Below are 60,948 nucleotides of genomic sequence, written 5' to 3'. Positions count from 1 at the left end.
GGATATCTGCTTTCTTGTGGAAAATTGGCTGATTTTCTCAATATATGAAAAGTATCAGCCAGTGTAAATTGATTGTATATGGGAGCAGATTCCTCCTGCAACTGCCCAGATTCACAGCTGCAAAGGGGTTCACACTGGAAAGGCTGTCTGCAGGCCCCAGAGCTCCAAATGTTTTTTTTGCAATTCTCCTCAAAAAGCCACCTTTAATCTTTCTGATTAAACTGTTGGTGGTGTGGTCAACTGCACACAGCATTTGCTTTGCTTTTGCTCCCCCCAAGGAGGACATCAGTTTCGACCGACACCTGAATTCAGAGGGGTCCCTGCACAAGTGCCCTCCCACCCAGCAAACACAAGAAAAATCTCATCACTAACATGCTTTCATTGTCACAAACTAAAAGTGGCCCTCGACACAGTTGGCCCTGATGCCGAACATTTCAATGATGTTGAAGTGAACAGAAGGAGATTAACTAAACTAGTATAATTGGTTTCTACTCCATAGTTTCTGGGTTTTATGACATTTTCCAATCACTGTTTTATTTGGTTTAATGAGAAATTAGCATTTATGTCACTGCAATACATTCTCTATTTCTAAATATTTCATAGTAATGAAGCCAAGTTACAAGTGGTGAACATCAGCAGGATGAGAAGCTGTGTTACTTCGGCTCAGACATGGGAGCTGTGCATGACACACCTGGACTCAAACTTTGTGATGCCAAGAAAGCAAAACTGGCAGAGACTCACAGATCCCACAGAGAGCTCTGATTCCCCATCAGTGCCAGCTGTGCCATCAGGGTCTACTCAGGGGATAGAAACCTCGCCAGTCATTTGAACAGAAAGGTTTTAAGTTTTATTGAGATCTAATTGATTTACAATAAACTGCACATATTTCAAATGTACAATTTTTAAATTTTTTATACAAGTATAAATCTGTGAAAACACCACCACTGCTATAAGCTGAATGTTTGCGCCACCCTCCCCCCACCCCAGTTCTTATGCTGAAATCCTAACCTCTGAGGTGAAGGCATCAGAAAGTAGGGCCCTTGGGATGGAGACCCCTCATGAAAGAGGTTAGCATCTTTACAAAGGGACCCGTAGAATTCTCTAGACCTTCCCTCCATGTGAGGACGCAAGAAGTCTGAGACCTGGAAGGGGACCTCACCCAACTGTGCTGACACCCTCATCTCAGGCTTCAGGATTTCAGAACTGTGAGAAATACATTTCTGTTGTTTATAAGCCACCTAGTCTGTTGTACTTTGTTGTATCAGCCTAAACAGACTGAGACAACCATGATCAATAAAGTGAACTCATCTGTCATTCCCAAACGTTACTCCCTCCCTGCCCCAACCTCTACCTCGGGGACACTGATCACTATAGACTAGGGTGCATGTTCTATAGTTTTGCATAAATGGAATTATAGAGTATCTACTTTTAAAAATCTGGCTTCTTTCATGTACATTATTTTGAAGTCCACTCATGTTGTTGCATGTATCAAGAGTTCATTCCACTTTACTGCTGAGTAGCACTGAATTCTATGAACACACCAGCATTCACCCACTGATGGACATTTGTATTGCTCTTGACTTAGGCTGTTACATGAGAAGCTGCTCTGAACGTTCATGTGGAAGTCTTCATATGAACACATGCTTTCATTCCCCTTAGGCAAATACTTAGAAGAGGAATGACTGGATTACAGAGCAGTGTGATCTAACTTTTGAAAGTGAAAATTGCTTAGTCGTGTCTGACTCTTTGTGACCCCATGGGCTGTAGCCTGACAGACTTCTCTGTCCATGGGATTCTCCAGGCAAGAATACTAGAGTGGGTTGCCATGCCCTTCTCCAGGGGATCTTCCCATCCCAGGGATCGAACTCAGGTCTCCTGCATTGCAGGCAGATTCTTTACCATCTGAGCCACTAGGGAAGCCCTCTACTTAGGAACTGGCAAAACTTTTCTCATTTTTTTTTCTTCTAGCAGTGAATTTCAGTTCTTTCACATCTTCATCAACACTTGGAATAGTGAGTCATTTTAACTTTTTTAATAAGTATGCAGTAGAGCTTCATAGTGGTTTTATCTGCTTTTTCCTAATGGCGAATGATGCTGATGAGGACCTTCTCATGAATATCTATCTATATGTCTTTTTTGGTGAACTGTCTGTTCAGTGCTTTTGTTCACTTTTAAAAAATAGAAAAGAATATATATATATATTATATATATGAGTTACTTTGCAGTACAGCAGGAACTGCCACAGCATTGTAAATCAACTATATTTCAATTTTTTCAGAAAAGGTAGGAAATCCTGCCACACATGGATCATCCTGCTACAACACGCATGAACCTTGAGGGTATTATGCTAAGTGAAATGAGTCGGTCACAAAAGGACAAAAACTGTGTGATTCCACTTATATGAGGTTAAAGCAGTCAAATTCATGGAGACTGAAAGTAGACGCCCAGTGCCAGAAGGTGGCAGAGAGGAAGAGGGAATGGTTGTTTAATCTGTAAGGTTTCTGTTTTGAAAGGTTAAACTAGAGGGCTGCTGTACAAAAACGTGAGTATACTTGACACTGCTCAACTGCACACTCAAAAGCAGTGAGTTCAGGCGCAGAGTCGTGTCCCACTCTGTGCGACCCCGTGGGCTGCAGTGACCTCCTGTCCACCACCAACTCCCGGGGCCTACTCAAACTCGTGTCCATTGACTCGTGTTCCACTCTGTGTGACCCCATGGACTGCAGTGACCTCCCGTCCATCACCATCTCCCAGAGCCTACTCAAACTCATGTCCATTGACTCGTGTCCCACTCTGTGCGACCCCATGGGCTGCAGTGACCTCCTGTCCACCACCAACTTCCAGAGCCTACTCAAACTCGTGTCCATTGACTCGGTGATGCCCTCCAGCCATCTCATCCTCTCTCGTCCCCTTCTCCTCCCGCCTTCAATCTTTCCCAGCATCAGGGTCTTTTTCAATGAGTCAGTTCTTCACATCAGGTGGCCAAAGTATTGGAGTTTCACCTTCAACATCAGTCCTTCCAATGAATATTCAGGACTTATTTCTCTAGAATTGACTGGTTGGATCTCCTTGCAGTCCAAGGGACTCTCAAAAGTCTTCTCCAACACCACAGTTCAAAAGCATCAATTCTTTGGTGCCCAGCATTCTTTATAGTCCAACTCTTACATCCATACATGACTACTGAAAAAACCATAGCTTTGACTAGATGGACCTTTGTTGGCCAAGTAATGTCTCTGCTTTTTAATATGCTGTCTAGGTTGGTCATAGTTTTTCTCCCAAGGAGAAAGCATCTTTTAATTTCATGGCTGCAGTCATCATCTGCAGTGATTTTGGAGCCCAAGAAAATAAAAGTCTCTCACTGTTCCCATTGTTTCCCCATCTATTTGCTATGAAGTAATGGGACTGGATGCCATGATCTTTTCAGTTTTCTGAATGTTGAGTTTTAAGCCAACTTTTCCACTTTCCTCTTTCACTTTCATCAAGAGGCTCTTTAGTTCTTCTTTGCTTTCTCCCATAAGGGTGGTGCCTTCTGCATGTCTAAGTTATTGATATTTCTCCTGGTGATCTTGATTCACTGGCAATCTTGATTCCACCTTGTGCTTCATCCAGCCCAGCATTTCTCATGATGTACTCTGCATATAAGTTAAATAAGCAGGGTGACCATATACAGCCTTGACATACTCCTTTCCCAATTTGGAACCAGTCTGTTGTTCCACGTCCAGTTTTAACTATTGCTTCTTGACCTGCATGCAGTTTTTTCAGGAGGCAGGTAAGGTGGTGTGGTATTCTCATCTCTTTAAGAATTTTCTGGTTTGTTGTGATCCACACAGTCAAAGGATGTGGCATAAGTCAATAAAGCAGTAGATGTTTTTCTGGAACTCTCTTGCTTTTTCAATGATCCAATGGATGTTGGCAATTTGATCTCTGGTTCCTCTGACTTTTTAAAATCCAGCTTGAACATCTGGAAGTTCACGGTTCACATATTGTTGAAGCCTGGCTTGGAGAATTTTGAGCATGACTTTGCTAATGTGTAAAATGAGTGCAATTGTGCGGTAGTTTGAGCATTCTTTGGCATTGCCTTTCTTTGGGATTGGAATGAAAACTGACCTTTGCCAGTCTCGTGGCCACTGCTGAGTTTTCCAAATTTGCTGGCATATTGAGTGTAACACTTTCACAGCATCATCTTCCAGGATTTGAAATAGCTCAACTGGAATTCTATCACCTCCACTACCTTTGTTTGTAGTGATCCTTCCTAAGGCCCACTTGACTTCTCATTCCAGGCAGTCAGGCTCTGGGTGAGTGATCACACCATCATGATTATATGGGTCATGAAGATCTTTTTTGTATAGCTCTTCTGCGTGTTCTTGCCACCTCTTCTTAATATCTTCTGCTTCTGTTAGGTCCATACCATTTCTGTCCTTTATTGTGCCCATCTTTGCATGAAATGTTCCTTTGGTATTTCTAATTTTCTTGAAGAGATCTCTAGTCTTTCACATTTTATTATTTTCCTCTATTCCTTTGCATTGATTGCTGAGGAAGGTTTTGTTATCTCTCCTTGCTATTCTTTGGAGCTCTTCATTCAAATGGGTATGTCTTTCCTTTTCTCCTTTGCCTTTCACGTCTCTTCTCTTCTCAGCTATTTGTAAGGCCTCCTCAGGCAACCATTTTGCCTTTTGGCATTTCTTTTTCTTGGGGATAGTCTTGATCACTGCCTCCTGTACAATGTCTTGGTTACTGTAGCTTTGCAAGTTTTGAAATCAGGTAATGTTAGACCTCCAACTTCTTTTTTGAAGTTAACTATTCTGATATTCTGAATACTTTACATCCTTTGCAAATTTTAGAATTGCCTTGTCAATTTATATGAAAATGCCTGTTGAAATTCTGATTGATACTGCATAGAATCTTTAGATCAATTTGGGGAAAAATGTTCATATAACAATATGAAAGCTTGTAACTCATAAATAAATAGATATATTGTTTATGTATCTATTTTTTTAATGTAATCTATTTATGTTTTCTTTTATTTCCCTCCACAAAGATTTATAGTTTTCAATACACAGATCTTTTACATATTTTTCAGATTTAAGTATTTCTTGTTTTTGGTGATAATATCATTTTAAGGTTTCAGTTTCCTTTTGTTTATATTAGATAGCTAGTATACAAAAATGCAATTGAAATCTGCATACTGACCAATCACACAACCATGCTAAATTCAAAGGTTCAGATAACATTTTGTAAATTCTATCAGATTTTCTACATAGATGGTCAAATCATCTGCACATAATAACAGTTTTACTTTCCATTCTGGTATGGATACAACTGGTTGTTTTTGGTAGATGCCCTTTATCAAGTTGAGGACGTTCCTTTCTAGTCCTAGTTCACTGAGTTTTATTAGGAATTGGTGTTAAGTTTTGCTAAGTGCTTTTTCTGTGCCTATTGAGATCATATGGTGTTTTTTTCTTAGTTTTTTTTTTTTTTTTTTTTCCTTTTTTTTTTTTCTTAGTTTTTTAATACGTTTAATTATACTGACTGGTTTTCAATGTTAAAACAATTCACACTTCTTCATTATGTCATGACCTTTTTATTCTTTTTATAAATTATAGAACTTTATTGATTTTGATTTAGAATTTATGCATTTATGTTCTTGGGAAATGTTAATTTGTAGTTTCTTTTTTCAGTAAGGTGTTTGCATTATTTTCATATCGAGGTAATGGTATTCTCATAGAACGAGTCAGAAAGCTCTCTCCACTTTGATTTTCTGCAAGAGTTTATGTAGAATTTGTATTATATCTTTCTTACATGTTTGGTAGAATGTACCAGGGGAGCCATCTGAGCCTGGAGTTTTTCTTGTGGAAAACTTTTAAACTATAGATTCAATTTCATTAATAGACATAGGACAATTTAGATTATCTGTGTGTGCATACATGCTCAGTCATGTCCAACTCTTTGCAACACCATGGACTGTAGCCCACCAGGCTCCTCTGTGCATGGTATTTCCCAGACAAGAACACTGGAGTGGGTTGCCATTTCCTTTCCAGGGAATTTTTCCAACCCAGGGATTGAACTCATGTTCAATCCTCCTGCATTGGCAGGCAGATTCTTTACCACTGCATCACCTGGGTTTTCTATTTTTCTTAAATAATTTTCGGTAGTCTGTGTCTTCCAAGAAATTTATCCTTTTCCTCTAAATTATCAAACTTATTGGCATGAAGTTTATAGTATTTCCTCTTTATCATTTTAATATCTACAGAATCTATAGTGATATTATCTTCCTCAATTCTGATATTGGTAATTTGTATTTTTTGCTTCCCCCCACCAGATTAGTTTGGTTACAGATTTTTCAATTTTATTGATTTTTTTTTTCAAAGAACCAGCTTTTGGTTTTATTGATTTTCTCTATTGTTTCCTTTTTCAATGATTCCTACTCTGATCATTATTATTTCCTTTGTTCTAGTTACTTTGGGATTAATCTGCTCTTATTTTTCTTGTTTTTTGAGATAGGAGAGATGGTAACTGATTTGAGACCTTTTTCTTTTCTGATATAGGTGTTTAATACTATAAATTTTCCCACAAGTACTATGTTACCAGCATCCCACAAGTTTTGAGTGTTGTATTTTTATATTTTTAAAATGCTAATTTTCCCTTTATTTTTTGATTAATGGATTATTTAGATGTTTCCAAATATTTGAGAAATGGATTTTTCCAGATATCTTTCTGTTACTGATTTCTAATTTAATTCCATGACAGCCAGAAAAGAAAAAAAAAAAACAAAACAAAAAACATGTTGTATGACTTGAATCTTTAAACACTTTTTGACATTTATTTTATGGCCAGAATATTATCTACCTTTGGAAATGTTCTATGAACACTTGAAAAAAGAATGTATATTCTGCTGAGTTGGGGTGGAGTGTTCTGTAAATGTCAGTTGGATCAAGTTGATCTAAAACATCTTTGCTGAGTCTGCTTTTTCCATCAGTTACTGAAGGAAGGTTGTGAAGGTTCTAGGCCCCAGAGCCCAGGAATGCAGCAAAAGGAAATGGAATCCCCAGGGAAACTGACTTTGAAGGCCATAGGGATTTGATTACAGAGCGTCCACAGGACTGGGAGAAACAGAAATTCTTGAAGGGCACGAACAAAACTGTGTGTGCACCAGGAGCCAGGGGAGAGGACCAGTGGCGCCAGAGGCTGAGCCAGGCCTGCCTGTGAGTGTCTGAGGGTCTCCTGCAGGAGCGCGGGTCAGCAGTGGCCAGCCTCTGGGATGGGGGCACTGGCAGCAGCAGTCCTGAGAGGTGTGTGCTGGTGTAAGTCCTTGGGCGGGTTCCCAAGAGCCCTACCGTAGAGCCTGTGGACTCCAGGGCCAAACAACTAACAGGGAGGGAGCAGAGCCCCATCAATCAGCAGACAATCGGATTAGAGATTTACTGAGCATGGCCCTACCAGAGTAAGACCCAATTTTCCCCACAGCCAGTCCTTCTCATCCAGAAGTTTGCACTGGCCTCTTATCCTCAGCCATCAGAGGGCAGACAGAAGAAGTGAGAACTACAATCCCACAGTCTCTAGAATGAAAACCACAATCACAGAGAGCTAGCCAAATGATCACATGGATCACAGCCTTGTCTAACTCAATGAAGCTGTGAGCCATGGCCTTGCAGGGCCAAGGTCATGGTGGACAGTTCTGACAAAATGTGGTCCACTGGAGAAAGGAATGGCAAATCACTCCAGTATTCTTACTTCTAGAACTATATGAACAATATGAAAAAGCAAAAAGATATGACACCAGAAGACGAGCTCCCTAGGTTGGTAGGTGTCCAATATGCTACTGGGGCAGAGCAGAGAAACAGTTCCAGAAAGAATGAAGAGGGTGGGCCAAGGCAGAAATGATGCTCAGTTGTGGATGTGTCTAGTGGTGAAAGTAAAGTCTGATGCAGTGAAGAACAACATTTCATAGAGATCTAATGTTAGGTCCATGAATCAAGGTAAGTTGAACTTGGTCAAGCAGGAGATGGCAAGCATGAACATTAACATTTTAAGAATCAGTGAACTAAAATGGACAAAAATGGGTGAATTTAATTCAGATGACCACTATATCTACTACTGTGGGCAAGAATGGCTTAGAAGAAATGGAGTAGCCCTCAGAGTCAACAAAAGAGTCTGAAATGCAGTACTTGGGTACAGCCTCAAAAACAAGAGAATGATCTCAGTTCATTTCCAAGGCAAACCCTTCAACATCACAGTGATCCAAGTCTATGCCCCAAACACTGATGCTAAAGAAGCAGAAGTTGAACGGTTCTATGAAGATCTACAACACCTTCTAGAACCAACACCTTTTCATCATAGGGTATTGGAATGCAAAAGTAGCAAGTCAAGAGATACTTGGAGTAACAGGCAAGTTTGGTCTTGGAGTACAAAGTGAAGAGGGGCAAAAGCTAACAGGGTTTTGCCAAGAGAGCACACTGGTCCAGCAAACATGCTCTTCCAACAACACAAGAGACAACTGTACAAATGGACATCCCCAAATGATCAATACTGAAATCAGATTGATTATACTCATTGCAGACAAAGATGGAGAAGCTCTATAGAGTCAGAAAATACAAGACCTGGAGCTGACTGTGGCTCAGATCATCAGCTCCTTATTGCAAAATTTAGGTTTAAGTTAAAGAAAGTAGAGATAAGCACTAGGCCATTCAGGTATGACCTAAATAAAATCCCTTATGATTATACAGTAGAGGTGATGAATAGATTCAACGGATTAGATCTGTTAGACAGAGTGCCTGAAGGACTATGGATGGAGATTTGTAACATTGTACAGGAGGTGGTAACCAAAACCATCCCAAAGGAGAAATGCAAAAAGGCAAAGTGGTTGTCTGAGGAGACCTCACAAATAGCTGAGAAAAGAAGAGAAGCAAAAGGCAAAGGAGAAGGGAAAAGATATATCCAACTGAATGCAGAGTTCCTGAGAATATTAAGGAGAGATAAGAAAGCCTTCTTAAGTGAACAGTGCAAAGAAATAGAGGAAAACAATAGAATGGGAAAGACTAGAGATCTCGTCAAGAAAATTGGAGAGATCAAAGGAACATTTCATGCAAAGATGGGCACAATAAAGGACAGAAACAGTATGGACCTAACAGAAGCAGAAGATATTAAGAAGAGGTGGCAAAAACACACAGAAAAGGCTAGGCTCACACTTGTACTCAGTAAGACGGCAGAGTAGGACTTGTGCTCATCTCCTGTGAGAACACAAAAATCGCAACTAGTTGCTGAACACTATTGACAAGACAATGTTGGAATCCACCAAAAAAAAAAGATATTAACATTCAAGGGCAAAGGAGAAGCCACAATAAGATGGCAGGAGAGGTGCAAACACATTTAAAATCAAACCTCAGACTCCAGAGATGCTCAAAGGGTGCAAACAAAACCTTGTGCACAGCAGGACCCAGGGAGAGAAGCAGTGACCTCCACAAGAGACTGAGCCAGACCTTCCTGTGACTGTGGAGACACAGGTCAGCAGTGGTCTGCCACAGGGACAGGGGCTCTTCCAGCACCAGTCCTGGTAGTTGCAGTACATGGCCTAAGTTCTCTTGAAGGAGGTCATCATTAGCCCCACTATACAATCACCAGGTGCGTGATCCACAAACTGGAGAACAATTATACCAAAGAAGTTCTTGCACTGTTGTGAAACTTCTAGGCCCCACAATGGATTTCCCAACCTAGGGATCTGACAAATGGACTGAGAACCCTCAAGGAATTTGAATTTGAAGGTCAGCAGGATTTGATCACGGAATTTCCACAGAACTGGGGAAACAGAGACTCTAGGAGGGCACAAACAAAACCTTGTGCACACCAGGACCCAAGAGAAAGGAGCAGTAACCCCACTAGAGACTGATCCAGACTTGCCCGTGAGTGTTCAGGAGTCTCCGGTGGAGGCATGTTTTGACAGTGGCCTGCCATGGGGTCAGGGGCACTGATTGCAGCAGTTCTGGGAGGTGAAGCATGCTTGCATAAGTCCTTTGGAAGAGGTTGTCATTAAGGCCACCACCCCTACCATAATTTGGTCTTAGACCAAACTACAGGGAGGGAACAGAGCCCAACCCATCACCAGAAAATTGTATTAAAGATTTACCGAGCCTGGCCCCGCCCATCAGAGCAAGAATCAGATTCCCCCACAGCCAGTCCCTCCCATCAGGAAGCTTCCACAAGCCTCTTATCCTTATCTATCAGAAAGCAGACAGAATAAAAACCACAATCACAGAAAACTAACCAAACTGATCACATGGGTCACAGCCTTGTCTAACTCAATGAAACCATGAGCCATGCTGTGTAGGGCCACTCAAGATGGATGGGTAATGGTGGAAAGTTCTGACACAACATGATCCATTGGAGAAGGGAATGGCAAACTACTTCAGCATTCTTGCCTTGAGAAGCCCATGAACAGCACGAAAAGGCAAAAAGATATGACACTGAAAGATGAACTCACCATGTAGATAGGTGTCAAATATACTATTGGAGTGGAGAAATAGCTCCAGAAGGAATGAAGAGGCTGAGCCAAAGCCTCAGAAATAACACCCAGTTGTGGATGTATCTGGTGGTGAACGTAAAGTCTGATGCTATAAAGAACAACATTGCATTTGGTTCAAGATAGCAGAGTAGAAGGGTGTGTACTCATCTCCTCCTGTAAGAGTACCCAAATTGCAACTAGCTTTTGAACAACCATCGACAGGAGGATGCTGGAACCCACCAAAAAAAGCTACCCCACATCAAAAGACATAGAAGCAGCAGCAGTGAGACAACAGGAGGGGTGTACTCATGATAGAATCAAATCCTACACCCGCCAGGTGAGTGACACACAGACTGAAGAATGATAATACCAAAGAAGTTCTCGCACTGTTGTGAATATTCTGAACCCCATGTCAGACTTCCCAGTCTGCGGATCTGACAAAGGGACTGGGAACCCCTAGGGAATTTGAATATGAAGGTCAGCTGGATTTGATCTCAGAACTTCCACAGGACTGGGGAAACAGAGACTCCTGGAGGACACAAACAAAACCTTGTGTGCACCAGGACCCAGGAGAAAGGAGTCCCCCAGAGGACTGGGGGAAATAAGACTCCAGACATGGAGGGCACAAACAAAATTTTGCATGCATAAGACCCAGCAGAGAGGAGCACTGACCCTACAGAAGACGGAACCAAAACTACCTGCTAGTGTTGCAGGGCCTCCTGTGGAAGCGTGGGTTGGCAGAGGCTCACCACAGGGATGGGGGCACTGGAAGGTCCCTCTTGGTGTAAACGCTCCTGGAGTTTGCCACTAACCCCACCATAAAGCCTGTAGACCCTGGGGTTGGGTCGCTTCAGGCCAAACAACTACCATGGAGGGAATGTAACCTCACCCATCAGCATATAATTGGATTATAGCTTTAATCAGAAAGGCCATGCCCACCAGAGCAAGACCCCTATTTCCTGTTGCCAGTCCCTCCCATCAAGAAGCTCACACAAGCCTCAGCCTCAGCCATCAGAGGGCAGAAAGCAGCAGCAAGAAAGTAGCACAATACCACAGTGACTAAAACAAAAAACACATTACAGAAAGTTAATTATGATGAAAAAGCAGAAAGTTATGTCCCAGATGAAGGGACAAGATAAAATCCCAGAAAAACAACTAATTGAAGTAGAGATAGGCAACCTTCCAGAAGAAGTCACAAAAGTGATTGTGAAGATGATCCAGGATCTTAGGAGAAGAATGGAGGCAAAAATTGAGAAGATCCAAGAAATGTTTACCAAAGATCTAAAAGAACTAAGGAACAAACAGAGACGAATAATACACTAGAAGGAATCAATAGCAGAATAACAGAGGCAGAAGCACAGACAAATGACCTGGAGGACAGAATGATGGAAATCACTGCCACAGAACAGAATATAGAAAAAAGAACTGAAAACAGCCTAAGAGACCTCTGGGATATTAAACGCACCAACATTTGCATTATAGGGGTCCCAGAAGAAGAGACAGAGAAAAGACCTGAAAAATACCTGAAGAGATAATAGCTGAAAACTTCCCAAAGATGGGAAAGGAAATAGGCAACCAAGTCCAGGAAGTATAGAGAGTTCCAGGCAGGATAAACCTACAGAGGAGCACACTGAGACACATAGTAATCAAACTGACAAAAACTGAAGACAAAGATAAAATATTAAAAGCAACAAGGGAAAAATGACAAATAACATACAAGGGAACTCCCATCAGGCTATCAGCTCACTTCTCAACAGAAAACTCTACAAGCCAGAAGGGAATGGCATGATATATTTTAAGTGATGAAAAGGAAGAACCTACAACCAAGAATACTCTATCTAGCAAGACTCTCCTTCAGATTTGATGGAGAAATCAAAAGCTTTCCAGACAAGCAAAAGTTAAGAGAATTTTAACTTTTTTAAAAGTTAAGAGAATTTTAACACATGGTCATAGCACACCTTCCGACAACACAAGAGAAGACTCGACACATGGACATCATCAGATGATCAATGTTAAAATCAGATTGACAATATTCTTTGAGCCAAAGATGGAGAAGTTCCAAATAGTCAGCAAAAACAAGACTGGGAGCTGACTGTGGCTCAGATCATCAGCTCCTTACTGCAAAATTCAGTCTTAAATTGAAGAAAGTAGGGAAAACCAGTAGTCCATTCAGTTATGGCCTAAATGAAATCCCTTAGGATTAAACAGTGGAAGTGAGAAATAGATTCAAGTGGTTAGGTCTGATAGAATGCCTGAAGAACTATGGACTGAGGTTCATGACACTGTGCAACAGGTGGTGATCAAAATCATCTCCAAGAAAAAGAAATGCCAACAGGCAAAATGGTTGTCCGAGGAGGCCTTACAAATAGCTAAGAAGAGAAGAGAAGTGAAAGGCAAAGGAGAAAGAGATATACCCATCTGAATGGAGAGTTCCAATGAATAGCAAGGAGAGATAAGAAAGTCTTCTGAAGTGACAATGCAAAGAAAAAGAGGAAAACAATAGAATGGGAAAGACTAGAGATCTCTTCAAGAAAATCAGAGACACCAAAGGAACATTTTCATGCAATTATAGGCACAATGAAGGACAGAAACAGTATGGATCTAAGAGAAGCAGAAGATACTAAGAAGACGTGGCAAGAATACACAGAAGAACTACACAAAAAAGATCTCAATGACCTGGATAACCACGATGGTATGATCTTTAACCTGGAGCTAGACATCTTGGAGTGTGAGGTCAAGTGGGCCTTAGGAAGCATCACTACAAACAAAGCTACTGGAGATGATGGAATTCCAGCTGAGCTATTTCAAAATCCTAAAAGATGATGCTGTTAAAGTGCTGCACTCAGTGTGCCAACAAACTTGGAAGACTCGGAAGTGGCCACAGGACTGAAAAAGGTCAGTTTTATTTCAGTCCCAAAAATGGGCAATGCCAAAGAACGTTCAAACTACCACACAATTGCACTCATTTCACAGGCTAGCAAAGTAAGGCTCAAAGTTCTCCAAGTGAGGCTTTACCAGTATGTGAACTGTGAACTTCCAGATGTTCAAGCTGGATTTAGAAAAGGCAGAGGAATGAGAGATCAAATTGCCAACATCCACTGGGTCATTGGAAAAGCAAGAGAATTACAGAAAAACAATCTACTTCTGCTTCCTTGACTATGCTAAATCCTTTGAGTGTGTAGATCACAAGAAACTGGAAAATTCTTAAAGAGATAGGAATACCAGATCACCTTATCCACCTCCTGAGAAACCTGTGCTCAGGTCAAGAAGCAATAGTTAGAACTGGACACAGAACAGACTGGTTCCAAATTGGGAAACGAGGACATCAAGGCTGTATAATGTCACCCTGCTTATTTAACTTATATGCAGAGTACATCATGCAAAATGCCAGGATGGATGAGGCTCAAGCTGGAATCAAGATTTCTGGGAGAAATATCAATAACCTCAGATACATAGATGATACCACCCTAACTGCAGAAAGGGAAGAGGAACTAAAGAGCCTCTTGATAAAGGTGATAGAGGAGAGTGAAAAAGCTGGCTTAAAACTCAACATTCAAAAAACAAAGATCATGGTATCTGGTCTCATCATTTCATGGCAAATATATGGGGAAACAATGGAAACAGTGACAGACTTTATTTACTTGGGCTCCAAAATTACTGTGGATGGTGACTGCAGCCATGAAATTAAACGACCCTTGCTCCTTGGAATAAAAACTATAACAAACCTAGACAGCATATTAAAAACAGTTAGTTTGCTGACAAAAGTTCCATATAGTCAAAGCTATGGCTTTTTCAGTAGTCATGCATAGACGTTGACAGTTGGACCATAAAGAAGGTTAAGCACTAAAGAATTGAGGCTTTCAAACTGTGGTGCTGGAGAAGATTCTATTGAGTCCCTTGGACTACAAGGAGATCAAGGCAGTCAATCCTAAAGGAAATCAACCCTGAATATCCATTGGAAGGACTGATGCTGAAGCTGAAGCTCCAATACTTTGGCCACCTGATATGAAGAGCTGACTCATGGGAAAAGACCCTGATGCTAGGAAAGATATATAGCAGTAGGAGAAGGAGACAACAGAATGAGATGGTCAGATGGCATCATCAATTCAATGGACATGAGTTTGAGCAAATTCCAGGAGATAGTGAAAGACAGGGAAGCCTGATGTGTTGCAGTCCATCGGGTCACAAAGAGTCAGACACAACTGAGTGACAATGAATGTTTGACAGAATTCATCTCTGAAGCCATCTAGTCTTGAACTTTTATTTATTGGGAGTTTTTTTTTTTTTTTTTAATCACAGTTTCAGTTTCAGTACTTGTGATTGGTCTGTACATATTTTCTATTTCTTCAGTCTTGGGAGATTGTACCTTTCTAAGAACTTTTCCGTATCTTCAAGGTTGTCCTTTTATTGGCATATTAGTCTGTAGTGATCTTAAGATCCTTTGCATTTCTGTGGTGTCAACTGTAACTTATTTTAATTTCTAATTACATTGATTTGAGCCCTCTTCATTTTCTTGATGAGTCTTCCCAAATGTTTATCGGTTTTATCTTTTCAAATAACCCGGTTTCACTTTCATTGATCTTTTCTATTTTTCTTTTTGTCATTTCTATTTATTTCTGCTCTGATCTCTATGCTTTCTTTTCTTCTGCTAACTTGGGGTTTTGTTTATTTATCTTTCTAGTTGCTTGAAGTGTAAGATTAAGTTGTTTGTTGTTTTTCTTGTTTCCAGAGTTAAGATTATATTGCTATAAACTTTCCTCTTAGAACTGCTTTTGCAACGTCCCACAAGCTTGGATCATTATATTTTTATTTTCATTTGTCTCTAGGTATTTTTTATTTCCTCTTTGATTTCTTTGATTCACTGGTTGTTTAATTGTATTGTTAAGCCTTCATGTTTGTGATTTTGTTTTTTTCTTGTAGTTTAATATTGTGTTGTGGTTGAAAAGTTGCTTGGTGGGATTTCAATTTTCTTAAATTAACTGACACTAGCTTTGTGCTCAGCATGTGGTCAATTCTGGAGAATGTTCCATGTGCACATGAGAAGTATGTGCATTCTGCTGCTTTTGGATGGAATGCTTTATAAGTATCAATTAGTCTATCTAGTCTAATCTTGATAGAATTTCTTAGGCACGTGGATGAATAGTCCATGGGCCCAGTCATGTAGTCATACATGTCCTAGTATTTATGGCTGTTTGGAATTTATGGCTGTTCACCCACATCAGAAATGGGAGCTAGAGAGCTGGTATTTGTAACATTGGAGCCATAGGAAAAGGTTCCTTAATGTTGTCAGGTGACCGGCCTTTGTCACAAGATCTAAGGGAGACAAACTGACCTAATGAATCTTATGCCAAAACTATTTTTAGCATAACACGTCAAAAGGTATATAATGTCTTAAAAGCTGTATGTGGGTCTCTTCCTACCCCTTCTGGTGTCTGGGCCAGAAACGGTCCCTATTACTTCCTGACTTTTACTAAAACTTTACACTCCTGCAAAGACCTGAGTGACTGTTCCTTTGGTCCCAGAGTGAATTCGTTCCTTGGGAGATGACAGACCCATACCCAACACAGAACGTGGTAGAACAATAGGCCACTTAAGGCTTGCATTTCCTTATTTTCTGTCTAGATGATCTGTCTAGATGATCTGTCCATTGACAAAAGTTCCCACTATTATTGTCTTACTGTTGATTTCTCCTTTTATGGCTTCGTATTTGGGGTGCTTTTATGTTGGGTGCATATATAATTGATATATCATCTTCTTGGATTGATTTCTTAATCATTATATAGTATCTTTATCTCTTGTAACATCTTTATTCCAGTCTATTTTATCTGAGTATCGCTACTCCAGCTTTCTTGTGATTTCCATTTGCATGGAATGCCTTTTTCGATTCCCTCACTTTCAGTCTGTATCTCTCCCTAGATCTAAAGTAGGTCTCTTGTAGATAGCATATATGTGGGTCTTATTTTTGTATCCATGCAGCCAGTCTATGTCTTTTGGTTGGAGCCTTTAATTCACTTACATTTAAAGTAATTTTCAATGTGTTCCTATTGTCATTTTCTTAAATTATGTTGGATTTGTTTTTGTAGATCTTTCTTTTTCCCTTCCTCTTTTGCTCTGTTCTCTTGTGATTTGATGATTTAGTGTTGTTTGAATTCGTTTTTCTGTAACTATTATAGACTTTTGATTTGCAGTGACCATGAGGATTTGGCATAGCAACTATATGTAAATAAGATTGTTTTAAGTTGTCTGCTGCTTAATTTCAAATGCTTTACAATACAGTGTATTTGTGCTCTCCTCACAATTGTTAGTTTTGATATCTGTATGAGATGATTTCCTACCTTTATGTTTGCCCTCACCAGTGATCACACCACCATGGTTATCTGGTGTGATCACTTGTGAGGGCAAACATAAAGGCAGGGAATCATCTCATACAAATAACGAAACTAGCAACGTCAGGGAAACATGATGGCATGATCACTCACCTAGAGACAGACATCCTGGAATGCAAAGTCAAGTGGGCCTTAGAAAGCATCACCACGAACAAAGCTAGTGGAGGTGATGGAATTCCAGCTGAGCTATTTCAAATCTGAAAAGATGATGCTGTGAAAGTGCTGCACTCAGTATGCCAGCAAATTTGGAAAATTCAGCAGTGGCCACAGGACTGGAAAAGGTCAGTTTTCATTCCAATCCCAAAGAAAGGCAATGCCAAAGAATGCTCAAACTACCGCACAGTTGTACTCATCTCACACACTAGCAAAGTAATGCTCAAAGTTCTCCAAGCAAGGTTTCAACAGTATGTGAACCAAGAACTTCCAGATGTTCATCTGGATTTAGAAAAGGCAGAGGAACCAGAGATCAAATTGCCAACATGTTTGATCATAGAAAAAGCAAGACAGTTCCAGAAAAACAACTTCTCTTTTATTGATTATGCTAAAGCCTTTGACTGTGTTGATCACAATAAACTGGAAAATTCTTAAAGACACAGGAACACCAGACCACCTTACCTGCCTCCTGAGAAACCTGTATGCAGGTCAAGAAGCAAGCATAGAACTGAACATGGAACTGGTCCAAATTGGGAAAGAAGTATGTCAAGGCTGTATATGGTCAACCTGCTTATTTAACTTATATGTAGAGTACATCATGCGAAATGCCGGGCTGGATGAAGCACAAGCTGGAATCAAGATTGCCGGGAGAAATATCAATAACCTCAGATATGCAGATGACACCATCCTTACAGCAGAAAGCAAAAAGGGACTAAACAGCCTCTTGATGGAAGTCAAAGAGAATGAAAAAGCTGGCTTAAAACTCAACATTCAAAAAACAAAGATCATGGCAAAAAGTTTCATCACTTCCTGGCAAAAAGATGGGGAAAAAGTGACAGACTTTATTTTTGGGGGCTCCAAAATCACTGCAGATGGTGACTGCAGCCATGAAATTAAAAGACACTTACTCCTTGGAAGAAAAGCCATGACCAACCTAAACAGTGTATTAAAAAGCAGAGACATTACTTTGCCAACAAAGATCCGTCTAGTCAAGGCTATCGTTTTTCCAGTAGTCATGTATGAATGTGAGAGTTGAAGCATAAAGAAAGCTGAGCGCCGAAGAATTGATGCTTTTGAACTGTGTGGTGTTGGAGAAGACTCTTGAGAGTCCCTTGGACTGCAAGGAGATCAAAGCAGTCAATCCTAAAGGAAACCAGTCCTGAATATTCATTGGAAGAACTGATGTTGAAGCTGAAATCTCCAATACTTTGGCCATGTGATGTGAAGAGCTGACTCATTGGAAAATATCCCGATGCTAGGAAAGATTGAGGGCAAGAGGAGAAGGGGACAATAGAGGATGAAATGGTTGGACGCCATCACTGACTCAATGGATATGAGTCTGAGCAAGCTCCAGGAGTTGGCAATGGATAGAGAAGCCTGGTGTGCTGCAGTCCATGGGTTCACAAGGAGTCAGACTCGACTGAACTGAACTGAGCAGTGAGCCTTTACACTCGTAATTTTCTTGTTCCTAGCTGTCCCCTGGCTCTGCTCAAGACCCTCCAAAACTAGCAGATTGGAGATCTTGGCCCAGTCTTTTATGTGGTCGCTCCTTTTCCCCCTAAGTTCTGGTGCAGACTAGACTCTTGGTGCCCTCCAGAAGTAGAATTTCTGTTTCCCTCAGTCCTGTGGAATTCCTGAGACACAGCATGCTGACCTTCACAGTCAGATTCTCTGGAGGCTCCTCCTTCCATTGCCAGGCCCCAGGCTGAGAATCCTGATGTGGGACTCAGATCTTTCACTCTAGTGGGAGAACTTCTGTGGACAACTGATTTCCAATTGTGGGTTACCCACCCTTTGGGTATGGGATTTATCACAATTGCACCCCTCAAGTCATCTTGTGGCTTGTCTTTGCATGTAGGTTATCTTTTTTGGTAGGTTCCCCCATTTTTGTTGTTGTTCATGGCTGCTCAGCAGTTAGTTGCTATTTAGTTTTTTTTTGTAAGAAGGGATGAACTCTTGTCCTTCTATCCCACCATCCTTTGCTGTTTTCAGTCATTTATTTTCCTATTAATAACTGTGTGATGTTCATCTCCCTCCAACAGATAGAATGGCCCATGAGGGCAGGGCATATTTCTGTGCTGTTTATAGTATCTTCTTCATTGCCAGACTGGTATGACTCTGAGACTTCAGTTTTCCAGAATACATCATTTTCCATCTAAGTTCTTTGGATACACAGTATTTGAATTGGGGTATGCTATGCTGACATTTTGTTTCAAGCTACAAATACCAATTTGCCTAATCACTCCATCATATATTTGTGGTTTCTCCAATGTCTACTCACACTGATTACCTTTTTGCCTTTTATAACTCCTTTTGTAACTTCAACATCAGCATTTAGAGCTCAGGAAGTTGAAGAAAAACAGCAGGAGATTGATAAGAAAGGTAGGAAAAAACCAGACAACTGCAAAGCCCCAGAAATTGAGAACAGTTTTTCAAGGAGTATGCAATTACTGCAAATGATGAAAGCCAAGAATGATCCATTGGATACATGTCACCTTAAGAAGAGCTTTAGTGAACCAAATATAACAGCAAATGGAGGAAGATAAATTGGAAAAAGTATAGGAACTTATTCAGTAAGACCAGAAGTGCTCGGCAGGGTTGGCACAGAAGTATAAGCTGTCTTGGGAGTAAAGACCCAGAGTGTGGTGTTTCAGAAGGCAAGAGAAGGGAAAATTGCAAGAAGGGCCAATTGCTCTCAGGTCAAGTAAGATGAAACCAAAAACTCCACTGGAGTGAAACGGGATGATCCAGGAAGAGCATCTGCAGCATTAAGCAAAGGGAGTGCAGAAACAGATGATGAATGGAGACAACTCAAAGCTCGTTCCACAGGAAACAGCACCAGTGGGAATCAGGGTTTTGTGGATGTGATGTGGCTCTGTGCTTATATTATGATAAATACTTGACATGTTTGAGGAGCAGCTAATAGAAATGGCACAGGGGAGAAAAGGAAGATAGCTAAGAGTGGTCCTTGAGAAGGAGGGTGTAGTTCCTTTTCCCAACAGAAGCAGTTGCATTTGGCCAAAGCCACAACTCTAGGCACCAGAAAGTTTCAGCTGAAAGTTTGTGTCTTCTGCCCACTTACTAATGTTACTCCACGATCAGGATGGACTGGGTTACGCAACATTTAAATACACGACTACTGCATCAGTTCCAAGCTGCAGCCCCCCACTGCAGCGTAAGGCAGTGTTCTGCCTGTTCGGCTGTGTTCTGACCCACCCCTTCTTCCCCAGGGGCCTCAGATTCTGGCACTTCTTCCAACAGGAGCACAGGACCCATCTCCTCTGGCAGCTTCAGTCCACGCTTCTGAAATATCTACTGCTCTTGACTCGTAGCACACAATACTTCATAAGCATTCACTATTCCACATGGTAGCTGTTTCATTAGCTACATCAAGCTCCCCATCTTGGTTTTCTATGACCCTTGGCTGTACAGCCTTTGGTTATCAGAAACACAAGGACAAACAGACTATAGTGATCGGGGTCTTGCACCAGTTGACCCTATAAGCTAGTTTCTAAAAACCAAGGTTAATTAGAAGTACCTACCTCACAGGACTGTAGTGAGGATTAAATATAAATGTACATGCTTGGCAAACAGCACGTGCTCTTCAAATGCTATTACAAAATTAGTTTCCTTCTCTCTTCTATTATCTCCCCATCAATTACTCACATGGCACCACCCCTCTACCACCACAGTCATACTGCCAGATGCGAGGTGGGTACACAGAATTCAACATTTCTTCCTGTGTTTACACCTGATAATTTCTTAACTTATGGGGGAAAAAAGGAGGTTTGAGGGGAAAGTCACAGCTAATAGTATACTGAAACATGCCTTCTATTTCTAAAATGAATAGCTGATATCTGCTTAACTATGTATTTTCAACTACAGAAAATATATTAAAGGAAGAACTCTTAAAAGTTCGTTTATATCCTACAGGGAATCAATCTCTCTAGAAGTAAATAACAGACCTAGATGAAGTATTTTAACCCAAGTCTAAAACTTTCCATTATTCTTTCTCATGATCTTGACATGAAGCAGGGATCAGCAAACTACAGGCAGCAGGAACAATCTAGCCTGTGAGCTCAATATTTTTAAATGTATTTAACAATTCTTTAAAAATTTAAAAAATAAAGACTGCGCCGCCTGCCAAGCCTAAAATCTTTACTACCTGGCCCTTTATAACATACTTCACAGAGGCTCTGGACAAGGACGTAAGAAATGAGTGCAAGACAGAGGACTCACAGGGCTTCCAAAAACCCCACTGACCCCTGATGTACTTATAGGCAAGAGGTTTCTTTGCCCTATTAATGCAGAAACTCAACTCCCAGTGCCTGGTTTTGTGGATAAACCCCCAGGAGCCCTCCAACTCTGAAAACCACTTCAGGTGCCCACTTTTCATGCTCTATGAGGTGAGCAATAATGAGAAGAGAAAGAAAGTCTTATTAATGGGAGGTTGTGAATGATAAAAAGCTGTATAATGTTAGAGAGACAAATTCAAGTTCATAAAGAAATTTCCTTAAATTTAATAAAGATACTGAAAATGTTCTCTGCATTTTTTAATATTTACAGTCTTTTTTTTTTTTTTTACAGTTCTGTACATATAAATTTACAGAACAACCCCATCAACTGTCTGCATCAGTAATCCTTGCTGGTGGGTTCACCATTTACAAGGAAGACATCATTCAACGCAAGCTGTCACAGAGACTGTCCTACCAGCAAGGACCTCTTAACTTGAAGGATCATTGCCAGGTCTCTTTTATCAAGATCACCAATCACCTGGAAGCCCTTAGCTACCAACTAACACGACCTGTGAAATCAATGACCAGTCACTGGCTTCAGTGCAGTGTGACTAACTGCAATTACTGTCTAGTGGCCATGTCCACACCCTATGCTGCCTTCAACCCTTGAAGTCATCAGTATAGTTAAGAACAGAAAGAAAGCCCCTCCCCCTGGCCAATCACTGTGAAAAGCATGCGTAAGGCAATTGAGTTGAGGGTTAAGGATTCATCTTGCTAATGTCAAAAGTGACACTAACAAGATTCTTAGCCTCATCCACCAGATGAGGGTCCTCTGCGTCCAGGTCTCCAGGAGCAGGTTCCACCACCTTCACCAGACAAAGGATTGTAACCTGTGACAACAGAAAGGAAGCAAAACAGTGCTGGAAACATTTTGCATCAAACAGAAGACTGTAAGCCTGATATGCAAAGTACTGCAAAGATACGATCCTATCCTCATAAACATTTTCATAAAACTTTAAGCTACCACAAGAGAAAAAAACTTTATAATGTGATTGCATTATATTGCATTGTATATACTGAACTGACTTTCTATAATGTGATTGCAGTCTGAACTGACTTGAATAAAACAAGCCATTCAGCTTCTGTTTTAGCTATCAAAACACAAAAATCTCCCCCAAATACACAAAAAATTTGCCCCCAAAGCCACTCAAGATGGTTAAATTTAAATATATAAAGGCTTCTAACTGTAGTGCTTAATAAAATGAATACATTCAAGTAAGAACTTATCAAGCTACAGAAAATAAATTATAAAAATCAAAACAGAATGGAACTTGCTGTCACTTTCACCAGTCAGAACTGGAAAATCCACATGCCCCAGCCCCCACACCCATCCTTGCCCACTCATTAACTTCCTAAAGTTAATAGACATTTGGCGACCATTCTGCTCAGGCTCTAGAGTCAGCAAGACCTTAAATGAGGTGGTTTTGTTTCTTATTTACTGTAGAATCTTTGGTCACCAACTCCCTGTGACTCAGTTTCTTTATGGCCTGTAAAGACAAGCCATTCGAAGCCCCCAGCTCTGGACTGCTGGGAATGCTAGAGGCATGCACACAGCACACCATACATTCCATTTTCTACAATTGTCTCCTGAATACTACCACTCTTTGCTCTGCAAAATGGTCTTAGAAGATTTCTTGCTGGAGCACGAAAAAGACTTAAAAAAGCATTTTCTTTTCAGACACACCACTCCCCTATACAGGACAGCTTTGAGTTCCTAACACAAAGGAAGGGATCAGAGCCCACTTTAAAGGGCAGCCCACCTTGTGTCCCGGCTTCACAGAGCTCACAGGCTTCACAGACTCCCCTCAGTCCTCCAAGAGGTTGGCCGGGCTTCCACACCTCTGCCTCTGCTGGCACCTAGCCAGAGAAAACCCCTCTTCCCAGATAGAAAAAAGTGTCTTCAGCCTAGAACTGGTTCCTTCACAAAGTATTCTAATGCTTTTGCCCACCCCTCTCTCCAGATGGAGGAGGAACTCCTGGCAGATCACAAAGGATTCCTTATTTTCAATTGTATGGGAGTCCCATCTTCCCAAAAGTACGTGAAAGTCCTCAAGGATGGGATGGTACAGACTGCTATGGAGCCACCCAGAGTGCTGGGGGGTACTGCACACAAAAGGTCTCTTAATGAGTATCTGTTCATGCCTCCTTGAGGGAGTTATTTCTAAGAAACAAGGCAGCCCTGGCTGTAAAGACCAAACCCTGGGTCCTAGGCCCCTGACCCATTCATATGCAAAACAGGCAAACTACTCCTTGCCTCACTTAACTCACCCATTACAGGACTGTGGGATCAAGTGAAAAATACTAAAATACAAGTGCAACTGTCCCGATTATTTCCTGAGAGCCTCGAGTGACCTCCTTCTTCATTGCTGATCAACTGCTAACTTTTGTGAGGCCAAGGAGGTCAGAGGCCTCCTGGAAACAGGACATGCACCCACAGCCTTGCTGGAGGCCCTGGGGCAATGATAGGGTTCAGCAGGTTGGTCATTTCCAGCCGCTGACGGCTGTTTTACATCTATTTCTTTTATTTAATCTTCATAATCTACACTTAAGAATTAGTCTCAGTTTATAGACAATGAATCAAGAAAAGAGAATCCTGTTTCAGGTAAATTCAGCCAGTCATTGTTCAGAATGCTTTAACATTTGACACTTACCTCCTCCTCGCAAAGGCTTTCTGTCAGATTTTCGTTTCGGGATGACTGATGAAGTAGAAGGCCCAGGACTGTCTTCTTCCTGCTTGAACATATACAGGCTTAAGAATCTAGTTAAGACATACTACTCCACGAATCTTCACCTACTTCAAAAAGTCCACTAGGTTGAAGGCTACATCACCTGAGGCTTTCTTGTATTTCCTTTATAACTTTTTCCTTCTTGCATGCTATCCCACATTTCAATCTTCTGTCTCCTTTTTTCTTCTTCAAGCTGAGGAAGAATCGCACATGATACAGAATGAATTCATAAGCTGCCATCTTTCTCAAAGAAAATGTGCTTTTCATAATCTGTAATTTAAATGTTCTTCAAACTTTCACCTGCACTTTCTTCAGTTAATAAAGCAGCTATCATCTAGTGGTGTGTGAGTTTAATTCAGATACAGAATCTTTTGCTTTTGCATACTATTAAAGAAAGCAAAAAGTGTCACAGAAGAAACAATACCTATTCTTCTTTTAAATTAGACATTTCTGGTCATGTGGAAGAACCCTGACTTGAAAAGGGTCAGTGTGGCTGGCAGGTATGCTTTGCTGCTATTTGGTTGTGTCACCTGAGGAAAGTCAATTAACCCTTCAACTTTGAAGGCTGTGAGGAACCAATCAGAGTAAATTTGAAAGTTCTCTCAAAGTAAGGTACTGCGGGAGCATAAGAGAAAACTAATCTCAGTAGAAAACTATGTCCAACAACGAGCACCTGGGAAAGCTTGAGCAGTGAACAGGAGGGAAATACAGTGCCCGAGGTCTTCGCCTCTGCTTCCTACTCCTTGAACAACTGGGTACTGCAACTCACGTGCACACAAAGGTCACTAACTCTCTCAATTCCTGATGCAACCCAAACCCAAACTTCAATTCATTCTGGTTCCAATTAAACTGTGATGCCACAAAGATATGCAAGAGGATGCATTAGAAAGTGCATATCCAGAAATTTCTTAACGGCTCAGGGTCCATCACTGTTAAGCCCAAATGCCTGTCCCTTCATGCCTACACTGTCTGCAAGTACAGGAGGTTAAGGAAGAAACCGCTTCTTGATCTGAAGGTTCTTTTATGTTTATAGCCAACATGGAAAACACCAGAATGGTACAAAGTGAAAAATTCTGAGACCACATACAAGAGAACAGACTAAACTGTGAGACAGGAAGACTGTTACTTTTCTTAAGTATACAGAACCACGCTGACTACACTAAAGTCTCTGACTGTGCAGATCACAAACTGTGGAAAATTCTTAAAGAGATGGGAATACCAGACCACCCTACCTGTCTCCTGCAAAACCTGTATGCAAGTCAAGAAGATAGAATCGGACATAAACAATGGTCTGGTCCAAAACTAGGAAAGGAGTATCAAGGCTATACGTCACCCTGCTTATTTAACTTCTATGCAAAGTACATCACGGGAAATGCCAGGCTGAATAAGCACAAGCTGGAATCAAGATTGCCAGAAGAAATATCAATAACCTCAGATATGCAGATGACACCACCCTAATGGCAGAAAGCATCAAGAGCATCTTGATGAAGGTGAAAGAGGAGAGTGAAAAAGCTGGCTTAAAACTTAACATTGAAAAACGAAGATCATGGCATCCAGTCCCATCACTTCATGGCAAACAGATGGGAAAACAATGGAAACTGTAACAGACTGTATTTTTGTGGGCTCCGAAAGTGTGACTGTAGCCATGAAATTAAAAGATGCTTGCTCCCTGGAAGAAAAGCTATGACCAACCTAGACAGTGTATTAAAAAGCAGAGACAGTCCTTTGCCGACAAAGGTCCATAGTCAAAGCTATGGGTTTACCAGCAGTCATGTATGGATGCGAGAGTTGGACAATAAAAAAGGCTGAGCAGCAAAGAATAGATGCTTTCAAACTGTGGTGCTGGAGAAGACTCTTCTGAGTCCTGTGAACAGCAAGGAGAACACACCAGTCAATCCTAAAGGTAATCAGTCCTCAATATTCATTGGAAGGACTGATGCTGAAGCTGAAGCTCCAATACTTTGGCCACCTGACCCGAAGAACTGACTCATTGGAAAAGACTCTGATGCTGGGAAAGATTGAAGGTAGGAGGAAACAGGGGTGACAGAGGATAAGACGGTTGGATGGCATCACCGACTCAACGGACATGAGTTTGAGCAAACTCCCACAGATGGTGAAGGACAGAGAAGCCTGGCATGCTGTGGTCCATGGGGTAGCAAAGGGCCAGACATACGACTCAGAGACTGAACAAACAAAAGAGAACCACAACTTTAAAACTGAACACAGGCTTCTATCCTTTCTCCAATTTTAGGAGGCTCACATTACAGATTTTAAAAACAATCTTTTAAAAGTTTTTTTTTTCCAGCTACATCAGCAAACTGGGTAAATGATCAGGCCGTTTTTTTACTAATGCAAAAAACTCAAACCCTCAAGTCATTAATTTTGACATGTAGAAGGAACTTAACTTACTCTTGGGCTCTAGAAACAAAACAATTAAATATTTCTCAAAAACTTTAAAACAGTTTCTAAAGCTTAAGAAAAAAAAAAACTGCTTAAAAATAGCATCTATGTGTATTATGCTGCCATTTCTATGGAAAAATTACATAAGCATGTATTTGTATATGGATAAAATATTTCTGGAAAAATACCTAAAAAACTTTGCTCTGTCCTTTCACTCTGGGCTCCAGCCACGATAGGGACACCAGCCATGTACTAAGTGATCATGCAGAAAACAAAAGCCACCAGTGGTGGCAGAGAGGCATTCCTTTCTGGAAATACCAGAGACACATGTAAGACCAGCAGGAAGACCAACTTCTCTGGTTTCCTTCTAAGGGGATAAAGAGGGGCCCAGAAACATCTGTAATGAAACCAGAAAGTGGAGCCTACACTTAGCTGCTTCAGTTACACAGACTGGGGCCAACACAGGAAGTGTGACTTCACTCCTGTGAAGAGCAGCACAAGCCACCTGGCTGCTCAGGTCACTTCAACAGTAGCCCCTGGTTCTTCCTCCCCACCACCTCAGTCCATTGCCACCCTCCCCTGGCTCTTCTTTACTCCACTGAAGAGTGGCCCCACCAAGTCAGGTCCTGAGAGATGCAAAGCTTGAAACCGATCATGAAGATGCTGAATGTGTGTTCTGTGTCTGGTGGTACGGCTCCTGCACACAGCACATGCTTTTGTTGGGCAAAATACTGCTATAAGGGAACCACTTAAAAGTAAAAACATAAATACAAGACTACTTAAGAGCATTTAATTCTTTAAGAGCATTTCACCTCTAAATATTAAGAAATTACACAAGTAAAACATGCTGAGCAATACTTAACTAAGTGGAAATGATTCAGCCTGAAAGTGTTCCCTGTACCCACCATAATGTGAGTGCATGCACACACACATACACACACTTTTACCAACTAAACCTCAAATAACATGTATTCAAACTAAAACCAGTACATACCTGTCTTAATTTCTCTTTATGTTTTTCAACTTGTGCATTCAATTCTTCTTGCATTTTCAAACGAGCAGCTGCTAAAGCCTCCTGCCGTTTAACAACAATATCAGGTTCTGAAAAGGCAGAAAAAAACTGGAATAAAGCACCTTGTAAAATATAAAATGGAAACTCTTGCGGTCTATATTATTAGAAGTGTACAGAAATCAAACAATACAAAAACTTTTTAACATGAATAAGCCTATTCTTCTGCATATATTTAATTACTGCTTAAAGGGGAAGGAGACTATCACACAGCCTCAGTTCAGAGTCCTTGTTAAATACTTACAGCACCAGAAATCTCTGTTCAAAACAGATTTCTGGGCTACCTGAGCAGTCCCAATTCAGAGAATCTGGCATGGGCCCTAAGATTAAAATATAAGTGGTCAGGCAGCCACAGGAAAATTTGATTTCACATCCTGGATGCCTCCTAACACCCAGCCTCTAGGTTTACCAGAATTCTAGAAGATAACCAAGGGAAAGAAAGTTTTCTGATCATTAGCTATCACCTAATTAGTCTAGATATATACCAGAAAGATAAAGATATTTAGGTATTTTATCCTTGTTTCTACAGAAAAGAAAAATCCTTCCAACTAGCGTTAATAGAAATGGCCGCCCCAGATATTTATTTTTGTCTGGTTTATACAACAAAGCAAATTACACAAAAACACAAGTTTCTGACCTGCTTTATGCAGACCACTGTGTTTAAGGAGCACTACGGGGAACTACGCAGTGGTGTGACTAATTTTCTCTACAAAGAAACAAACTAGAACTATTATGTTCACATCAGCATCATCCAAAGGATATGTGATCACCATTACCCACAGACAGTAAAAAGCAATGGAAAAAAGGTCACTTAACTGAATCCACATAAAACAGGGGACAAAATGGGTATGGCTGGGAGTTGTGTGTATGTGTGTGGTGGCAGAAATGAACAGACTTTTACCTTTAAAAATGAAACTATTGTTCTACTTTATAGAAATGTGAATTGTAGCAACATTTGAAATTGCTGTTTTATTCTTAGAAAAAAAGAAATTATGTGTGGATTTTTTAAGCCTAATTTTCCTAACAAAATTGTACAACACAAAGTACACCTTTCACTGCACATTTACTTTGTGCAACGCTTTCTTAAAACAAACGCCTCTTCTGAGATGCCCATCCCATTATCTTATAAATCCACTCCTCAGCTGTCAGCAGCTCACAGTGCCAGTAATGGCTTGTACCAGGTGACTGAAGCTGTTCTCTAACCTCATCCACTTCACATTATCCTGCAACTTAAGCAAGATTTACAACTGTACTTTGTTTTTTGGGGATATATAGCCAACAACCAAAAAAAAAAAAAAAAATGAGATAATGGCAGGACCACAGGGTTTCATGGGAGAGGAGAGTGAAGGAATTTTTTAGGTCCTTCTACTAATGACTACTTTTAAGTTATGATGTTTGTTTTCTTCCTCAGCTTCATAACTGTGGTGACTCAGATCACTGATGATTAGTAGTTATTTAATTATACTACTATTATCAAAATACTGAACATTTCTTTTGAATATGTTCTCAGAAACTGTATCTTCTAACAAGTTAAAAGGTGACTGTTTTAGAGGGAATGAGTTTTTGAAACAGCCATGTGTAAATCTGCCATCAGGTCTGATGAGTAAGTTGTGAAAAGCAAAATACAGTGGATGTGAGGAACTAAGAAGGCTGAGGTTCCTGTCACTCACAAGGGTTCTAGAGATAACTGAGAGTTAGTAGGCACACCCATAACTGGAGAAGCTGTGACGCTTTCATTTTAATCTCTCCTGTAAATGAAGAATGATGCAAGCAGAGGGTGTTCTACACATCATCAAGCAGGTTTTTCACCCCATCAAAAACTGAAATTAAAAAAAACACTATTGCAATTCACCAAAATCAACTTCAGAAGTGTAAAACAGTTTTCCTCCCACACAGATTAGACGGATACCTCTTACTCATAACAATAGACTAACTTATAAATACTACAAGTACGGGTAAAGCCACGCCTTCAGTCCACTTCCCTGGAAAATTCAGGGACAGACAGAGGAGCTTGGCAGGCTACAGACCATGGGCCCCAAAGACTCGGACACGACAGAGCGTACACGCGCGCACACGCACGTACACACACACAGACATACTAACCCAGAGCAGCGGCAGCTTGATCTAAGTGCCTCTGCCTCAACGCCCTCAACCGGGTGGAAAGCTTCTGAAAAACCACGTAGAGAAGGATGCAGCTGAAGACGATGTACCAGCCGTAAGTGGCCAGCAGGGAGCCCACTGAAAAGAATAAAACATTCACAGTTTTCAAGAAACTAAAAATGACACTACCACTGGACTTTCCTAGCGGAGGACTTCCTAAGGCAGTTAAAACAGCGAGAAGTACAATCCAGGGATCCCTGAGAAGGTACTTCTCTGCCGTCTGGGGAATCGGAGGGGCAAGCCCGAGGCAGGCGGGGCACGACAGCCGGGTTTTGAAGGATGACGGGGTGTGTCCGAATCAGGAAGGGAAGGGCTTTAAGGATCCAGGCAACGAACGGAAAAGGGTAGCCGCGGGGGCGTGGCACAGGACAGAGTTTGGGGGCGTGCGCAAGGGCGCGGCGGTGTGGGGAGCGCGGCTTGGCGGCAAACGACATAGGCCCGGTGAGCCCAGTAACCGCGACCCGGAAGGGCTTGTACCGCCTGTGTCGCGCAAGGTAAAGGACTCGCCCAACCAAGGGTCGACTGCAAAGCCCAGGGAAGCCGGGCTCCGGGAGAGCCTCCGCGCGCGGCTTCGGCCCACCGCCCAGGTCTGCGGGCACCGGCCGCCGGCCGGCCCGGCCCAGAGCGCCGTGGAAGACTACTCACTGAACATGGCGGCGAGCCGGCGGTGGTGGCGCTGCCCCGCGGCCCGCGGCGCGCGCCCACTCACCCGTGACGTGAAGGAAACGCAGCCCCTCGGTCTCCAGGGCGGGCCGCGCGGACAGCTGATCCCCGTCCCGCTCCATGGCGACGCAGCCCCGGCCGCCTCCCCGCCTCACACGCCCGCCGAGTCAGCGCCGGCCTTCGCCTTCCGGCGGGCCCCTAGTACACGTGGCGGCCGGGGCCGGCTTTCCGGCCTCCCGGCCAATCGGGTGGCGAGGCGGCCCGGACGTGCGGCCTCGCCGCGGGGGCGTGGCCGAGGCGGGCTGAGCCCTCCGGGGCGGCACCGGGAACCTGAGGCGCGCCTTACAGCCTGCGCCGCGTCGGATGTTTACTCTCGTACTGATTGGACACCGAGGTCTCAAGACTTTGCCCTGGGCAAACAGGATTTGCGTCCACGCCCTTGTTCGCTGGCACCTTAAGCAACTGGGACTTCGCAGATTGGCAACTCCCGGCTATTGCGGGTTCCAGCCTTCCCCTTCCGCAGCCTCTGTTACCTTTCAGAATTGGGAAAGTCCCCGCTGACCCTGCGCCGTTCTCTCTTCCAGAATCAAAATCTCCTGGGAAAGAATTAAAGTTAACGACGGCTCCAACACGCGTTGAATCAATAATTACTAAGTATTATAACACATCACAATTATTTATAATAATGTCCTGTCTTTTCTCTGCCTGCGATGCCCTCTGCCACACCATTGCACTACTCTCTTAGTGACCTACCTTAACCACCCTATTTGGAATTTGATCTTGAGCCTTTTTTGGAGGAGGATTTAAAGTGAAAATACTCCCCTGTGTCTCAGAAGAAGGGTTGAGGATTAGGAAGAGAAAATAATCAGCAGGTGATGGCATCAGAGTGCTCTGCCACCTTAGCGTGCACAGACGTGAGCCTGGGGTATCCTGGGGGGATTCCACTGCTCTTTTCCCTAGAAGTTTCTCAAGGGACTTGAACATGGACCCACAGAATGATATCTTCAGATGTGTGTCAGAAAGCAATAAAAGAGAAGAAATGGGCTTCTCCAATTGGGAAATTGAGGACTCTGGATTTTATCAAGACTGTGAAGACCCATTGATTTGCCCTTATAAGTGTTAGGGTAAGCACACTGACTGAAACTGCCAACTCTGGCCAGGCACCTTGGCAACTATTTACATGAGTTGTTTTATGATCAGAGATCCTGGTAAAGAACATGGAACTAATAAGACACCACAAACCAGAAGAGTTCAGGAAAGGTCAAAAGGAGACGGCACGTGTCTGACAACCTCCCAGAATCCTTGTCGCTGGCAACCATCTTGGCTGAGCAATGTGAGTACCACCAGGAAGGACTCTGAATCAGAATGATTGGCCAAAGAACCCAGAAACGAATCCCATCTCTGTTCGGTTCAGTCACTCAGTCGTGTCCAGCTCTTTGCCACCCCATGGACTGCAGCATGCAAGGCCTCACTGTCCATCAGCAGCTCCCAGAGTAGACTCAAACTCATGCCTATCGAGTTGGTGATGCCATCCAACCATCTCATTCTCTGTCATCCCCTTCTCCCACCTTCAGTCTTTCCCAGCATCAGGGTCTTTGCAAATGAGTCAGTTCTTTAAATCAGGTAGCCAAAGTATTGGAGTTTCAGCTTCAGTCCTTCCAGTGAACACCCAGGACTGATCTCCTTTAGGATGGGCTGGTTGGATCTCCTTGCAGTCCAAGGGACTCTCAAAAGTCTTCTCCAACACCTCAGTTCAAAAGCATCAATTCTTTGGCGTTTAGCTTTCTTTATAGTCCAACTCTCACATCCATACATGGCTACTGGAAAAACCATAGCTTTGACTAGACGGACCTTTGTTTGCAAAGTAATGTCTTTGCTTTTTAATACGCTGTCTAGTTTGGTCATAAGTTTCCTTCCAAGGAGCAAGCGTGTTTTATTTATTTATTTATTTATTTGAAAGTGTGTTTTAATTTCATGGCTGCAGTATCCATCTGCAGTGATTTTGGAGGCACCCCCTCCCCCCCAAATAAAATCTCTCACTGTTTCTGCTGTCTCCCCATCTATTTGCTATGAAGTGATGGGACCAGATGCCATGATCTTAGTTTTCTGAATGTTGAGTTTTAAGCCAACTTTTTCACTCTCCTCTTTCACTTCCATCAAGAGGCTCTTTAGTTCTTCATCACTTTCTGCCAAAAGTGTGGTGTCATCTGCAAATCTGAGTTTATTTATATTTCTCCCTGCATTCTTGATTCCAGCTTGTGCTTCATTCAGTCCAGCCTTCCTCATGATGTACTCTGCATAGAAGTTAAATAAGCAGGGTGACAATATACAGCCTTGATGTACTCCTTTCCCAATTTGGAACCGGTCTGTTGTTCCATGTTCAATTCTAATTATTGCTTCTTGACCTGCATACAGATTTCTCAGGAGGCAGGTCAGGTGGTCTGGTATTCCTATCTCTTTCAGAATTTTCCACAGTTTGTTGTGATCCACATAGTCAAAGGCTTTGGCATAGTCAATAAAGCAGAAATAGATATTTTTCTGGAACTCTCTTGCTTTTTTGTTGATCCAATGGATGTTGGCAATTTGATCTCTCATTCCTCTGCATTTTCTAAATCCAGCTTGAACATCTGGAAGTTCACGGTTCATGTACCGTTGAAGCCTGGCTTGGAGAATTTTGAGCATTACTTTGCTAGCGTGTGAGATGAGTGCAATTGTGTGGTAGTTTGAGCATTCTTTGGCATTGCCTTTCTTTGGATTGGAATGAAAACTGACGTTTTCCAGTCCTGTGGTCACTGCTGAATTTTCCGAATTTGCTGACATATTGAGTGCAGCACTTTCACAGCATCATCTTGTAGGATTTGAAATAGCTCAGCTGGAATTCCATCACTTCCACTATCTTTGTTCATAGTGATGCTTCCTAAGGCCCACTTGACTTCACATTCCAGGATATCTGGCTCTAGGTGGATCCGGTATAGATCTAACAGAAGCAGAAGATACTAAGAAGACATGGCAAGAATACACAGAAGAACAGTACAAAAAAGATCTTAATACCCAAGTAACTATGATGGTGTGATCACTCACCTAGAGCCAGACATCTTGGAGTGTGAAGTCAAGTGGACCTTTGGAAGGAAGCATCACTATGAACAAAGCTAGTGGAGGTGGTGGAATTCCAGCTGAGCTATTTCAAATCCTAAAAGATGATGCTATTAAAGTGCTGCACTTACTATGCCAACAAATTTGGAAGACTCAGCAGTGGCCACAGGACTGGAAAAGGTCAGTTTTCATTCCAGTCCCAAAGAAGGGCAATGCCAAAGAGTGTTCCAACTGCTGAGAGGGTAACAGGCAGGAAGGCCAGGGGTCTCCAAACGGAGGAAAGAGGCTGCAAGTGCCAGACATTTTTATCTCTCTTAAGTGGCAGGAAGAAAAAAACCAGCGATAAGTTTTTCCTTCTCTATACAAATTTAAAAGGAGGTTTCTCTTAAAATGCTGTGTTGCCATGACACGGTCTCACCTAAAGCTAGCTACTCTCAAACCTTGAGTTAACCAATACATTTCTTTTTCTTATGGAAATGTTGTCTTAAGCTATGTTAATGTATCCCAGACTCTTATCTTCAAGTTGGTTCCGCCAAACGGCCCAACTTACTTACTCAGGTATTGTTCCCCTAATTTATGTAAACAAAACTATTTGTTAGTATTCTGCCCTTCTACAAGATTCAAGTCAATCGTTTTATGGCCAGGGATGAATTATCTGGTGCCATTCTAACTTTTATGACATTCCTTTCTTTTCATTAACAGACTGTGAGTGACTATATAACATACAGCTAAAGACTAGGAGGGGGGTACTCTTTTGCCCCCTTCTGATGCCTATGTCAGAAGCTTTCTCTATCTCCTTTATACTTTAATAAAACTTTATTATACAAAAGCTCTGAGCGATCCAGCCTCATCTCTGGCCCCGGATTGAATTCGTCTCCTCCGGAGGCCAAGAATCCCGCATCTTATCGTTCAGCAACAAACTTTCACTACCACACAATTGCACTTATTTCATATGCTATCAAAGTAAAAACTCAAAATATTTCAAGCTAGCCTTTAATAGTATGTGAACTGAGAACTTCCAGATGTTCTTAGAAAAGTCAGAGGAACCAGAGATCAAATTGCCAACAACCATTGGATCATAGAAAAAAGCTAGAGAATTCCAGAAAAATTTTTGCTTCATTGACTATGATAAAACCTTTGACTCTGTAGATCATAACAAACTGTGGGAAATTCTTAAAGAAATAGGAATACCAGACAACCTTACCTGCCTCCTGAGAAACCTGTATGCAGGTTAAGAAGAAACAGAACTGGACATGGAACAATGGACTCATCCCAAATTGGGAAAAGAGTACATCAAGACTGCATATTGTCACCTTGCTTATTTAATTTATATGAACAGCACATCATGTGAAATGCCAGACTGGATGAAGCACAAGCTGGAATCAAGATTCCTGGAAGAAATATCAATAACCTCAGATATGCAGATGATACCACCCTTATGACAGAAAGCGAAAAGGGACTAAAGAGCCTCTTGATGAAAGTGAAACAGTTGAGTGGAAAAGGCAGCTTAAAACTCAACTTTCAAAAAAACTAAGATCATGGCATCAAGTCCCATTACTTCATGGCAAATAGATATGGGAACAATGGAAACAGTGACAGACTTTATTTTCTTGGGCTCCAAAGTCACTGTGAATGGTGACTGCAGCCATGAAATTAAAAGATGCTTGCTCCTTGGAAGACAAGCTATGACAAATGTAGACAGTGTATTAAAAAGCAGAGACATCACTTTGCTGAAAAAGGTCCATCTAGTCAAAGCAATGGTTTTTCCAGTAGTTGTCTATAGATATGAGTCTTAAACCATAAAAAAGGCTGGGTGCTGAAGAACTGATGCTTTCTAAGTGTGGGGCTGGAGAAGATTCTTGAGAGTCCCTTGGACTGCAAGGAGATCAAAGCAGTCAATCCTAAAGGAAATCAACCCTGAATATTCATTGGAAGGACTGATGCTGAAGCTCCAATTCTTTGACCACCTGATGAAAACAGCCAACTCATTGGAAAAGACTCTGATGCTGGGAAAGATTGAAGGCAGGAGGCGAAGGGGATGACACGGGATGAGATGGTTGGATGGCATCCCTGACTCAATGACATGAGTTTGAGTAAGCTCCAGGAGACTGTGAAGGACAGGAGAGCCTGGCATGCTGCAGTCCGTGGGGTCTGAAAGAGTCATATGCGACTGAGCAGCTGAACAAAAGCAGGCAGAGGGCCAGGGATCCCGGAGGTAGGCTGTTAGGGATGGGTTGTTGACAACTTACAGTGAATGGTGCCAATATTGGTGGTCTCTGAAGGAGAAAATTTTACTCCAGGGCCCAAAAGACAAGATCTCAGTCAACCAGAGCTTTGTATAACAAAGGTTTTATTTAAAGCGACAGAACAGCGAAAGCTTCTGACATAGATATCAGAAGGGGGTAAAAGAGTACCGACCTCACTGTTTTATGCAGGGCATTATATTTTCAACTGGCTGCTGAGAATAGATAAGAAGAATACCTTAAGGTTGTACGAGTTCCACTGGACCCTTTCCCAAGGCATATATCCTGAGCCAACTTCAGTACAAGATTAACCAGAAGGAAACCAGAAGGAAGTGTTCTGGTCAACGTGTTTCTGCATAAGATACATTGTTTTAAGAAACAGAGTCCCAGATTTGTTAAGTAACAGATTTGTTACAATTATAATCCTTAACATAGAGTCTAAGAAAAGCATTTCCATGAGTAAGCTTTGTGCTGTATATTCATTTGCTCCTAAAGAAAGGCCAGTTCTTGGGCAAGATACATTGTTGCACAAGAGTTACGGAAAGCAGGAGCAAGAATGCTCACCTCTTCCTTAAAAGGCCTTGGACTACCTGCCTAAGTGTTAATCTCTTCAGGTGGAGGGGCAAGGTTTCCTGAGGCAGGTCATCATGTATTATTATAATAACAAAAGTGGGCTTCCCTGTGCCTCAGATGGTAGAGACTCTGCCTGCAATGCAGGAGACCAGGGTTTGATCCCTGAGTCAGGAAGATCACCTGGAGAAGGGAATGACAACCCATTCCAGTATTCTTGCAAGGAGAATTACATGGATAGAGGAGGCTGGTGGGCTACAGTCCATGGGGTTGCAAAGAGTTGGACACGGCTGAGCAACTAGCACACTCACATAATAACAAAAGCAACGAAAAGCAAAGGTTATAGTCAAATAGACTCATCATGGAGTCAAAATTGCCCTTCCCCGCAACAACTACAGAGGTAGGGGTGCCAACCATTATAAATATTGCTATCCCCCACCCATAAAATCCACCTTGACTAAGGGCTGAATCCCCACCCAGGGGATGGTCCTAAGATAAATTAGCCAGTGGGGGGGGGGGGGTGGTCAAAGCAAGATGACTAGCCAAGAAGAAGACAAAGACCTAGAAGACTGTCCTCTTATAAAGGATTTAAACTTGCCAAATGCACGACTAAGCAACTGCTCGCCCACATGTCTTTCCACATATACTCTGCTTTTCTAATACTTTCGTTGCTTCTATAGCTTCTGACTCCTTGTCTGATTCTTTCTTACAAGGTAGACAAAGACTTGGAACTTAGACTCTAGCCACTGACCTCTGTGGTCTAGCGGTTTGGATTCCTGGTTTCCACCCACGCAACCAGGGTTTGATTCCCAGTCAGGGAACGAAGTTCTCATTTTCAGCTGCTGTTTATTACAAGCTACTGCTATGTGAATCCAAAGTTATTTTCTGTAAAAGATGATGAACTCTTTGCTTTGAGGTGAATTCTCACTTGCTCTGGCATCTTGCAGGAACTCAATGTGTTAAAATTGAGTGAGTTCTTGGAATTGCAGATGTAATACTTGGCCTGGGATCAGCTTAACATTTACTCGTATGTAAATACCAATGAACCACTCAGGATGACTAGGGCTAGCTGAATTTTTTGGTTATACTCTGGACACTAGGTACACTGTATTGAAGGGTCACTGTTCATGGAAGCAGCTGGTTATGATTTCTCTTTCAGGGAATTAGAGTTCTGAAAAGGGATCTGGCACAACAGCTTCAGTCAATGTTTGGGAGTGTCTACTAAAAATTTATTCACAACCTGAAAATTGAGAATTATGTTTTATTCAGTGGAAATTTTTAGAAGTTCAAGTCCATGAGGCAGCATCTCAAGTGTCCCTGAGAGAATTGCTCTGAGGAGATAAAGAGGAAGCTAGGATACATAGGATATAGGAGTTTGTGACAAAGGGCAGGACAACAAAAGATTCTGGCTAATTAAAGAAAACCAGATATCCCCAGTTAAGGAATTTAGTGCCTTTCTATACATGAGAAGATGCAAGAGTCTGGGCTCACTGAAATCCTTCCTTTGACAGGCACCTCAGCTATGTGGGGCCAATATTGTGTGTTTTCACATCCTGAGGAAACTCAGGGCCGACCTTTGGGAGTGGCTGCAGTCTGACGGCTGCTAGATGCCAGGTATTCTTTGCTTCCTTCCTGAGTTCCCAGAGGATCCACCAGCTCACTAGCACACTTTTGGTGGTGGGTGCTTGGCTGCAACCACTGATGATTGTGACACTACTTACTGATATGGCAGGCAATGTTACATTTATCAAGAGCAGTTTATTTTTATATATTAACTTAATGGTTAAGACTACTGGTGGCTTGGGTTAGCTGAATAGACAGTCTTGGGCTTCCCTGGTTGCTCAGTGGTGAGGAATCCACCTGACAATGCAGGAGACACAGGTTTGATCCCTCATCCAGGAGGATCCCACATACTTCAGAGCAGCTAAGCCCATGCAGCACAACTATTTAGCCTGTGCTCTGGAACCTGGGAGCTGCCACTGCAGAAGCCTGCTAGGCCAAGAGCCTGTGCTCTAGCTAGAGAGCAGACTCGGCTTGCCACAACTAGAGAAAAACCCATGCAGCAGGAAGGATCCAACATAGCCAAAAATTAATAAATTAAAGGATCACAGTCTTTATCTGATAGTTCCCTGCCTTAGTAAGAGGTGTCACATAAAGATGTGAAAGCTTCAAGAATGTTTCAGTGAATATCACTTCTGAGTTCATGGTGTAGTTCAGGAATTAAGATACTTGGAATAGGTATGGAGGAAGATCCCACATTGCAAAGATTTGCCGCTGCTGGCTTTCAAAATAAGTCAATGAGTCATCAATGAATTAAGACAACCTGTATATCATAAAAGTGTCAAAATGCTGCATCTGGTTAAGTAGAAGAAAAGAGACTGGTTTATTAACCTTGTTTACCCACCTTGCCGTGTAATGTTTGTAATCATGAAGACGGAAAAAATTTGTAACATTTAGTTTCTATTATATAAACAAAAATAGTGAACAATTCTTGTCACTCAAGACTTTGTGATATAGAATACAAATGAACACAAGAGTCATGAAAATAAAGTACAATTAAACATTTACAAGAACAAAGTGTCTTGTGTACTATTGTGAACTTCAGTGTATTTGTATGTATACATACCTATGTATACATGTATAATGATAAAGACTATATTCAATAGAAATTTTAAGAAACTGATTTCAGAGCATGGATGATTTGTTTTCAGTACCTAATATGTTGCTATTCTTATGGTCTCACTGATAGAAGTTACTCATTCTTCTTGGCTAGGCATATATGTTACCTTTGTCCTATTAATCAGTGTATCATCTCACCTAGCTTGTCCAGAACCATAAGTTATTTCAACAAACATTTTGCTCAATATAACTGCTCAGGTGTTAGTAACAAAAACAGAACAAAGGTAGTATCCAGGATTCCTGACCGGTCACTGACAATGGTAGACTAAATGATTGGCCCTAATCCATCACTCCTTGCAACTAATGTCTATGTACCCTTGCCATAGTCTCAAGGTGGGAGGAATGTATTTCCCCATCCCTTGACTTTGAACTTGGTCAGACTGCTTGTTTTGGTTAATGGCAAGTAGGCAAAAGTAATAATGTGTCAGTTTTGATTGTAGGTCTTAAGAAACTTCTACTCTTTCCTTTTTGTGCTTTTGCCTGAGGAGAAAAATATGTAAAGCTGAACCACAAGAGTTAACCCATAGACCTGAAGTGAGAAACAGAGCCAGCTATAAGAGAAAATGGTGATTGTTGCTTAAAATAAGTTTTGGGGTGGTTTGTTATGCAGCATTTTAAAAAATTATTGAAGTATAATTGATTTATAATAATGTGTTAATTTCTACTGTACATCAAAATCACTTTATATATAAATATATAATATATATAGGCTCCCCGGTAGCTCCATTTGTAAAGAATCTGCCTGTAATGTGGGAGATCCCAGTTTGATTCCTGGATTGGGAAGATCCCCTGGAGAAGGGATAGTCTACCCACTCCAGTATCTTGGGTTTCCCTGGTGGCTCAGATGGTAAAGTATCCACCTGCAATGTGGGAGACCTGGGTTCGATCCCTGGGTTGGGAAGATGCCCTGGAGGAGTGCATGGCAACCCACTCCAGTATTCTTGCCTGGAGAATCCCAGTGGACAGAGGAGACCAGAGGACTACAGTCCATGGGGTTGCAAAGATTCAGACATGACTGAGCAACTAAGCACAACACAGCACATATCATATATATACGGTGTCCGGTCCCATCGCTTCATGGCAAATAGATGGGGAAACAATGGAACAATGACAGATTTTATTTTTATAAATAAGTCACTGATGGTGACTGATTTTATAAATCACTGATGGTGACTGCAGCCATAAAATTAAAAGACACTTGCTCCCTGGAAGAAAAGTTATGACCAACTTAGACAGAATATTAAGAAGCAGAGACATTACTTTGCCAAAAAAGGTCTGCCTGTTCAAAGCTATGGTTTTTCCAGTAGTCATGTATGGATGTGAGAGTTGGACTATAAAGAAAGCTGAGTGCCAAAGAACTGATGCTTTTGAACTGTGGTGTTCAAGAAGACTCTTGAGAGTCCCTTGGACAGTAAGAAGATCAAACCAGTCCATCCTAAAGGAAATCAGTCCTGAATATTCATTGGAAGGACTGATGCTGAAGCTGATACTCCAATACTTTGGCCACCTGATGCGAAGAACTGACTCATTTGAAAAGACCCTGATGCTGGGAAAGATTGAAGGTGGGAGGAGAAGGGGATGACAGAGGATGAGATAGCTGGATGGCATCACCAACTCCATGGACATGAGTTTGAGTAAACTCCGGGAGTTGGTGATGGACAGGGAGGCCTGGCATGCTGCAGTCCATGGGACTGCCAAGAGTCCGACACGACTGAGTGACTGAACTGAGCACTGACTGATATATATATATATATACACATTGTTCTTTTCCATATGATTTATTACAAGATATAGAATGTAGTTTCTTGTGTAGGACCTTGTTGTTTATCCATTCTCTGTATAATAGTTTGCACCTGCTAATTCCAAACTCCCAATACAAACCCTCTTCAACCCCTACCCCCTTGCCAACCACAATTTTGTTCTCTATATCTGTGAGTCTGTTTGTGTTTCATAGATAAGTTCATTTGTATCATATTTTAGATTGCACATCTAAGTGACATCATAAGGTATTTGTATTTCTCTTCAATTAATATAATCTCTAGGTCCATCCATGTTGCTTCAAATGGCATTATTTCATTCTCTTTTATGGCTGAGTAGTATTCCATTGTATATATACCACATATCCATTCATCTCCTGAAGGACATTTGGGTTGTTTCCATGTCTTGGCTATTGTAAATAGTGCTGCTATGAAGATTATTGTGGAAATAGCTAACTGACAAATTGTGAAATCTCAGCTTTTCACAAAAGTGTATGCAGCAAAATAGGACTAAAGGAATTGCTAGCTAAGGAGATTGCAGAGATGGCAATCTAACAATAGTGTTTCTCAGAGTTGAATAATACAAAGACCTCTCTTGGAATGACATTCTTGTAGACCCTCAGGTGTGGCCTTTAAAATACATTATATATACACATAGGTAAAACTAGATGTGAGTGCAATTGTCTGGTGGTTAGCGCACTCTTTAGTTCTCTTCTTGGGAAGTGGGATGAGAATTGACCCTTTCCAGTCCTGTGGTCACTGCTGGGTCTTCAAGATTTGCTGACATATCAAAAGCAACACCCTGATGGCATCATCCTTTAGAGTTTGGATCGCTCTACTGGGATTCCATTGCATCCACTAGCTTTATTAACAGCAGTGTCACTGACTGTAGTAATCCAGTTCATTAAGTTCATTATATTTTTTGTATGGTTTTTCAGTGTATTCTTTCCACCTCTTCTTGATCTCTTCAGCATCTACTAGGTCTCTATCATTTCTGTTCTTTATTGTGCCCATCTTTGGGTGAAATGTTCTCTTGATATTTCCAATTTTCCTGAAGAGAAGGTATTTCCTGAAGAAGAAGAACAAAAAGAAGCTATGACAAACCTAGACAGTGTGTGGAAAGGCAGAGACATTACTCTGCCGACAAAGGTCGATACAGTCAAGGCTATGGTCTTCCCAGTGGTCACATACGGTTGTGAGAGCTAGACTGTAAAGAAGGCAGAATGCCAAAGAATTGATGTGTTTGAACTGTGGTGCTAAAGAAGATTCCTGAAAGTCCCCTTGACAGTAAGGAGATCAAACCAGTCACTCTTAAGGGAAATTAACCCTGAATACTCGTTTGAAGGACTGATGCTGAAGATGAAACTCCAGTATTTTGGTCATCTGCTGCAAACAGCCAACTCATCAGAAAAGTCCCTGTGCTGGGAAAGATTTAGGGCAGAAGGAGAAGATTGAGGTTGTCAGAAGATGAGATGGTTGGATGGCATCACCAATGCAGGGGACTTGAACTTGGGCAAACTTAAAGACATGGTGAGTGATGAGGAATGTTGCTTTCTATGGGGTCACAAAGAGCTGGACATGACCGGGTCACTGCACAACAACAAAAACATATATCTCTTAAATTCATATTCTTACACCGTCAGAACCAGGGCGTTTACTGATTACATACAAATACATACATATTCAAACCAACATTTTAATTTAGTTCTGCAGAAGCAAAGTTCTTTCGAGTGTTGCATGGCGGTGTCACTGGTATAAAAGTTTCTGCTATAACATGATACAAGTTATCCTGAGTGAACCTCATGTTCTGAAAAATTGCACACAGAAAATATTGGACTTCTGGGGGAAAAATGGATTCAAGTAGAGCTAATTTTTCTGGTCCCAAGGCACACAAATGTAGGTTGAGCTCTGAGCATAGAAGCCCTCGCTTTCCTCTCATCTAATTTTTGCAAAATTTTCTCTTGGGACAAGAGTATAAATAATGTTACAAGTTTCTTTTTTTACCCTCTTTTCTCACTAGCCCTTAAAGTATCAAGCCTGTGTCATTAAATTGTTTGATGACAAAGCAATCCTATTCAGTCCACACTAAATCAGGGAATGACATTGAAGTCTCATGTTATTGCTAAGTGCTGCACAACAGCCAAATCCAGAACCCAAAGGAAGGTACTCTTTTGAGGTAGGGAATGTGATCAGAAAAAAGTTAACTGCAACCAACTTGTTATTTATGAGGCTATTGATCAGAGCTCCGGAGTTCCACTCCGGAGTGAGGTGAGGTGAAGTAGCTCACAAAGGATGGGAGCAAGAAGCCTCTTGGAAATGGTAGAGAGAGCATCTCTGGGTCTTAAATGTAGAAAAAAACATGCCAGAATCATTTTCAATGTCCTATCAGAAGCAGAAACAACAGGGTAACTTGCATTACCAGGAAGACTGTATGGAGGTAGAAAAGGCATCCTCATTAGCACATGTCATGAAAGATGTGGGAGCTAAATTCTAATCCAGTTCAGGAAGAATTAGCTCCTAAGATGTCCCCACCCCTAGTCCTTCAGTTCTGACTTATGCTCATGTAGCAAAATCCTAATCTCAAAGGGAAACTTGGTGAGGGGGTAGATAGAACCTGAATTGCAGACCCCAAAGAAGTTATCTTCTTCTGATATTAACTGTAATATTTAAGCTTATAATCTCATCTATTAAATATTTGTTTTACTTCCTGGGTGCCTAAATACCCCAAGAATTCATTTTATAGAGCATCTAGGGCTAATAAGAAGTAGGTGGAAGGCAAGGGTGTTTAGATTAAGAATACATGTACTGGGGGAGACATTCAAGATGGTGGAGTAAGACATGGAGATTACCTTCCTCCCTACACATGCATTAAAAACACACCTGCATGTGGAACAGCTCCTACAGAACACCTTCTGAACACTGGCAGAAGAGCTCGGACAGAATTAAGTAGGGCAGAAGACAGAAGGAAAAAAGGAGACAAAGCAATTGGGACAAGAAACTGCACCTTGGGGAGGGAGCTATGAAGGAGGAAAAGTTTCCGCATACTTGGAAATCTCCTCATAGGCAGGGATGGGGGAAGTTTTGGAACCTCAGAGGGGAATACAGCAGCAGATGCTAAGAAGACAAAACAGAATTCACCACAGAGCTGTTTGCTGACCAGCACTTCCCAGCTGGAAACACTTGTTTGCAGTGTTTGGAAACACTGCCACAGCGACGGAAGAAGGCTGGGTGCCAAGTCTCAGGTTCCCAGGGAGATGACTGGGGTTGACTGCTGTGAAGGTACTCTAATGTGGCTAATCCCATACATCTGAGGAGTTCAGGGGAAAGTCTCGGCCTGCCAGGGAAGCAAGAGATCATCGTCTTCTTGCTTGGGCAAGGATCAGATGTCAGAGGGTGGTCTACAAGCAGAGGTGGGGCCAAAACCAAGGTGGAGTGCCAAGGGCTGTGTGACCAAGGAAGAGGAAGGGAATTCACTCCCACAGTGGCAGGTGCAGTGGATTAACTCCCCACAGTTAACTTGAAACCGGACTTTGGGGCAATTGTGGACTTCGGAAGCAGGGACAAGCTGGAGTTAGGTCAGATCTGAGCAGGAGTGGCTGTACTAGTTTGCACTCCCACCAACAGTGTAAGAAGGTTCCCTTTTCCCTACACCCTCTCCAACATTTATTGCTTGTAGACTTTTGGATAGCAGCCATTCTGACTGGCGTGAAATGGTACCTCATTGTGATTTTGATTTGCATTTCTCTGAAAATGACTAATTTTACGCATTTTTTCATTTGTTTGTTAGCCGTCTGTATGTCTTCTTTGGAAAAATGTCTGTTTAGTTCTTTGGCCCATTTTTCAATTGGGTCGTTTGTTTTTCTGGAATTGAGCTGCAGGAGTTGCTTGTATGTTTTTGAGATTAATCCTTTGTCTGCTGCTTCATTTACTATTATTTTCTCACATTCTGAAGACTGTCTTTTCACCTTGCTTATTGTTTTCTATGTTGTACAAAAGCTTTTAAGTTTAATTAGGTTCCATTTGTTTATTTTTGCTTTTATTTCCAATATTCTGGGAGGTGGGTCATAGAGGATCCTGCTGTGATTTATGTCGGAGAGTGTTTTGCCTATGTTTTCCTGTAGGAGTTTTACAGTTTCTGGTCTTAATTTAGATCTTTAATGCATTTTGAGTTTTTAATGCTTTTATTTTTAAATAAATTCATTTTCCCCATTTCTACAACATCCTTTCACTGTATTCTATTTTCCTCATGTCTTTGGTTTTGTATTTTTGCTTCTCTAGTTTTTAGTATTTGTTTTCATTTACAGGTTTGTTTCTTGGTTTGATTGCTCGCTCGCTCTCTCTCTCTCTGTCTTTTTTTGGTTCTTCTAATTACCCTTTCTTTTTTTTTCTTTCTGTGAGTGTGAGTTTGTGAGTTTCTTTTTAGGTTCCCATCAGATTAAAATTGTCTTTACCATTTGTCTTAAGTTTTGGAAAATGCTATGGACAGAGAAGCCTGGTAGGCTATGGTCCATGCGGTCACAAGAGTCAGCATGATTTAGAGAATAAACTACCACCACCACCAGAAGATGAATTCAGAGTAATGACAGTAAAGATGATTCAAAACTGCAGAGAAAAAATGGAGGAACAGATGAATATAATGGAGGTACAGATTGAGAAGATACAAAAAACATTTAATAAGGACTAGAGGAAAAAATATGCTACTGGAGATCAATGGAGAAATAACTCCAGAAAGAATGAAGGGATGGAGTCAAAGCAAAAACAATGCCCAGTTGTGGATGTGACTGGTGATAGAAGCAAGGTCTGATGCTGTAAAGAGCAATATTGCATAGGAACCTGGAATGTTAGGTCCATGAACCAAGGCAAATTGGAAGTGGTCAAACAGGAGATGGCAAGAGTGAATGTCGACATTCTAGGAATCAGCGAACTAAAATGGACTGGAATGGGTGAATTTAACTCAGACGACAATTATATCTACTACTGCGGGCAGGAATCCCTTAGAAGAAATGGAGTAGCCATCATAGTCAACAAAAGAGTCTGAAATGCAGTACTTGGATGCAATCTCAAAAACGACAGAATGATCTTTGTTCGTTTCCAAGGCAAACCGTTCAATATCACGGTAATCCAAACCTAGGCCCCAATCAGTAACGCTGAAGAAGCTGCAGTTGAATGGTTCTATGAAGACCTACAAGACCTTTTAGAACTAACACCCAAAAGAGATGGCTTTTTCATTATAGGGGACTGGAATGCAAAAGTAGGAAGTCAAGAAACACCTGGAATAACAGGCAAATTTGGCCTTGGAGTACAAAATGAAGCAGGACAAACACTAATAGAGTTTTGCCAAGAGAACACACTGGTCATAGCAAACACCCTCTTCCAACAACACAAGAGAAGACTCTACACATGGACATCACCAGATGGTCAACACTGAAATCAGACTGATTATATTCTTTGCAGCCAAAGATGGAGAAGCTCTATACAGTCAGCAGAAAAAAGACTGGGAGCTGACTGTGGCTCAGATCATGAACTCCTTATTGCCAAATTCAGACTTAAACTGAAGAAAGTAGGGATAACCATTAGACCATTCAGGTATGACCTAAATCAAATCCCTTATGACTATACAGTGGAAATGAGAAATAGATTTAAGGGACTAGATCTGATAGACAGAGAGCCTGATGAACTATGGACAGAGGTTCATGACATTGTACAGGAGACAGGGATCAAGACCATCCCCATGGAAAAGAAATGCAAAAAGTCAAATGGTTGTCTGAGGAGGCCTTACAAATAGCTGTGAAATGAAGAGAAGTGAAAAGCAAAGGAGAAAAGGAAAGATATTCCCATTTGAATGCAGAGTTCCAAAGAATAGCCAGGAGAGATAAGAAAGCCTTCCTCAGCGATCAATGAAAAGAAATAGAGGAAAACAACAAAATGGGAAAGACTAGAGATCTCTTCAAGAAAATTAAAGTTACCAAGGGAACATTTCATGCAAAAATGGGCTCAATAAAGGACAGAAATTGTATGGACCTAACAGAAACAGAAGATAGTAAGAAGAGGTGGCAAGAATACAAATAAGAACTGTACAAAAAAGATCTTCATGACCCAGATAATCACAATGATGTGATCACTCACCAAGAGCCAGACATCCTGGAATGTGAAGTCAAGTGGGCCTTAGAAAGCATCACTACGAACAAAGCTAGTGGAGGTGATGGAATTCCAGTTGAGCTATTTCAAATCCTGAAAGATGATGCTGTGAAAGTGTTGCACTCAATATGCCAGCAAATTTGGAAAACTCAGCAGTGGCCACAGGACTGGAAAAGGTCAGTTTTCATTTCAATCCCAAAGAAAGGCAATCCCAAAGAATGCTCAAACTACCACACAATTGCACTCATCTCACACGCTAGCAAAGTAATGCTCAAAATTCTCCAAGCCAGGCTTTAGCAATACGTTAACAGAGAACTTCCAGATCTTCAAGCTGGTTTTAGAAAAGGCAGAGGAACAAGAGATCAAATTGCCAATATCCACTGGATCATCGAAAAAGCAAGAGAGTTCCAGAAAAACATCTATTTCTCCTTTATTGACTATGCGAAAGCCTTCGACTGTGTGGATCACAATAAACTCTGGAAAATTCTGAAGGAGATGGGAATACCAGACCACCTGACGTGCCTCTTGAGAAACCTGTATGCAGGTCAGGAAGGAACAGTTAGAACTGGACATGGAACAACAGACTGGCTCCAAATAGGAAAAGGAGTACCTCAAGGCTGTATGTTGTAACCCTGTTTATTTAACTTATATGCATAGTACATCAAGAGATACGCTGGGCTTGAAGAAGCACAAGCTGGAATCAAGATTGCCAGGAGAAATATCAATAACCTCAGATATGCAGATGACACCACCCTTAGGGCAGAAAGTGAAGATGAACTAAAAAGCCTCTTGATGAAATTGAAAGAGGAGAGTGAAAAAATTGGCTTAAAGCTTAACATTCAGAAAACTCAGATCATGGCATCTGGTCCCATCACCTCATGGGAAATAGATGGGGAGACAGTGGAAACAGTGTCAGACTTTATTTTTTTGGGCTCCAAAATCACTGCAGATGGTGACTGCAGCCATGAAATTAGAAGACACTTACTCCTTGGAAGGAAAGGGATGACCAACATAGACAGCATATTAAAAAGCAGAGACATTACTTTGCCAACAAAGGTCCACCTGGTCAAGGCTATGGTTTTTCCAGTGGTCATGTATGGATGTGAGAGTTGGACTGTGAAGAAAGCTGAGCGCTGAAGAATTGATACTTTTGAACTGTGGTGTTGGAGAAGACTCTTGAGAGTCCCTTGAACTGCAAGGAGACCCAACTAGTCCATCCTAAAGGAGATCAGTCCTGGTGTTCATTGGAAGGACTGATGCTGAAGGTGAAACTCCAATACTTTGGCCACCTCATGCGAAGAGTTGACTCATTGGAAAAGACCCTGATGATGGGAGGGATTAGGATCAGGAGGAGAAGGGGACGACAGAGGATGAGATGCCTGGATGGCATCACCGACTCAATGGGCATGACTTTGAGTAAACTCCTGGAGTTAGTGATGGACAGGGAGGCCTGGCATGCTGTGATTCATGGGGTCGCAGAGTCTGACACGACTGAGCGGCTGAACTGAGAGGAAATAAGTGTTAGTCACTCAGTCATGTTTGACTCTTTGTGACCACATGAACTGTAGCTGGCCAGGCTCCTCTGTCCATGAAAATTTCCAGGCAAAAATCCCAGAGTGGGTAGCCATTCTTTCTCCAGGGATCAAACTCAGGTGTCCCACACTGCAGGCAGATTCCTTACCATATGAGCCACCAGGGAAGCATCTGTGGCCCTCCCAGGTGGTGCTGGTGGTAAAGAACACTCCTGCCAGTACAGGAGACATAAGGGACATGGGTTCAACCCCTGGGTCAGGAAACTCCCCTGGAGAAGAAAATGGCAGCCAGTCCAGTATTCTTGCCTGGAGAATCCCCATGGACAGAGGAGACTGGCAATCTACAGTCCATAGGGTCACAGAGAGTCAGACATGACTGAAACAACCTAACACACACACACAGAGGAAATAAAGAACAGACAATTAATAATGAACAAGATAATTGAAATAAAAAATACAATGGTGGTGGTTTAGTTGCTAAGTTGTGTCCAACTCTTATGACCCCAGGGGCTGTAGTCTGCCAAGCTCCTCTGCCCATGGGATTTTCCAAGCAAGAACACTGGAGTGGGTTGCCATTTCCTCCTCCAGGGGATCTTCTTGACCCAGGGACTGAACTTAGGTCTCCTGAACTTCAGACAGATTCTTTACCAACTGAGCTACTAGAGAAAAAATACAATAGAGGGAATCAATAACAGAATAACGGACTCAGAAGAATGGATAAATGAGCTGGAAAATAGAATGGTGGAAAATATTGAAGCAGAGCAGAATAAAGAAAAAAGAATGAAAAGAAATAAGGACAGTCTCAGAGACCTCTGGGACAACAATAAGCACACCAACATTCATATTATAGGGGTCTCAGAAAAAAAGAGAAAAAGAAATGGTAAGAGAAAATACTTGAGGAGATTGTATTAAAAAAAAAAATCCCCTAACATGAGAAAGGAAATAACCACCCAAGTCCAGGAAGCCCAGAGAGTCCTGTGTAGGATAAATCCAAAAACAAACACACCAAGACACATATTACTCAAACTAATGAAAATTAAACACAAAGAATAAACATTTAAAGCAGCAAGAGATCAAGAACAAATATCATTTTCATAATGGAATCCTCATAAAGTTAACAACTGATCTTTCAGCAGAAACCCTGAAGACCAGAAGCGAGTATCAGGATATACTTAAAGGGATGAAACAAGAAAAAAAAAAAAAATCCTACAACCAGGATTACTCTACCCAGCACGGATCTCATTCAGACTGATGGAGAAATCAAAAACTTTACAGGTAATCAAAAGTTAAGAGAATTCAGCACCACAAAACCAGCTCTACAACAAATGCTAAAGGAACTTCTCTAGATAAGAAGCATGAGAGAAAGAAAAGGCATACCAAAACAAACCCAAATCAGTAAAGTAAATGGTAATAGGATCATACATACCAATAATTACCTTTAAACGTAAATAGTTTAAATGCTCTGACCAGAAGAAAAAGTATGCCTGAGTAGGTAGAAAAAGATCCCTGCATATGCTGTCTATAAAGACACTCACTTCAGACCTAGGAGCACATACAAACTGAAAATAATACACTTTTTTCCCAAGTACACATGGAACATTCTCCAGGATAGATCACATTGTGGGTCACAAATCAAGTATTGGTAAATTTAAGAAAACTGAAACTGTATCAGGCTTTTTTTCTGACTACAAAGCTATAACATTAGATATCAATTACAGGAAAAAAATATGTAAAAAACAGAAACTCATGTAAGCTAAACCATACACTTCTAAAGAGCCAAGAGGACACTGAAGAAATCAAAGAGGAAATTTAAAAAATACCTCTAAACAAATGACAATGAAAATATGACAACTCAAAACCTGTGGGATAAAGTTAGAAGCAGTGCTAAGAGGAAAGTTTATAACAACACAAGCCTACCTCAAGTAATAAGAAAAACACCAAATTAAAAACCAACCAGTATTAAACCAATCAACATTACAAACCTAACCAACATTACATTTAAAGCAAATAGAAAAATAACAAGAAATCCTCAACATTAGGAGAAGGAAAGAAATCATATAGATCATAACAGAAATAAATGGAAAAGAAATGAGGGAAACAATAGCAAAGATCAATAAAACTAAAAGTTGGCTCTTGAGAAAATAAAAAATCGACATACCATTAGTCAGACTCATCAAAAGAAAGGAGAAGAGACAAATCAATAAAATTAGAAACAAAAAAGAAGGACAATGCAGAAATACAAAGTATCATAAGAGACTACTATGAGCAACTATATGACAATAAAATAGACAACGTGGAAAAAAATTGGATACATTCTCTGTAAAGAACAACCTTCTAAGACTGAAAGAAGAAGAAGTAGAAAATATGAACAAACTGTGAGAGTTGGACTATAAAGAAAGCTGAGCGCCAAAGAATTGGTGCTTTTGAACTGTGGTGTTGGAGAAGACTCTTCAGAGTCCCTTGGACTGCAGGGAGATCCAACCAGTCCACCCTAAAGGAAGTCAGTCCTGAATGTTCATTGGAAGGACTGATACTGAAGCTGAAACTCCAATACTTTGGCCACCTGATGAGAAGAGCTGCTCATTTAAAGACCCTGACACTGGGAAAGATTGAAGGCAGGAGGAGAAGGGGATGGCAGAAGATAACATGGTTGGATGGCATCACCGATTCAATGGAGATGAGTTTGTGTAAATTCCGGGAGTTGGTGATGGACAGGGAGGCCTGGCGTGCTGTGGTCAATGGGATCATGAAGAGTCGGACACAATTGAGGGACTGAACTGAATCACAAGTGCTGAAATTGACACTGTAATAAAAAATCTTCCAACAAACAAAAGCCCAGGGCCAGATGTCTTCACAGGAGATTCTAACAAAAGTTCAGAGAAGAGTTAGCACCTATCCTGCTCAAACTGTTCTTAAAATTTAGAGACGGAGGAAAACACTCAAACTTTTTCTTTCATGCCACCATCACCCTGATACCAAAACTAGACAAAGATATCACAAAGAGAAAATTATAGATTAATGTCACTGATGAATGTAGAGGCAAAAATCCTCAACAAAATTCTAGCAAACAGAATCCAACAACACATTAAAAGAATTATATACATCACCAGTGGGGTTTATCCTGCTGAATTAAGGATTCTTCAATATATACAAATCAATATGATGTATCATATTATCAAATTGAAAGATAAGAACATGATCATCTCAATAGATGCAGAGAATTCAAACCTTATTTATGATAAAAATTTTCCAGAAAATTGGCATTGAAGGAATCTACCTCAACATAATAAAGGCCATATATGACAAACCGATAACAAACATTATTCTCAATGGTGAAAAGCTGAAGGTATTTCCTGTAAGATCAGGAACAAGAAAATGGTGCCCACTCTCATAACTATTATTCAAGTTATGGGATTCAGAGAAGAAACGTCCTAGTTATGGGATTCAGAGAAGAAAAGGAAATAAAAGGAATTCAGATTGGAGAATAAATAAAATATTCATTGTTTGCAGATAACATGATACTATAGGTTCAGTTTAGTTCAGTTGCTCAGTCATGTCTGACTCTTTGTGACCTCATGGACTGCAGGACACCAGGCTTCCCTGTCCATCACCAACTCCCGGAGCTTGCTCAAACTCATGTCTATTGAGTCAGTAATGCCATCCAACCATCTCATTCTCTCTCATCCCCTTCTCCTCCTGTCTTCAATCTTTCCCAGCTTCAGGGTCTTTTTCAATGAGTCAGTTCTTCGGATCAGGTGGCCAAAGTATTGGAGCTTCAGCTTCAGCATCAGTCCTTCCAATGAATATTCAGGACTGATTACCTTCAGGATTGACTGGTTGGATCTCCTTGCATTCCAAGGGGCTCTCAAGAGTCTTCTGCAACACCACAGTTCAAAAGCATCAGTTTTCCAAGGCTCAGCCTTATTTATGGTCCAACTCTCACATCCATACATGACTACTGGAAAAACCATAGCTTTGACTACATGGACCTTTGTCAGCAAAGTAATGTCTCTACTTTTTAATATGCTGTCTAGGTTGGTCATAGCTTTTCTCCCCCCCCCCCCTCTTTTTTAGCTTTTCTTCCAAGGAGTAAGCGTCTTTTAATTTCATGACTGCAGTCACCATCCGCAGTGATTTTTGAGCCCCCCAAAATAAAGTCTGCTTCTGTTTCCACTGTCTCCCCATCTATTTCCCATGAGGTGATGGGACCAGATGCCATGATCTTAGTTTTCTGAATGTTAAGCTTTGAGCCAACTTTTTCATTCTCCTCTTTCACGTTCATCAAGAGGCTTTTTAGTTCATCTTCACTTTCTGCCATAAGGGTGGCATCATCTGCATATATGAGGTTATTGATATTTCTCCCAGAAATCTTGCTTCCAGCTTGTACTTCATCCAGCCTGGCATTTGGCAGGATGTACTCTGCATATAAGTTAAATAGGCAGAGTGACAATATACAGCCTTGATGTACTCATTTTCCTATTTGGAACCAGTCCAATGTTCCAAGTCCAGTTCTAACTGTTGCTTCTTTACCTGCATACAGATTCTTCAGGAGGAAGTTAGGTAAGGCAGTCTGGTATTCCAGTCTCTTTAAGAATTTTCCACAGTTTGCTGTGATCCACATAGGTGAAGGATTTGGCATAGTCAATAAAGCAGAACTAGATGTTCCTCTGGAACGCTCTCCCTTTTTCTATGATCCTCAGATGTTGGCAATTTAATCTCTAGTTCCTCTGCCTTTTCTAAATCCAGCTTGAACATCTGGAAGTTCTTGGTTCACATACTGTTTAACCCTCACTTGGAAAATTTTGAGCATTACTTTGCTAGCGTGTGAGATGAGTGCAATTGTGCAGTAGTTTGAGCATTCTTTGGCATTGCCTTTCCTTGGGATTGAAATGAAAACTGACCTTTTCCTGTCCTGTGGCCACTGCTGAGTTTTCCAAATTTGCTGGCATGTTGAGTGCAGCACTTTCACAGCATCATCTTCTAGGATTTGAAATAGCACCACTGGAATTCCATCACCTCCACTAGCCTTGCTCGTAGTGATGCTTTCTAAGCCCCACTTGACTTCACATTCCAGGATGTCTTGCTCTGGGTGAGTGATCACACCATCATGGTTATCTGGGTCATGAAGATCTTTTTTGTATAGTTTTTTTGTGTATTCTTGCCACCTCTTCTTAATGTCTTCTGCTTCTGTTAGGTCCATAGTGTTTCTGTCATTTATTATGCCTATCTTTGAATGAAATGTTCCCTTTGTATCTCTAATTTTCTTGAAGAGATCTCTAGTCTTTCCCATTCTGTTGTTTTCTTCTATTTCTTTGTGTTGATCACTGAGAAGGTCTTTCTTATCTCTCCTTGCTCTTCTTTAGATCTATGCATTCAGATGGGTATATCTTTCATTTTCTCCTTTGTTTTTAGCTTTAGAAAACCCTAAAAACACCACCAAAGGCTATAAGAGCTAATCAATGAAAGCAGTATAGTTACAGGATATAAAATAAACACATACCAGAGACACACTGAACCATTCCATGAAGAAACTTGTATAGGTAGTGTTCCTCGTGTAGTGAATATACATAATTAGCACCTGGTTAAGACTAGGGGTTCTCTTAGAAAGGTTTTAGCAAAGAGTTGCTAGCACTATGTTTTTCTCATTTGTCATAGAGTGATATTGCTGCAGTGAATAGAACATGCAACCAGTGTTTTTCAAGCAGCTTTGAAACTTCACACACCTAGCTTTCACAGGAAGAAAATATTGCTCTTGCCAGCAGGCCCCAGTTTCTAAGGTGACAAACAGCACACGCTCCGCAGCTTCCAACCAGCTAAACACTTGCCTTATGCACATTGATCTTTAAGGAAGAATCTTGTATGTGCCAAGTGTTCTGCAGCTGGTGAATGCATATGTGTTATTACCTGTTAGGTTTAGCTGTTCTTTTAGAGAGCTTCTTAACACAGAGTTGCAAGAACTCAGTTTCCTTCTAAACTAAAAAATCACTTGTCCAAAAACATAGCTGAAGAGAATAGAACACAAGAAACCAGAGTATTTTTCAGACATCTTTGAAGCCCCAACTGCATAACAGCAAACGGGGAAAAGCAGTTTCTGAGAAGTGAGAACACACATCTGAGACACACTGATCCATTCCATGAATAAACATGTGTGTACACAGTGTTCTGCACGTGGAGAATGCTTACCAGGGTTAGTACCCAGTAGGCCAAGATGTTCTCTTACAGAGCTAATTGCAAGGAATTGTAAGAACCTGTTTATTTCTAAAACTCACTTGTCCACCAAGAGACCATGCAGCTGAATAGAATACAAGCAGCCCAAGTGTTTTTCTGCAGCTTTGAGCCTGCAACTACCTAGATTTCATGAGGGTAAAATACCGCTATGCCAGTAGGTCCCAATTTCCCAGGTGACAAACAGCATCTTTCCTGCAGTTTCTGACTAGCAAAAACACGTATGTGAGAGACACTGAACACTTTCATGAAGAAACTTGTGTACACAGAGTGATTCGCATGTGGTGAATGCATACCAGAGTTAGTACCTTCTATGTCTAGGTATTCTCTTAGAGAACTACCAGCAAGGAATTGCAAGCACCCTTCTAAAGACTCACTTGTTTAATGAGACATTGTTGTAGTGAATATCACTCAAGCAACCAGAGTTGTTTTAATGCTGGAACTACATAGATTTCACAGAAGGAAATACTCCTTGTATCAGCAGGCACCATTTTAAAAGGTGAAAAACAGAATCTTTCCCTGCAGTTTCAAACCAGTGAAAACAACCACCCAAGACATGCTGAACCTTTCCATTAAAAATCTTGAGTGTGCAGAATGCTGTCTGTGTGATGAATACATAGGTTATTACCTTGGTGGGCCTAGTTATTCTATTTGAGGGTTCCAAGCAAGGAACTACAAACACCATGTTTCCTTATAAAAACTCACTTGCTGAAACAGAGATATTGCTGAAATTAATGAACACAAGCAATCAAAGTGTTTTTCAGGCAACTTAGAGACCACAAATTTCTAGCTTTCACAATGGAAAAATACTGCTTTTGACAGCAGGTTTCAATTATGAAGTATTTGAAAGGATACACAGTATCCTTTCTGTGAATGCATAACTGGAAGCATTATTTGAATGCATACCTGATGCACCTAGTAAGGTCTAGGTGTTCTCTTAGAGATCTACATGCAAAGAATCACAAGCATCCAGTTTTTTCCCCTAAAAACTCACTTGTTCAATGAGAGACATTACTGCAGTGAATAAGACACGAACAGCCAGAGACTATTTCAGGCAGCACAGGGGCCACAATTACCTATTTTTCACAGGGCAGCAGCTTTCCCTGCCATTTCCAACAAGTAAAAACAAACACCTGACACACGGTGAATCCTTCCATGAAAAAACTTGCGTTCACTAAGGGTTTTGTACACGGCAAATGAATACTGAGCTAGTGCCTAATAAAGCATGGGTGTTTCTCTTAGAGAGTTACTAGCAGGGCATTGCAAATACACTGTTTATTCTGAAAACTCACTTGTCCACGGACAGAAATTGCTTTAGTGAATAGAACAAAGGCAGTCAGTGTGTTTCTCAGGCAACTTAGAGGCCACAACTGTATACCAGAGGGGAAAATACTGCTTTTGCCAATTGGTCCCAGTTGGCAAGGAGACAAAGAGCATCTTTCCTTGCAAATTCCAACAAGTAAAAACACAAACCTAAGACACACTGAACACTTCCATGAAGAAAACTGTACACACAGAATATTCTGCATGAGATGTGTGTGTATCTGATATAGTACTGAGTTAGATCTAGGTGTTCTCTCAGGGGGCTGCTAGCGAGGAGTTTTTATTTTAAAATGGACTTGTCCATCAAAAGTTATTGATGCAGTGAATTGAATACAAGCAACCAAAGTGTTTTTTAAACAGCTTAGAGAGCGCAGCTAATCTAGCTTTTTTAGAGGAAAAATATTTCTCAAAGTCCAATTTCCAAAGTGACAAACAGGATCTCTCCTGTTCTTTATACCAGGAAAAACATACACCTGGGAAACACAGAACACATCCATGAAGAAAATGTGCAGAAGATGTTCCACCTGTGATGAATACATAACTGAGATAGTAGTTAGTTATTAATGTTGGACCTAAATGTTCTCTAGGAGAGCTAGTAGCAAAGAGCTGTGAGCACCCTGAAATGTTTCTAAAAATTCACCTGACCTACAACAGATAAGCTGCAGTGAATAGAACAAAGCAATCAGAGTGTTTTTCAGGCATCTTAGAGGTTGCAATGAATTAGCATTCATATGGGAAAAATATTGCTTTTGCCATAAGGATTATATTTCCAAGCAAGTTCTCTCGTGAAAGGTTGCAGTGTGCTTCTAAGTGTGTGTTATACAACTGCTTGCAAAGAGCAGGGAAACTTGCTAGGTGTGAACCTGGTCCATTCTTATTGCAAATTGCAGTGTGTTCTCACTTGGAATGCTGATGGAGGGCAACCCGAAAGCCGCGTGGAAAAAGCATTGAATTTCTTTTCTGCTAGTCATTGCTGTAACATCTGTGGTCAAACTATCTCATTTTCTGAGAGAAACTGGCTGGTGGAACCTACTTGCCTAGGAGCTTAGCTTACAGCACAGTTCCACCTATTCAGGAAAAACCAACCATCATGTACTCAGTACCACCCAGAGCACTCCCACCAAATAAGATTTCTAGTACATTCCTGGCACATCTTCAGTGTGTTCTAAGCATGTTCTTCAAATGCTTGGAAAGGGCAGGGGAAGCTTCTAGGTGTGAACCTGGAAAGTCATTTTTATTTTTGCTGCTTGCAGTGCGTATGCACTCAGGATGTGACTGGATGGCAGCACAAAGCTGACTCGAAACACCATTAGATTTCTTTATGCTAGTTTTTCCTGCAACATATTTGGTCAAACAGCTGCATTTTCTGAGAAAACCCGGCTGGTGGTACCTACTTGCCAAGGAGCTCAGCACACAGTACATATTCACCTAGCCAGGGTAACCTAATTGCAGGGTACTCAGTACTCCCCCAACAAGTTTTCTCATGAAATGGTGTACGGTATTCTATCTGTGAAAAGGCAGGGAATACATCAAGGTGGGGACCTGCAAGTTGGACCCTCTTGGTAAGTTTCACAGTTTTTTCCCTACAATCACTGAGGGATGGTAGCCTGAAAACAGCCTAGAGAGGTTGTTGTATTTCTTTCCTACAAGACTTCGCCCTAACATCTTTGGAGAAACACTGCATTTTGTGAGAGAGGCAGGCTGGTAGAACCTACTTGGTTAGGATCTCAGCTGACAGTACAGTTTCACCGTACATCAAGGTGTGGACCTGCATAGTCGATCCCTTTCGACAAGTTGCAGAGTTTTTACACTAGGATCACTGAGGGATGCAGCCCAAAATTTGCCTGGTAAACTATCGGATTTCTTCCTTGCTACTCATTCCTGCAACATCTTTGAACAAATAACTGCATTTGCAGAGAGAAACAGGCCATTGGTACCCAGTTACCTAGGAGCTCAATTTGCAGTGGAGTTCCACCTAGTCAGGGAAACCCCAACCATTGTGTACTCAGTACCACCAGAGCACTCCCACCAAATAAGTTTCCTCAAAACTGGGTGCAGTTTGCTCTAGGGGTGTTCTTCAAATGCTTGGAAAAGGCAGGGGAAACTTCCAGGTGTGACACTGGTTAAGTTTTTTTTTTTTTTTTCTTTCAGTAATTGAACTGTTTTCACACTTAAAACACAATTGGATGGCAGCACAAAGCTGCCTTGAAACACCATTAAATTTGCTGATGCTAGCTTTTTCTGCAACATATTTGGTCAAAGAACTGTGTCTCATGAGGGAAACTGTCTGTGGTATCTACTTGCATAGGAGCTTAGCACGCAGTAAAGATTCACCTACTCTGAGCAACCCAATCACAGGGTACTCAGTACTCCCAGAGAACACTCCCGCAAGATGTTTTCTCATGAAAGCGTGCAAGGTGCTCTGTGTTATTCAAGTGCCTGGAAACCATTTTGGTAAGTTGTATAGTTTTTTTTTTCCCTAGGATCACTGAGGGATGGCAGCCTGAAAGCTTCCTGGGGAAGTCATTGTATTTCTTTCCTACAAGACTTTGCCTGAAAATCTTTGGTTAAACACTGCATTTTGTGTGAGACAGGCTGGTGGAACCTACTGTGCTAGGATCTCAGCTGGCAGTACAGTTTCACTGAGTCAGGGAAACAAAACCTACTCCCAGAGCACGCTCCCCAAACAAGTTTCCTCATGAAAGAGTGCAAGGTGCTCTATGTTTTATTCACGAGCTTGGAAAGTGCAGGGAATACATCAAGGTGTGGACCTGCATAGTTGGTCCCTTTTGGCAAGTTGCAGAGTTTTTGCCCTAGGATCACTGAGGGATGTAGCCCGAAAATTTCCTGGTAAACTTGAATTTCTTGTTATTCATTCCCACAACATTCTTGGTCAAACAACTGTATTTGCAGAAAGAAACAAGCCATTGGTACCCAGTTACCTAGGAGTTCAATTTGCAGTAGAGTTCCACCTCGTCAGGGAAACCCCACCATCATGTACTCAGTACCACCAGAGCACTCCCACCAAATAAGTTTTCTGGCACTTGGTGCAGTGTGCTCTAGGGGTGTTCCTTAAATGCTTGGAAAGGGCAGGGGAAACTTCTAGGTATGAACCTGGAAAGTCATTATTTTCTGCTATTGAACTGTTTTCCCACTCAGGATGTAACTGGCTGGCCGTGCAAAGCTGCCTTGAAACACCATTAGATTTCTTTATGCTAGCTTTTCCTGCAACATATTTGGTCAAACAGCTGCATTTCCTAAGAGAAATATGCTACTGGCACCTACTTCCACAGGTGCTCAGCACACAGTACAGATTCACCTAGTCAAGGTAACCCAATCTCAGGCAACTCAGTATTCCCAGAGCATACTTCCCAAACAAGCTTTCTTGTGAAAGACTGCAGTGTTCTTCTAATCTGTTAGACAACTGCTTGCAAAGGGCAGGGAAACCTGCTAGGTGTGAGCCTGGAAAGTCGGTTCTTATCACAAATTGCAGTGTTTCTTCCTTGGAACACTGATGGATGGCAGCCTGAAAGCTGCCTGGAAAAAGCATTGAATTTCTTTTCCGCTAGTTATTGCTATAACATTTTTGGTCAAACCACCTAGTTTTCTGAGAGAAACCAGCTGGTGTAACCTACTTGCCTAGGAGCTCAGCTCACAGCACAGTTCTACCTATTCAGGAAAAATCAACCATCATGCACTCAGTACCACCAGAGCACTCCCACCAAGTAAGTTTTCTGGTACATGGGTGCAGTGTTCTCTAGGGGTGTTCTTCAAACACTTGGAAAGGGCAGGGGAAACTTCTAGGTGTGAACCTGGAAAGTTTTTTTTTTTTTTTTTTGGCTACTTGAACTGTGTGTGCACTCAGAATGTGAAGGGATGACAGCACAAAACTTCCTGAAACACCATTAGATTTCTTTATGCTAGCTTTTTCTGGAACATATTTGGTCAAACTGCATTTCCTGAGAGAAACTGGCTAGTGGTACCTACTTGCCTAGGAGCTCAGCATGCGTACATATTCACCTAGTCAGGGTAACCTAATCACAGGGTACTCAGTACTCTCAGAGCAGTCTCCCCAAACTAGTTTTCTCATGAAAAGGTGCAGTGTGTTCTGTGTGTGTTCTTCAACTTCTTGGAAAAGGCAGATAATACAGCTTGAATTGAAGCTGGAAATTTGATCCTTTTGGCAAATTGCAGTGTTTTTGCCATATGAATGCAAAAGCATGACAGCCAGAAAGTTGCCTGGAAAAACAGTTGGATTTCTTTCCTGCTAGTCATAGCCACAACATCTTTGGTCAAACAGCTGCTTTTTTTTTTCTGAGAAAATAATGGCTATATACAAGAAATTGACAGTTCACATTATTCTCAATGGTGAAAATCTGAAAGCATTTCCTCTAAGAACAGGAACAAGACAAGGATACCCACTCTTGCTTCTATTGTTCAACACAGTCTTGAAAGTTCTAGCTACAGAAATCAGAGAAGACAAAGATATAAAAGGAATCCAGATTGGAAATGAAGAAGTAAAGCTTTCACTATTTGCAGATGATATGATACTGTATCATCAGAAAATTACCTCATGATACCATCAGAAAATTACTAGACTTAAGCAGTAAATTTCATAAATTTGCAGGATACAAAATAAATGCACAGAAATCACTTATATTCCTATACACTGACAAGGAAACATCAAAAGGGAAATTAAGGAATCAATTTCAGTTACCATTGAAACAAAAAGAATAAAATACCTAGGAATAAACTTACAGACACAAAAGAGCTGTATACAGAAAACTACAAGACAGTGATGAAATAAATCAAAGATGACATAAACATAGGGAGAGATATTCCATGCTCCTGGGTTTGAAGGATCAATATTGTGAAAATGGCTATATTACCAAATGCAATCTACAGATTCAATGTAATCCCTATCAAATTACCAATGGAATTTTTTTCACAGAACTAGAGCAATACATTTCACAATTTTTATGGAAACACAAAAGACTCTGAATAGCCAAAACAATCTAGAGAAAGAAGAATGGAGCTCGAG

At 41.3% G+C, this 60,948-nt stretch overlaps 1 protein-coding gene across 4 annotated transcripts; it reads right to left on the bottom strand.

Moving 5' to 3' along the window:
* Window positions 1-21,524: 21,524 nt before the first annotated feature.
* Window positions 21,525-30,560, bottom strand: SELENOS (selenoprotein S). 4 transcript variants are annotated; one of them, XM_043490284.1, is made up of 7 exons: window positions 30,394-30,560; window positions 29,628-29,762; window positions 27,450-27,556; window positions 24,159-24,248; window positions 23,981-24,062; window positions 23,090-23,205; window positions 21,525-22,159 (listed from the first exon to the last, which is right to left on the bottom strand). In XM_043490284.1, exons 1-6 carry the CDS (start codon window positions 30,467-30,469, stop codon window positions 23,135-23,137), a joined length of 561 nt encoding a protein of 186 aa, XP_043346219.1. In that variant the 5' UTR covers window positions 30,470-30,560; the 3' UTR covers window positions 21,525-22,159; window positions 23,090-23,134. The 4 variants fall into 4 exon arrangements, with proteins under 4 accessions (XP_043346219.1, XP_043346221.1, XP_043346217.1 ...); XM_043490286.1 differs by having other exon boundaries at window positions 23,981-24,059; window positions 30,394-30,558; XM_043490282.1 differs by lacking the exon at window positions 23,090-23,205 and having other exon boundaries at window positions 30,394-30,557.
* Between the last annotated feature and the right edge of the window lie 30,388 nt (window positions 30,561-60,948).

This window comes from Cervus canadensis, chromosome 17 (genome assembly GCF_019320065.1).
Source record: "Cervus canadensis isolate Bull #8, Minnesota chromosome 17, ASM1932006v1, whole genome shotgun sequence".
NCBI lineage: Eukaryota > Metazoa > Chordata > Mammalia > Artiodactyla > Cervidae > Cervus > Cervus canadensis.
This window is presented reverse-complemented; position numbering and strand designations above follow the sequence as displayed.

What these genes read in the sequence shown, in the direction of transcription:
- SELENOS (XM_043490282.1), bottom strand. Translation starts at nt 30,469, where the DNA reads ATGGAGCGGGACGGGGATCAGCTGTCCGCGCGGCCCGCCCTGGAGACC. An exon ending in TCAAGCTGCCGCTGCTCTGG is followed by an intron (nt 27,557 to 29,627) that starts GTTAGTATGTCT and finishes CTGCCTTTTCAG; the next exon opens with AACCTGATATTGTTGTTAAA. An exon ending in GAAATACAAGAAAGCCTCAG is followed by an intron (nt 24,063 to 24,158) that starts GTGATGTAGCCT and finishes TATATGTTCAAG; the next exon opens with CAGGAAGAAGACAGTCCTGG.